The 54,324-nt window shown below is 37.6% G+C and overlaps 4 protein-coding genes and 1 pseudogene across 5 annotated transcripts; 3 read left to right on the top strand and 2 right to left on the bottom strand.

Moving 5' to 3' along the window:
• The first annotated feature begins 1,571 nt into the window (after positions 1 to 1,571).
• On the top strand, positions 1,572 to 3,139 carry LOC121775891. The gene is made up of 2 exons (XM_042172973.1): positions 1,572 to 2,253; positions 2,886 to 3,139. Exons 1-2 carry the CDS (start codon positions 1,599 to 1,601, stop codon positions 2,921 to 2,923), a joined length of 693 nt encoding a protein of 230 aa, XP_042028907.1. The 5' UTR covers positions 1,572 to 1,598; the 3' UTR covers positions 2,924 to 3,139.
• A 10,534-nt stretch (positions 3,140 to 13,673) lies between these two features.
• On the top strand, positions 13,674 to 18,128 carry LOC121775864. Its single transcript, XM_042172941.1, has 9 exons — positions 13,674 to 14,141; positions 15,015 to 15,200; positions 15,271 to 15,357; positions 15,453 to 15,576; positions 15,664 to 16,858; positions 16,919 to 17,084; positions 17,156 to 17,320; positions 17,387 to 17,539; positions 17,622 to 18,128. The coding sequence occupies exons 1-9, from the start codon at positions 13,791 to 13,793 to the stop codon at positions 17,805 to 17,807; spliced, it is 2,613 nt and encodes an 870-aa protein (XP_042028875.1). The 5' UTR covers positions 13,674 to 13,790; the 3' UTR covers positions 17,808 to 18,128.
• A 3,650-nt stretch (positions 18,129 to 21,778) lies between these two features.
• On the bottom strand, positions 21,779 to 23,623 carry LOC121775820 (annotated as a pseudogene).
• Positions 23,624 to 30,348: 6,725 nt separating this feature from the next.
• On the top strand, positions 30,349 to 46,971 carry LOC121776326 (protein MOR1-like). Of its 2 annotated transcripts, XM_042173502.1 has the most exons (54): positions 30,349 to 30,691; positions 30,861 to 30,966; positions 31,075 to 31,198; positions 31,681 to 31,760; positions 31,857 to 32,034; positions 32,124 to 32,188; positions 32,451 to 32,533; positions 32,926 to 33,011; positions 33,104 to 33,217; positions 33,345 to 33,464; positions 33,610 to 33,712; positions 34,303 to 34,439; positions 34,807 to 34,872; positions 34,955 to 35,072; positions 35,151 to 35,188; positions 35,615 to 35,686; positions 35,827 to 35,937; positions 36,036 to 36,141; positions 37,070 to 37,182; positions 37,280 to 37,367; positions 37,576 to 37,676; positions 37,839 to 37,946; positions 38,035 to 38,140; positions 38,285 to 38,364; positions 38,449 to 38,595; positions 38,681 to 38,756; positions 38,847 to 38,971; positions 39,206 to 39,316; positions 39,399 to 39,548; positions 39,635 to 39,709; positions 39,809 to 39,890; positions 40,002 to 40,123; positions 40,196 to 40,297; positions 40,414 to 40,488; positions 40,790 to 40,885; positions 40,974 to 41,075; positions 41,386 to 41,487; positions 41,656 to 41,838; positions 41,929 to 42,040; positions 42,198 to 42,274; positions 42,349 to 42,428; positions 43,026 to 43,088; positions 43,238 to 43,361; positions 43,983 to 44,105; positions 44,186 to 44,263; positions 44,376 to 44,534; positions 44,634 to 44,792; positions 44,904 to 45,001; positions 45,114 to 45,270; positions 45,359 to 45,475; positions 45,580 to 45,675; positions 45,801 to 45,872; positions 46,107 to 46,398; positions 46,477 to 46,971. In XM_042173502.1, the coding sequence occupies exons 1-54, from the start codon at positions 30,532 to 30,534 to the stop codon at positions 46,704 to 46,706; spliced, it is 6,048 nt and encodes a 2,015-aa protein (XP_042029436.1). In that variant the 5' UTR covers positions 30,349 to 30,531; the 3' UTR covers positions 46,707 to 46,971. The 2 variants fall into 2 exon arrangements, 1 of the variants encoding a protein (XP_042029436.1); XR_006045275.1 differs by lacking the exons at positions 46,107 to 46,398; positions 46,477 to 46,971 and having other exon boundaries at positions 45,359 to 45,494.
• A 594-nt stretch (positions 46,972 to 47,565) lies between these two features.
• Positions 47,566 to 48,819, bottom strand: LOC121776045 (dof zinc finger protein DOF1.6-like). Its single transcript, XM_042173162.1, has 2 exons — positions 48,242 to 48,819; positions 47,566 to 48,055 (listed from the first exon to the last, which is right to left on the bottom strand). The coding sequence occupies exons 1-2, from the start codon at positions 48,636 to 48,638 to the stop codon at positions 47,772 to 47,774; spliced, it is 681 nt and encodes a 226-aa protein (XP_042029096.1). The 5' UTR covers positions 48,639 to 48,819; the 3' UTR covers positions 47,566 to 47,771.
• Positions 48,820 to 54,324: the final 5,505 nt, after the last annotated feature.

Genomic DNA, 54,324 nt, shown 5'->3' on the forward strand with positions numbered 1-54,324 from the left:
GAATCTTCTGCTTAGCAATGAAGACTCGAATCCAACGAAGCATCACGCTGGAGATCCCATGGATGAACAATTTCTGATGAATGATTCCTATGGTGGCAGAGTTTCACACGAAGCATTTGATTTGGGATCCGAGAAAGTAAAGAAACAGCCTTTAGCTAGTGATGATTCAGCTCTTGTGATTCACAGAGAGGGGGAGAATGGTAGCAACACTCACATTGTAGGTTTTGCTAATGGCGAAGAAACGCAGACGACTATGAAAAGAACTGTTTCTGAAAACGAGAACGCTTTATTTGCACGACAATCCATAGGATCACGAACCACCACACGTGGAGGTGTACAAGATTTCTCCTCGGAATCAGCCACTATTCGGAACAGGAGAGAGGAAGACTTGTTAAGAAAGGAAAAGATACCAAAGAATAAATGCAGTTATGGACCATGATTATGCTCCGAGAATAGAATAGGAAAAAATTGATAATTGATTGTTAGATTGATACTTGATTGATCTTGTACCTTAATTACACTTGTATCATCCCTATATAATGAGGGAGCCTCAGCAGTAATAAAATCATCAAGCAATTATCGATCTATCTATTCTCTCTATTACCTCTTTCCCTCAAACTCCCCAAATATGCCTGATACACAATTCAAGATGGTATCAGAGCAGGGATGAGACTCAGAGTAGTTTCATCACTGTCTCGGACCAATCTCAAACCTTTTAGCTAAAACCCGGCAGACCCTGCAAAGCCAAAAACATGTCAGATAACGACGACCCACCAAAACCAACGGAAACAGAGCAATTCGCTCGAATGTTTGCCGAGTTTATGCGAGCAAGTATCGCACAAAGTCAGAACCAAATAATACCCACCAAACCTCCAGAATTAACACCAGAAACCTACAGAATTGATTCGTCACCATTGATTATTGCAGAGAAATTAAATGGAGACAATTATCCCCAGTGGTCAACATCTGTCTCGGACCAATCTCAAACCTTTTAGCTAAAACCCGGCAGACCCTGCAAAGCCAAAAACATGTCAGATAACGACGACCCACCAAAACCAACGGAAACAGAGCAATTCGCTCGAATGTTTGCCGAGTTTATGCGAGCAAGTATCGCACAAAGTCAGAACCAAATAATACCCACCAAACCTCCAGAATTAACACCAGAAACCTACAGAATTGATTCGTCACCATTGATTATTGCAGAGAAATTAAATGGAGACAATTATCCCCAGTGGTCTATCCTCATGAAAGCGGCAATCGGTGGAAGGGGGATGATGTCTCACATCACTGGAGTACCACCCCCTCCTCCAACGACCGAACCGGCCTTCGGAAAATGGCAGCAGGCTGACCATTGTGTATTCACATGGCTCACACAGAATGTGGAACAGAGGCTGGTGAGCCGATTAACCCAATATCCGACAGCCAGGGATATTTGGGTCAGCATCGAGGTCACTTACGCCAGCGGGAGTGACAAAATCCAAGTATACGATCTGTATGCAAAGGCAATTACATTAAAACAGAAGGAAGAGTCATTGGAGGAGATCTGGACCCAATTGAACGAGTTGTGGATCTCTATTGATCGGAAACACCCGAACCCAATGAAGTATGCAGAAGATATCGAAATATACAATACCGAGAAGCAAGAACAGAGATTGTTCCAATTACTTGTGGCTCTAAATAACAAGTATGAAAGCATCAAAAAGGAGATACTTAGGACAGAACCACTTCCCTCGGCTGAAGCGGCATACGCCATCCTCCGGCGAGAAGACGCCAGATCGAATGTGCTCCAGACGGAAAACTCCGGCGCACAGGGAGTCGGAGCTGGGCTAGCCGTGACTCACCAATGGCAAAACCACCGACCTCATCCCCAACGGAACGTCGGCGGCAGCAATGGTGGTGGATGGCACAAGAGGACCGATGAGGACAAGTCGAAACTCACCTGTTCCCATTGTGGGAAGAAGAAACACACACGGGAATCCTGCTTCGAGATCCATGGTTATCCGGAGTGGTGGCAAGAGAGAAAGACCAAACCACCGCCGATATCACTCCGGAACAGTGGGCACGCAGCGGCGGCAGTGGGAAAAGGAGAATCAGCCGCCTCCATCGGGAGCAACATGGGAGTCGCTAGCAACCGATGCGGCAACTCAGGGATGGAAGCTGCACCGTCCGGAGTGGCGACAGTGGCCAAGGGAGGAGGAGGAGTCGCTCAATCGGATGTGGGGGAGAAGGAAATGGAGGCGCCGAATTTGGGAGGTAATTTAGGGTTTGGGAATTTATTCCCAAGCCCCCATACTTCTGGACTTCCTAATTACGACCCCCCATACCCTGGAAAATCACTAATACAACCCCACATTTCCGAAAATACCAAACCGAGCCCTCACACTTGCGGACACCCTAATTGTGATCCCCCAGACCTTGGAAAATCACTAATACGCCCCCAAATTTCTGAAAATGACAAACCGGACCCCACAATGCAGAAACTTACTAAAAATGCCCCTAGAGTTGGTAAAAATTTCAAAACAGCCCCAATACCGTGTGAAAATCGATTTCAGATACTTGAACAGTTGCCTAAATCATATGCCTTGTCCGTCACATCCGAAATGAAAAATGATAAATGGATTTTTGACTGCGGAGCCACAGATACTATTACTTATGATATTTCTGATATATCTAATATGCATAGGGCACCAAAAAGTCATATCCAAACTGCTAGTGGAGAGTTTACAGCTGTTGAAGGAGCGGGAACAGTCAGAATTTCATCTGCTCTGACATTATCTAACTGCTTATATGTTCCTTCTATGTCACATAAACTCCTTTCAATCAGCCATGTGACGAAAGAATTAAACTGTACTCTACTAATGCAACCAAACTTCTGTTTATTACAGGATATCAGGACAGGGGAAATTATTGGACGTGGCACTGAGCGGGACGGGCTGTATTACGTCGACGAAATAACACAACAAGGAACCGCATTGCTGACTCATGGATCTACTGATCGGGAAGCCTGGCTCTGGCATAGACGTTTGGGACATCCTTCCACGGGTTATCTAAAAATCCTCTTTCCTAAATTCAGTCAAGATATGTATTGTGAAACTTGTATGTTAGCCAAGAGCCATAGACAGTCATATAAATCAAATAATACCCGTGTCGATTCCTGTTTTTCACTAGTCCATTCTGATGTGTGGGGCCCGTCTCCAACTGTGGGGGGACAAGGGTTCAAGTACTTTATTCTCTTTATAGATGATTGCACTCGTATGACCTGGGTTTACTTTATGAAACACAAAAGTGAAGTTTTTGAACACTTTAGTCACTTCTACACATTAGTTCAAACCCAATTTCAGAAAAACATAAAGATCCTTCGTTCCGACAATGGGGGGGGGTTTGTCAACTCAAAAATGAGAACCTTCTGTCATGATAAAGGCCTGGTCCATCAAACTACTTGCCCATACACACCAGAACAAAATGGGGTATCTGAAAGAAAGAACCGTACCCTCCTAGAAATGGCCCGAGCTATGCTTATTGAGTCTAACACCCCTAGACACTTCTGGCCTGAAGCTATAGCCGCATCCGTTTATTTGACCAACCGCCTACCCTCTAGTACTCTTGATCTGCAAACTCCTCTGCAAGTCCTCTCGACACTAGCCCACGTACCTTTACCGTTAACTCTCCAGCCTCGGGTATTCGGATGCTCAGTTTTTATCCATATTCCGAAACATGAGCGAACCAAACTTTCTCCGTGTGCTACAAAGTGTGTCTTCGTGGGTTATGGTAATTCACAAAAGGGATATAGGTGTTTTGATCCGAAAACTAATCGTATGTTCACTACAATGAACTGCGATTTCCTTGAAACAGAATATTTCTTCAATCACCTTAGTGGTCAGGGGGAGAGCAATAGTGACCCACTAAGCCGGTTACCAGCAGGTCTTCCAGCACTTTGTTCTCCAACAGTTCACCCAGAACAAGACTCTGCATATCCTGAAGAAATACAGCCCGCACCAAACAGTGACACCATCCAAGAAACTCCCCTACTGGTATCCGATGTAAGTGCCTCTGATATCTCTCCTGAAAATGATATTCATCTGCATGAGACTGACCCTGAGACAGATGTTGAGCCCGATTCGAACTCACAGTATGAATCAGAAGTTTGCGAATTATTGGAAGAACAGATTAATGAAGAACTTGGAGGATATAAACTACCACCGAGACCCAATAGAGGAGTCCCACCGAAGAGATATAGCCCTGAAATCGTCGGCAGGAAAGCCAAGTACTCTGTTGTGAATTTGGCCAAGGGTCACCTCTCAGAAATGGCGCACGCATTTGAGGTCGCCTTATATGAAGAAGAAGAAATCCCATATACTGTGCAAGAAGCTCTGAAACACAAACACTGGCGAGAGGCAATGTTGAAAGAAATGGGAGCCTTAGAAAGAAACGGTACATGGGAGAAATGCAGAATACCAGACGGAAAAAAGGCTGTTGGATGCAAGTGGGTGTTCACCATCAAGCGAAGGCCAGATGGATCTATAGAGAGATACAAAGCACGATTAGTCGCCAAAGGTTATACACAGACTTATGGAGTCGATTACGATGAGACCTTCTCACCCGTGGCGAAAATGAACACCATTCGAGTATTACTCTCAGTGGCTGCAAACCGGAACTGGCCACTTCACCAGTTTGACGTAACGAATGCATTTCTACACGGAGAACTGAAAAAAGAAGTGTACATGGAAGCACCCCCGGGATTCTCCGAGGGATTCGGAAAAGGAGAAGGGTGTCGGCTGAGGAAGACCCTCTATGGACTCAAACAATCACCAAGAGTTTGGTTTGGGAGGTTCAAAGAAGCCATGACCAAGTATGGATTCCAGCAGAGCAACTCGGATCATACTTTGTTCTTGAAAAAGAGGGAGGACAAAATCACATGCCTCATCATCTATGTAGACGACATGATCATCACTGGAAACGATACAGAAGAAATAGAAAGACTAAAAGGAAGCTTATTCCAAGAGTTCGAGATGAAAGACTTGGGGAACCTTAAATATTTCTTGGGGATCGAAGTACTGCGCTCTGAGGGAGGAATCTTCTTGAGACAGAAGAAGTATACCTTGGACATTCTAGCAGAGACGGGTTTAATTGACTGTAAACCCGCTGATACACCAATTCTGGTGAACCACGGGCTGCAGATCTCTGATGGAGCTGAGTTAGCAGATCAAGGCAAATACCAACGCCTAGTGGGGAAGCTCATCTATCTCTCTCATACAAGACCAGACATTGCTTATGCAGTCGGCGTAGTAAGCCAATTCATGCATCGACCACAGAAAAATCACTACGAAGCTGCATTGAGAATCGTGCGGTATCTCAAAGGAACGGCCGGACATGGGATAATGTTCAGAAAGAATGAACAACGAGGAATTTATGGGTTCACCGACGCTGATTGGGCAAGTAACCCAGTCGATCGAAAATCAACAGCCGGATACTTCACGTTTGTCGAAGGTAATCTAGTAACATGGAGGAGTAAGAAACAAAAGGTGGTGGCATTATCAAGTGCTGAAGCCGAATTCCGAGGGATAAGAAGTGGATTAATGGAAATCCTATGGCTTAGAAGATTGATGAATGAAATTGGGTTCACACAAGACAAGAGTCAACTGTACTGTGACAACAAGGCAGCAATTTGTATATCCGAGAACCCGGTTCAGCACGATAGAACCAAACACGTTGAAGTCGACAGACACTTCATCAAGGAGAAGTTGGAAAGTGGAGTTGTGGAGCTACCGTTTGTCCGGTCCGAAGAACAGTTGACCGATATCCTCACCAAGGCAGTCAATTCAAAAGGCCTCACGAACGTACTTGGCAAGTTGCGCTTTGGAGATCCCACCACTCAACTTGAGGGGGAGTGTTAAGAAAGGAAAAGATACCAAAGAATAAATGCAGTTATGGACCATGATTATGCTCCGAGAATAGAATAGGAAAAAATTGATAATTGATTGTTAGATTGATACTTGATTGATCTTGTACCTTAATTACACTTGTATCATCCCTATATAATGAGGGAGCCTCAGCAGTAATAAAATCATCAAGCAATTATCGATCTATCTATTCTCTCTATTACCTCTTTCCCTCAAACTCCCCAAATATGCCTGATACACAATTCAAGAAGACTGGTTCGTTGTCAACTCGCAAACGCAAGAGGGAAAGCAATCGGGATTTGTCAATCACCACTCCTCCTCCTACGCAAGTGACATGGTCAAGAAAGAAGCAGCCGGAGGAGGTGCTGTGGTCGACGACTCCTTCATCATAGAGTCGAGATCTGTAATAATGGAGTGCTCATTTCAGTTGGAAGAAGCTCGGCTAGAAAGGAGTTCGGTAAGCTCGGCTTACCGAGCTGGAACTAGCCTGGAACTAGCCGAGAAGAAGAAGAAGGCAGAAGTCGGTAAGCTCAGCGGTAAAGAAGCTCGGTATGGAAGCTCGGTAAGGAAGCTCGGCGTTGAGCTGGAATGAGCCGAGAAGGAAGAGTTCGGTATTGAGCCGAAGAAGGAGTTCGGTCTTGAGCCGAGGAAGGAGTTCGGTCTTGAACCGAGAAGGTAGAAGCAACCTAGCCGAACTAGCCGTTGGAGCAGCAGTTAGTTAGCTGAGATGTAGCGGTTATTCTTCTTGCTTTCTTGATTCTTCTTGTAGTTAGTTAGTAGCAGTTGCTACGTGATTATGGAGCTTTAAATAGCTCACCGTGTATGTAGTTTAGAGTAGAGTTTAATCAATAAAGAGTTTTCCAGTTTTCTCTCCAAGATTATCATCTTCAATACTCAAAGTGTGAGTGTGTGTGTTTTCTGCATTGTGTGATCTCATACAACAGTGAGTGTGTGTGTGATCTTATTGAGTGTGTGAAAGCCTTGTGTGCGTAAATCCCAACAAGTGGCGCCGTCTGTGGGAAAGGGATATTGAAGCTGATTTGCAGAGGATCAAACGGTTTCAGAGATGGCAGCAAGGCTTGATGCAGAGAAGTTCACAGGCAAGAATGATTATGGCCTGTGGAAGATGAAGATGAAGGCGGTTTTAATTCAACAAGGCTTGGCGGCAGTTCTTGCAAAACCAGATGAGAAAGGAAAGGCTCCAGTGCTTGATGAAAAAGCTCAGGCAAAGATGGAGGAGATGCAGCTCAAGGCACATTCTGCAGTGATTCTGTGCCTTGGAGATAAGGTCTTGAGGGAAGTTCAAGAAGCCAAGACTGCGGTGGAGATCTTGGACAAGTTAGATGAAGTTTACTTGGCCAAATCCTTGGCTAACCGGCTGTATCTCAAGAAGAGGCTGTATGCCTATAGTTTTTCTGGAGATAGGTCCATCATTGAGCAGCTAGAGGAGTTCAACAAGATCATTGATGACCTGGGATCTGTTGATGTCAAGATCTCAGATGAGGATAAGGCCATTCTCACATTGAATGCCTTACCTAGCTCGTATGACCAGCTAAGTGATGCAATTATCTATGGAAGAGATAAACCTATCACCTATGCAGAAGTCTATTCAGCCTTGATGGCCAAAGAACTCCAGAAGACAGCCACCAGAGGCTCTGCAAGCTCCAATGTTCAAGCTGCAGAGGCCTTGAATGTGAAGAAGTTCAAGAAGCAGAACTTCAAGAAGAAGTTTGAGGGCCCTAAACCCTCAAGTTCAGATGCTCAGAAGGAAACCAGAGCTTGCTATTGGTGCAAGAAACCTGGACATTTGAAGAAAGATTGTCATGCATGGAAGAGAAAGATGGCCTCAGAGGGACACAATCAATCTGATTGTGTGGAGAGTGCTGATCCCCCGGCTCAACTCATGAATATCAGTGATAGTGGGGTCAGTCATAGGTGGATTATGGATTCGGGGTGCAGCTTCCATATGTGCCCCAATAGAAGCTGGTTTCATGATCTTCAAGAAGCATCGGGTACGGTTGTTCTTGGTAATAACCACATTTGTCAGATCAAAGGAATAGGGAAGGTAAAGCTAAGCCTACAAGATGGCTCTATAAAGATCCTAACTGGGGTGAGGTATATTCCAGAAGTAAAGAGGAACCTCATCTCATTGGGAATGCTGGAACAGAAAGGGTTCACCATATTGATGAGTCAAGGAAAATTGTTTGTGAAATCTGGAGATGCAGTGATGATGGAGGCTGACAGAGAGCATATTCTCTATTATCTGAAGGCTAGGGCTGTTGATGGAGAAAGCAATGCAGTGTCAGATGATTCCATAATGCTATGGCACAAGAGATTGGGCCACCCAGCCGAAGGAAGCTTGAAAGAACTCATCAAGAAGGGTCTGATCTCTGGAGATTTCAACAAGATGGACCCCTGTGAGCAATGTATACTTGGAAAGGCTAAGAAGGCACCCTATCCTACAGGTATTCACTCTTCTACAGCCCCTTTAGACTACATACATAGTGATCTTTGGGGGCCTTCACCGGTGTGTTCAATTGGTGGAGGAAAGTATTATCTAGCTATCATTGATGATTATACAAGAAAGTTGTGGGTATATATTCTTAAAGAAAAATCTGAAACACTCACAAAGTTCAAGATATGGTGTAAGGAGGTTGAGCTAGAGAAGGGTAGAAGTGTTAAATGCTTAAGGACAGACAATGGCCTAGAGTTCTTGTCTGCTGAATTTGATCTGTTTTGTAAAGAGAAGGGTATGAAGAGGCACCGGACTGTTCCTGGTAATCCTCAGCAAAATGGTGTTATGGAGAGGATGAATAGGACAATCCTAGAGAGGGTGAGGTGCCTACTTCTTGGGTCTGGTTTGAGCAGCAGATTCTGGGGTGAGGCTGTGTATACAGCAGCCTATCTCATCAATAAATGCCCATCTACTGCCCTGAAATCTGAAACTCCTGATTACATGTGGTATGGAGCTCACAGTGACTACTCAAAATACAAGGTGTTTGGGTGTGCAGCCTATGCTCATGCTAGGCAAAGTAAGCTTGAAGCTAGGGCTCTGAAATGTATCTTGCTGGGGTATCAGAGAGGTGTTAAGGGGTATAGGCTCTGGTGTATTGAGCCCGGTAAGCAGAAGGTCTTGGTGAGTAGGGATGTGGTGTTCTTGGAGGATCAGATGCCATTCCTGAAAGATAAGCCGGACTCCAATGAAGATGAGGGTGATTTCTTCAAGGTGGAGCCTGTGGGGGTTGGCCTAGGAGCAGGTGGAGTCATTGACTCGGGGAGTGAGTCTGATTCAGATAAAGAAGAGGCTCCAACTCAGGGCAACCAGGCTGGTGAGTCTATATCAGACTCTATCAGGGACTATCAGCTTGCAAGGGACAGAGTTAGAAGAGAAACAAGGCCACCAACAAAGTTCTCTGATGTTGTGTATTATGCTCTGTGTGCAGCTGAAGGTATTGATGGTGCAGATCCACTCACATATAAAGAAGCTATGCAGAGTAAAGATAGAGAAAGATGGATTGAAGCCATGAATGAGGAAATAGAGTCTTTACTCAAGAACAAAACATGGATTTTGATGGACAAATCCAAGCTGAATACAGATGGAAAGGAGAGGAAGCTGATCAGTTGCAAGTGGTTGTTTAAAAAGAAGGTAGAAACCACTGATAAAGACAGAATCAGGTTCAAGGCAAGGCTGGTGGCTAGAGGCTTTACACAGCAGGAGGGAATCGATTTCAATGAAGTGTTTGCACCTGTTGTGAAGCACACTTCGATTAGGATTCTATTGGCTGTGGTGAATCAGCTTGACTGGGAGCTACAACAGCTTGATGTGAAGACAGCCTTCCTCAATGGAGATCTAGAGGAAACTATCTTCATGGAACAGCCAGAGGGCTATGTGAAGATTGGAGAAGAAGGCAAGGTGTGCCTGTTACAGAAAAGTCTTTATGGACTTAAGCAAAGTCCTAGACAGTGGAATAAGAAGTTTGATGCACAGATGAAGAAGATTGGCTTCTCCAAGTCAGAATATGATGATTGCATCTACATCAAGAAGGCAGGCAAGACTCCCATTGCCTACCTATTACTCTATGTGGATGATATGCTACTTGCAGGGCCTTCTATGACAGAAATTCAGAAAGTTAAACAAGATCTGAAGTCAAGCTTTGAAATGAAGGATCTAGGAGAGTCAAGGAAGATCCTAGGCATACATATTCAGAGAGATAGAGGCTGCAAGAAGCTGTGGATGCTGCAAGCTGACTATATTGAGAAAGTTTTGCAGAGATTCAAAATGGAAAATGCAAAAGCTGCATCAACTCCTCTGTCCCAGAGTTTTAAGCTATCAAAGGAACAAGCCCCTAAAACTAAGCAAGAGGCTGGTGAGATGGAGGCTATCCCTTATGCTAGTGTGGTTGGAAGTGTTATGTACACTATGATTTGTACAAGACCAGATTTGGCTCATGCTATCTCAGTAACTAGCAGATACATGGCAGACCCGGGGAAGGAGCATTGGAATGCTCTTAAGTGGATATTGAGGTACATGAAGTCAACTAAGGACTGGGGGATTGTGTTCAATGGCTGGGAAGGTGAATCTGAGGAGGTTGTGCAGGGCTATTGTGATGCAGACTATGCTGCAAACCTGGACAACAGAAAGTCCCAAACAGGTTATCTTTTCACCATGTTTGGAACTGTAATCAGCTGGAAGTCAGGGTTGCAAAGTGTTGTTGCTCTCTCAACAACAGAATCAGAGTATATAGCTCTCACTGCAGCTGTACAGGAGAGTTTTTGGATTCAGGGAGTGATTTCTGACTTTGGTTTTGACCAAAAGACAATGGTGATTCATTGTGACAGCAGCTCAGCTATGTGCTTGGCTAAACATCCGGGTTTTCATGAAAGGAGCAAGCACATAGACATAAAGTTGCATTTCATTAGAGATGAGATTGAAAAGGGGAGAGTGAAGGTGATTAAGATTAACACCTTGCACAATCCGGCTGACATGCTAACAAAGTCTCTAGGTAGAGACAAGTTTGATCATTGCAAGAAATGGATCAATGTTTGTGCAAGAACTGAGATGAGCCCTCAGGTGGAGAATTGTAATAATGGAGTGCTCATTTCAGTTGGAAGAAGCTCGGCTAGAAAGGAGTTCGGTAAGCTCGGCTTACCGAGCTGGAACTAGCCTGGAACTAGCCGAGAAGAAGAAGAAGGCAGAAGTCGGTAAGCTCAGCGGTAAAGAAGCTCGGTATGGAAGCTCGGTAAGGAAGCTCGGCGTTGAGCTGGAATGAGCCGAGAAGGAAGAGTTCGGTATTGAGCCGAAGAAGGAGTTCGGTCTTGAGCCGAGGAAGGAGTTCGGTCTTGAACCGAGAAGGTAGAAGCAACCTAGCCGAACTAGCCGTTGGAGCAGCAGTTAGTTAGCTGAGATGTAGCGGTTATTCTTCTTGCTTTCTTGATTCTTCTTGTAGTTAGTTAGTAGCAGTTGCTACGTGATTATGGAGCTTTAAATAGCTCACCGTGTATGTAGTTTAGAGTAGAGTTTAATCAATAAAGAGTTTTCCAGTTTTCTCTCCAAGATTATCATCTTCAATACTCAAAGTGTGAGTGTGTGTGTTTTCTGCATTGTGTGATCTCATACAACAGTGAGTGTGTGTGTGATCTTATTGAGTGTGTGAAAGCCTTGTGTGCGTAAATCCCAACAAGATCAAAAGCTGACGATCAGTATGTCTCTCACTGGAGATCAGACGACATCATGGATGGCGAGATGGACATAGCCCCCCAGCCAGAAAACGGAAGCCCGGCCATTTCTGGCTCTGCTGAACCTGATGACCTCTGTATGGTGCTTGTACGGGAGTCGCAAGAATCCAGTGCTTCATGGACGCCTGACATGGATTATGAAGCCGAAATCTCTTACAACGAAACTGATAAAAAATCTCCCTCCGCCAAGATGAATGGTGAAGCGGCAGAGGAAGCTGCTGCCAAAGGTAAACAAGCCAATGGCAAGAAAACTGCAGCTAAACCTCCCTTGAGATCTCGAGTTCCCACTCCCAAACCGGATCCTTATTCGAGGACGAAGAAGATATCTTCAGCAAGTAGGCTACTGACTCAAAAGAGCAAGCTGCAGAGGGTATTGTAACCATACATTTGCATAAAATTATAGTACTTCTTTATTCTATACTATCTTGCTCAATTTTACGATCTCGTGCAGGAAGAGGAGGAGCGCAAGAGACTGGAAGACGCGCTGATCCAACGCCAGAAGAGAATCGCGGAAAGGTCAGCTGCCAGCGGCTTATCTCCTGCAGCATCCAAGAAGCTTCCAGTCGGAAGCAAATCAGCGCCTCCTAAGCTCGACAGGGTCAGATCTTCGTCTGCTGCCCGTGCCACGAAAAGCTAATTAAGTCAGCCTAAACTCACTGCAATATGATTGTGTGAGTTGAGTTGAGTTGAGCTGAACTGTTGTTGTATAGTCTTGGTCTTGGTTTTGCATATGCCATTTTTTTAGATTGTATATTCAATTTATTTATTTTCCTAATAGTGTGTATCTATTAAAATAAATTGGATTATATACTTGTGTTGTGTCACCACAAACTGAAGTTGACTGCTGGAAATTTCATGGTTTCTTTTCTTTCTCATTCAACTGGAAATTTCATGGTTTCTTTTCTTTCTCATTCAACTATCTGCATCTATTGGAGCATTCATGAGTTTCAAATTTGTCAGAATAAATTTATTTATCAAGTCCATATTAAATACTCCCATGGATTCCATGATTTAATGTAATTGAAAAAATAAAACATACAAATATTTCTTATTATATCCTCGTTAGCTCACCCCAAATTTAAGATTGCTAACTTTGTAGATCATTAAATCAGAGTTCAGATTTTTTTTCATGTAGTAAATATATATGAGAATTTATCAATTTAGAAAGCTCATGTATATACAATACTCCACTGTAGGGATGTGATCAATCGTTAACTAATTAGCAATCCAAAATTAAGATCAATTTTTAACCATTAGATTAGGAGATCTAGTTGTTGATATAATACAAGTGGATTATATTTTAAATTTAAATAATTATTAAATAAAATTAAAGGGTATTAATGTCAATTCTCTCTTATTAAAATTATTATAAAACTTTAAATTTACATAACTCTCTTGATTTAAATTACTTTTTCACAAAAAATATATCAAATTAAAGATAATTTTATAAGGATTATAACGAGATCTCAACTGCATATGTTCCGACGACATTCGGATAATGAAATTTGATGATTTTTATTTCAGTTTTCGTATATGTTATAAGCAGTTTTTTATCAACAAATACATCAAAAAATCTCAATATATTGCATGTAAAATCTCAATATAATGCATATAAAATCTCAATAAAACTGTGTTGATATTTTCGTGTACTTGTGTTGAAATACCCAGGTCATTGTGTTCATATTTGTAATACACTATGTTGATATAATAAACACGAAAATTATAATATGGTAACAGAATGACGATCTTACCCTTTTGTGATATTTTATCTGTTATTTATTGAAATTCGTAAGATTTAATCTTATCCACTCATTTTAAAATCTAAAGATGAAAATTTGGTCTTCATTTTGAATTATAATACTATAAGTACCACTACTAGATATAGATTAATAAAATATACTACTTACTTTAAAATACAAATCGTAGTATAATAATAATAATTATTATTATTAAATAGGAAACAAACTGCCCCTAAAAACCGCGAAAACAACGGTATTCGCGGCTTTGTTTGTTAAAAATAGACGTTAATGGCAATTCTCAGAGTTTGGCTCCCAATTTTTTTCCCCAGTGAGGAAAAAAACAATCGAAAAGGGAAGAACGCCCACTGGGGATTTATGAAGGGACAAACGACACTGGTCTGCGCGTTATCGAATTATGTGCATTTTTTGGGTTGAATCAAAATCTGTTCTGATGTTTTTCACGAGAATATTTATCGTTTCTCTCTTCACTGTTTATTCAAATAAATATTCTTTCGACCAATCCTCCGAGTTTTTGTCAAACCAAGGGGACCTCGCCAAACATTCTTTCGATCAATTCTCGGAGTTTTTGTCAAACCAAGGGGAGCTCACGAATTTCGCATTCGGCGCCTTCCTCAACAGGAGGCATGAATTTAGGGGTTTTTATGAGAGCTCGATAAAAGTTCTCATTGTTGTTGCTATGTCAGCTGGCGCCTTTTGTGTCGTCGCGCCTTTCATTTTTCGTAATAAGAAGCCTTCTGGATTTGAGGTTTGTTTTTCCTCCAATTTTCCAGTTTTTTTTAATCATTTGCTGGCGTTTCAACATTGATTGTGATGATCATCATTTTAGGGTTGTTTCTATGTGTTGGTTGATTTATGTTCTGAAATGAAACTTGCAAATTAAAAATGTGATTTTAGCATGAAAATTTGTGATTATAATCGTACTAGTATGATTTCCATGTAGTTTTTAGGGTATCGGATTTGAAACGAAATCATGTTTGTTTTTGTTAATTTGCAGGAATGTCAATTGAGAAGTTCAGTGTTGATTGATTTGTGGTTTCTGAAATGAAGCTAGCAAGTTAATAATATGAGTTTGGCATGAAAATTTGTGATCATCATCTTAGTATTATTTCCATGTAGTTTTTAACGCGTTGGAATTCAAAAGAAATCATGTTTGTTTTTGTTAATTTGCAGATATGTTAACTGAGAAGTTCAGTGTTGATTGATTTGTGGTTCTGAAAGTAAACTTGCAAGTTAAGAATATGATTTTAGCATAGAAATTTATGATCATCATCTTAGTACGGTTTCCATGTACTAAGGTATTAGAAGAAATCATGGTTGTTTTTGTTTCTCTCCACATATGTCAATTAAGAAGTTCAGCGTTGATTGATTTGTGGTTTTGGAAATGAAACTAGCAAATTAAGAATATGATTTTAGTATAGAAATTTGTGAACATCATCTTAGTATTGTTTCCATGTAGTTTTTAAAGGTATCAAAATTCAGAAGAAATCATGATTGTTTTTTATTCTTTCCACATATGTCAATTAAGAAGTTCAGTATTGATTGAATTGTGGTTTCTGAAATGAAGCTTGCAAATTAAGAACATGATTTTGACATGGAAATTTGTGGTGAAAAATGGCAGAAAAGTGAGGCTGAGACCAAAAAAGTTCCAAGCATAGTTACATCTAGAAATGTCAAGGTCAGGACTGTTCCGACGGTTGGAGTGGCTGGAAATTTTTCTCCCTTGAATGAGATTAGGAACAAAATTGCCTGCTTCAGAGATTTGCTCGATTTCTTACCTTGCTCCGGCTCTGCTACTCTGCTTGAGGTAGCCAAATCTTGCTGCTTTTTGCTTGATTCAAGTTTAAACTGATCCTTGTTGCATTGTCTTTACGTAGCTGTTAGTATTGACCCTTCATGATATTTTCCAACGCTATCCGAATATCAAACCGGCTTCAGAATTTCAGGATGCATGCACTCATGAGGTTACCTCTACTAGTCACAACTCTTGCAGTACTGCTATGATTTTATTGTGTGGCAAAAAGTGAAAATTGGTTGTGTTTGATGTGGTTGGGGGCAGGTTTTGAAGATCTTCTGTGATACTCTGCAATCACTTGGAAATCTATGGACAAAGGAGAAGTGGATGTTCAGTTGCAATTATGTTTCATCTATGAAATTGCAAAACTCCGAATTAGAGCATATTGGTATGTTGCATGTTGGGTACAAATTAGTACTTACATCGTTGATCTGTTCAAGTGGATAAAGATTTTTTTGGTTTTGTCACTTTGTAGCTGTGTTGATGCTCGAAGATATCATCAAGCTAGCTCGGGAGAGGTCATCTGATGAGATGGATGATGATGATGACAATATGAGTGACTACAGTCCTGCAGGAAATCTGTTTTCAAAGGTGCGGTCTGGCCCTTATTTTGATATCAGATCACCATGTTGTGGATCTCCAATGACTCCTACTTCAGTCCTTCAAGGAGCGTGGAGGTCTCCGACATCCTCTGAGGGGGAGCCGTGTTCACCCCCTATGCTCCTACCGGTTAGAGTTGGGAAACTAAGCCCCGTGAACATGAATCGTCTATCCTTCCATATGGTTCCTCGTGGAGCTGCTACTGCTCAAGATCCTCAATACATGATCCTAATGAATAGTTCGGAAAAGGAGTGTAGAGGGGATATTAGAGAGGGTGAGGCAATGGGGGAGATGGAAATGGTCGATATTCTTATTCATGATTCACAAAATGATGGTACAAAGATTTCTTCTCTTGTGAGAAGAAATGGAAGAAACTGGATTGGTGTTATTAATCAGCCAACTCCACAAATGGTGATGGGGCCTTGTTTGCCAACATTTCTTGAGTTGCCTTTTCCACCACCCTCACAGCCCATGTTGCTTCCCGAAAATGATCATGTTTTGACAGATCCAGTGCCTCTGCCACCGGCGTCATTTCCTCCTCCACCACCACCATTGCCACTCACTGCACCAAGCGGTATTGCAGTTGCACCCCCTCCACCGCCACCACCACCAACCCCACGGCCAATGGCCATGGTTAATTGTCCACCGCCGCCACCCCCTCCTCTTCCCACACACTCATCAACTGTTCCTCCTCCACCTCCTCCACCCATGATGACCGCATCAAAGGGAAATGGACCAGCTATGCCACCGCCTCCTCCTCCGCCCATTGGTTCATCAAAGGGGCAGCCACCACCGCCACCATTGGCGCCAAATGGAAAAAACAGTTCAGCCCCACCACCCCCTCCCGGGGCTGCAGGCCTTCGTCTGAAGAAAGCAGCCACCAGATTGAAGAGGTCTTCACAGATAGGCAATCTGTATCGAACTCTCAGAGGCAAAGTAGAAGGATTGGCTGTGCATGGGAAATCAGCAGGAAGAAAGGCTAAAGTCGGAGGAGGAGGAGAAGGAGGAGGGGGAGCCTCCGATGGAGGGAAACAAGGAATGGCCGATGCATTGGCTGAGATGACAAAAAGGTATTCACCAAATATATGATCACCATTCATTTCGTAAGTCTTGAAACATGATTACCTCAGGTCAACATACTTCGTACAAATTGAAGAAGATGTAAAGAACTATGAGTCAGTGATAAAGGAGTTGAAAACCTCCATCGGTTCTTTCCACACATCCGACATGGCTGAGCTCACCAAATTCCACAAACATGTCGAGTCCCACCTCGAGAAACTAACCGATGAAACTCAGGTCTGATTATACAAGTCCCTTCCTTGTTTTGATATCAATTCAGAATCAAGAATCAAAATAATTTATGACAGGTGCTAGCAAGATTTGAAGAGTTCCCCAGCAAGAAGCTGGAAGCTATAAGGATGTCTGCAGCTCTGCACCTAAAGTTAGATGGTATCGTCACCACTCTGCAGAACTGGCAACTAGTTGGGCCCGTTGGCAAACTCCTCGACAAAACTGAAGGCTACTTCAACAAGGTTAGTTTCATCAATTACTAGTTAAGATCCATTTTGTTCATTTCACTAACTAGCTGCCACATCCAGATCAAGGTGGAACTCGATGTACTTGAACGGACTAAAGACGAGGAGCTTAAGAGATTCCAAGCTCAGAAGATCACTTTTGATTTTGGGATCCTCGTACGCATCAAAGAACTGTTGGTTGATGTTTCTTCTGGCTGCATGGAGCTGGCTCTTACGGTCAGTTATTTCCAACACAAACTCATTGTTTTATACTACTATTCAATATATATATATGTATCCATGTGATTGATGCATGCAGGAGATGAGAGCATCCAAGACTAAAGAAGTGAAAGAACAGAAAAATGGAGGGAAGGGTGGATCAGCGAAGATCCTGTGGAGGGCCTTCCAGTTTGCATTCCGTGTCTACACGTTCGCCGGTGGGCACGACGACCGGGCCGACCAGCTCACCAAGGAAGTGGCACATGAAATCGAGACCGAACACTAGTCAAAGACTGCTCAGGACAATATACCCCATGTTCGTTCTGTCACATGAAAAGCCCCAAAAATTCACCCCAAAAATCAAGAAACAGAAAATATATACATACACATACTTATAATATATACTTAGATGAACACGTCTACCTAACAAATGTAGATATTTGAGACGTCTATTTATTGAACTTGCTGGGATTTCAAGTGTATATTGTTCAGTAAATTTTTTCGTGTAGAGTAGTAGCAATGAATTTGTGTTTGTGTGTGGAAGGTGAGCTTTGCATCACCACCATTTTAGAGGGAATTTTATTTATTTTTGGCTTGATTTGAGTTATTCATTTTGCATATATAGTCATCGCATGTTAATGATGTACTATGTTTTTGGCATAATATTAATGTTGGTTTGTAAAAACTAGTTTTGTTGGATTTGTTAAACTTTCAAATACAATCTGACGGTTGCTTATTAGTCTTAATTGTATCTCTATTTCATTTTGGTGTACCACTACCAATATTGTTATTAAGTCAATCCAATGATACTCCACTTAGGTAAATATAGTGTCTTGTAGTCAGATTATTAAACTAGTTAACATGCTTTTATTCATAGTTATATTATAGTAATAATACTATAACAAGCAAGTTCATGCGTCTATATTCGTTATAGCAATGGGAATATATTAGTGCCCTTGAATTTGAGGAAATAATGCTTATCTATTTTCTTAGGTATTAGTAATGTATAATCGATAAAAAATAATCCAACTTAATCAAATATTCGATTTTTTATGCGCATCACACATTTCTTGGGCAGCCTTATTTGTCTGAGTTGGAAGTTGTGTTTTTTAATAATTGTTTACTCAAAATTCAAAATCAAGAGCAGGTTGATTAGCTTTTCCACGTATAAATTAAGAAGTAACATCATTTTTGGTCCACGAACTTTGGCAAAGTATCATTTTAGGTCCGTTAACTTTGAAAATATCATTTTAGGTCCGTGAACTTTGAGTTAGTATCATTTGAGGTACCTTTTACTATTTCTAAGTTTTTTTGGACGAAAATACTCTCAATACCTTAAAGTTTATATTTTTAATAAATTTATCATATACTCATATTTTTTTTATAAATATCTTTACAATATATTTTGACAAATTTTCTAAATATAATTTAACCTTAAATATTACCACTTAAAAAATTAATTCTTCAATTTTTTATATTATTTTTTAAAATTGAATATAGAACTTTTCTTTAATAATAAAAAATTGAATAAAGATCTTTTCTTGAATGTCACAAAATTAAATGATAATATTGAAGGTCAAATTATATTTAGAAAATTTGTCAAAAATACATTGTAAAGATATTTATAAAAAGATATTTATTTAATTTTTTATTATTAAAGAAAAGTTCTTTATTCAATTTTAAAACAAATTAATATAAAAAAATTGAAGAAGTAATTTTACTTGCATGTCACAAAATTAAGTGATAATATTTAAGGTCAAATTATATTTAGAAAATTTGTCAAAAATATATTGTAAAGATATTTATTAAAAAATATGAGTATATGATAAATTTATTAAAAATATATACACTTTAAGGTATTGAGGGTATTTTCGTCCAAAAAAACTTGGAAATAGTAAAAAGTACCTCAAATGATACTAACTCAAAGTTCACTGACCTAAAATGATATTTTCAAAGTTCACGAACCTAAAATGATACTTTGTCAAAGTTCGAGGACCAAAAATGATGTTCCCTCTTAAATTAAATTAAGCAGCCGACCATATACACCTTATCAGGGGTGGGTAGGTACGGTATACCTTATCGAAACCACCATACCGCATACCTTACCGTAAATTCGGTATGCAAACAAATCATACTTTTACCTTACCAAAATTTTCGATATACCGAACTTCGGTATACCTTATTTTCGGTATGACCAATTTCCATACCGATGCAGTACCTCATTTTTGGTATACCGTACCAAAGTTCGGTATACCGTACTTTTGCGGTATACCTTACTTTCAACATCAATGAAAATAGATAATTTAGAATATTATTTATATTTTATTTCAAAAATATATATATTACATATATTTTATTCATAATTATATTTATATTTCACAATAAATTTTATAATTTAAAAAATATATAAAATATATTTTATACTATTAAATTTATATTTTACGGTAAATACCTTAATTTATGGTACATACCGAACTTCGGCATGAAGCGGTATACCGCGGTATCATTCCGTTACCTTACCGAAAGATTTCGGTAAGGTATTATACCGTACCGAAAATCACGGTATACCAAAAGTTCGGTATTTTCGATATTTTTTCGGTACGATAAGGCTGTATTTCGATATTTTTCCCCAGCCCTACACCTGATCAAGTAGTTATAGATAATTGGATATAGTCAATGGATCGTGCATTGGCAAAATCGCTTTTTAATTTATCCATCAAATTAATTAATATTATGATCCATCCCTTTTTGGCTTTTTAGCTGTTCACTTGGACATTTCTTCTTAACTTGAATTATTCCATCTTATCTAACCAGAACACTGCAGTGCCAGTTAGTAGGAATCTACGTACAATACACATATAACTTTTTAATTAATTTAAATAATAATTACAAAGGTTTAAACTACAAATATCTTAACTAGATAAGTTTAATTAATAAATATAGGTTATAGTATATAGTATTAAATTAATAAATCCATCCTAGAAACGAGGTTTAATTTGCATAAGTATAAAAACAAAATATGCAAGAATACATATTTTTATCATTATAAATATATATGAATTGTAGTATATAGGTCCTCTTATATTGCTTATAGCATCATATTCTAAAACTAGACTAATTCTCCACACTTAAATTTTGATACCAGTAGATGAGATTAAATCTCATGAATTTCAATAAATAGTAGACAAAATATCAACAAATGGGTAAGATCGTCATTCTGTTATCATAATTTTCGTAGTTTTTTTTATGTCAATATAGTGTGTTACAAATATCAACAAAATGATATGCGTATTTCAACACAAGTACACGAAAATATCAACACTGTTTTATTGAGATTTTACATGCATTATATTGATATTTTATGATGTCTTTTTTGATAAAAATCTGTTTATCAACATATACGAAAATTGAAATAAAAATTATCAAATTTCGTCATCCGAACATCGTCGGAACATATGCAATTGAGATCTCATTAGAATCTTTATAAAATTACCTTTAATTTGATATAGTTTTTCCGAAAAAAATAATTTAAATAGAGAGAGTTACGTAAATTTAAAGTTTTGAGATGATTTTGAGGAGAGATAAAATAGTTAGTTATAACTACCATATATAAGAATTGACATTAATACCCTTTAAATTAATATTTAAATTTAAAATATAATCCACTCGATATTATTTTAACCACTAAATCTTCTAATTTAATAGCTAAGAATTGATCTCAATTTTAGATTAGTAATTAGTTAGCAATTGATCACAACCCGTAGCATACATATTATAAATTCTATGAATATATTGTTCTGGATTAAATATATGTGTGCATAAATTATATACATATAGTTGGAATTCTTTTTACATTTAAAATTGCTTCGTGAAAATTAATTAATTTAAAATGAAATAACATATTAAATGCCCTTTTACAATAATTTAGGATTTAAAAAAAATTAAATACATATTCATTTAGAAAAAAATAATTTTTTACTTATATACATAACTATCTCAATATCAAATTTGGAAATCATGTGCATGTGAATTTATCATAAAACTTTCAAATAAAATCAATATTGTTTATTTTCATTAAATATAACATGAGCAATTTAATAAAGAAATACGGAGTGATTAATTAGACCATTTATATCTCTACATCTAAAATCACAATGTCTACGAACCGTACGGCTTCGAATAGTGAGTGCGGATTACTAATTTTTGGTAAACCCTCTTCACGAAAAGTCAAAAAAATAATATCCCGACAGTAAAAAATACACAGGGAGATATTTTTTTCAATCTATTGAAAAAAAGGGATATTACAAATTGAAAAATCAGTCATCAAGCTCGATCTTGATACCACCAATGGTAACGACGTCGCCGCCGTTAGTCGGCACCAACGTGACCAGCACGTGCTCATCATCCTCCGCGTCGAGATCTTCCATAATATCGGAAATCGACAGCCTCAGCTGCGTCTTAATCTTCTTCTCATTCTTATGCTTGTGCGGAACATTCACGAAGCTTCCGGCAAACTCCGTGTTCTCCGCCGTCGTCACGACGTCGTCTTCGTCGTTGATGTAGACGTCGAATTTAACATAGGAATCGCGATCGACCTCGATCCCTTCGATCACCAATACCTCTTCGAGCTCATCCTTCTCCTTCTTGCTCCTCTTCTTCTTCGGCCTCTTCACCATCACTTTTAAAACCTGGTCCAGTTTCGCAGGAAACTGGGCCGGGGAGTCGGCCGCGTTCGCCCTCCCGAGCTTCTTCAGTTTCCGCAGAACTGAAGAAACCCGCGGAGTGGGGCGGCTGTTAAGCCAGGGTATGTCCACGCCCTGGTACTCGTACCCAAGTTTTCTCGGGTCGAGACAGTCCCGGACCTTGACCCGGACCATCCTCGCATCCTCGTCGTAGAAAAGGAACGACGCGTCGAGGTAGTCCGGGTCGGAGATGTCCGCGCGCCGCCCGCCCAGGGTTTTCCACACGCTCCACATCCGGTCGATGTTGGAGTGGTGAACGTAGAAAATCGGGTCCCGGGCGGCTGAGTAGAAATTCCCCATGTTCTCGGTGTTCGGCCGGGTCCTGTCGCCGGTCCAGACGTGCACCGGGACGTGGGGGATCCCCTCTATGGACCCGCCGCCCGGGTTCGGGTCCTCGCCGCGGCGGTAGGGGCTTCCGAAGAAGAGGCGGGGCGTTTTCGAGTTCGAGACCATCTGGCGGTACATGACGGTTAGATTCGTCTGCGCTTGTTGGTCCGGTGTGGTGTTCGGGTCGTTACCGTTGTAGTTGAGGTCTACTAGCACTGGTCGTAGAGGGCGGATTTAGGGTTTGCGTACATGGACGGGATCGGCATTCCACGTGGCGCGTCCCAGTTCCAGTAGGGCATGGCGAAGGTGGGGTCGCCAATGAGTTTCCCGAGGATCCGCTCGTAGAAGTAGAGGTAGTAGCGGTGGAAGGGGAAGAAGAGCCATGAGTTGTGGACCTGCAGCAGAGGACGCAGAAAAAAAATTAATAATACTTTTGTTATTTTATATATTAATTTCACTTATTTTAAAATAAATTAAAATAGAAAGAGGAGCTTAAGCCGTTGCCTGCAGCTCAAGATCGGGGAACCCTGCTTGGTCATAGGCGCCGTCGCAGTAGGCGCAGTGGACGTTGGCTTGCTGCTTGAAGCTGCGGGGGTCGTTGTCGGGGAGGGCGCGCATGAGCTCGACGGCTTTGTTGAATTAGGCGATGTAGGCGTCGTTGGCCAGGTGGGCGGCGGGGCGGACGCGGAGTTTGGGCGGCGGCGGGGGGAATTTGAAGTCGATGATTTCTCCGGTGAGGGGCGGGCAGCAGTTTGTGGAGGTCGGCGGGGCCGCATTGGGTGACGTCGGGGGCGGAGATCGGGGCGGCGAAGGAGAAGGGGGAGGTGGCGAGGGTGGTGGCGCCGTAGAGCCCGCCGAGGCCGATTAGTAGGTTTCTTCTGTCGAATTTGGAGGGGAGAGGGGATTCTTGGTCGTTGTTTGATGATTTGCATGAGATGCTATAGCTGCGGTGGCGGGGTTTGGTGGCGGCGGCGGGGGTGGTGATGGTGGAGAGAGTGGTGGTGGGATGATGCGGGAGAATGAAGGAAGCCATTTTATTTGGATGATTATGGCTATAGTATTTAGTTGGGATTAGTATTTATAGAAAAATGTTTGGATAATGGGATTCATAATTTATTCAACCCGTGGACTTATATTCACGTCGCGGAACCTTCTTCTTTGATAATGCATTTCCAAACCCTATATTTTACATTTCGACATTCTTCTTTGTTAATGCGTTCACAAACCCTATATTTTACATTTCAGCATATAATTATTCATCTAATATTAAGTTATGATGTTACTTTAATTGAAAGAGATAAATATGATTTATTGTTCTATATTTATTTATATAAAATTAGGTTGTAAAATTATTTTAATTAAGGGAGGTGACTATGACTTATTATGTGATTATTTGTCTATGATTAAGTTGTAAAATTATTTTAATTGGGTGTGTGACTATAACTATTATTATATGATTATCTGTTTAAGATTAAGTTATGAGATTCAAATTTAATTTATAAACCAAACATAACATATATACAATGAGATATAATATTTCAAATTAAACAAGCGATGTATGATTATCTTACATAGCTAACATTTAACTATAGATTGATGCATACATGGACCATTCAGCTTATAATTAATGAAGTAGTTGTAAAATTGTATTAACGTGCCCAACAAATAATGTGACGAGAACGCACCATTTACCACTTTACTTTAATGGAGTATTATATTACTAATAGCCTTTCCTTTGATTTCAATTGTGTATACTATATAGTTGAATGTTATTATTAACAGTTTACTGCGACAAATTGGGATATAATAATTGTTTTCAAATACTCATTAGAGTTAATAATTTGAAAAGTAGCGTATTTACTTTTTTAAAATTCCAAAATTTTCAAACGTTAATTGTGGTGTAATATATCATAATACTATTATGATATTATTAAAATAAGTAATTTATAAATGAAACACAAGACACTTAAAAGTGGGATGGTTAACCACCACATGATCTAACTACCCATCACTGCGTCAATCGACATTTCCACATTAATTCATCGATTCATGTCGTGATTAGTTGGAAAATTAATAAAAAGAGCACTACTATTTCTTTTAACATTTTAGCTATAACCAAACGCATGTAATCACTTAAGCAATTATCTTCAAGAAACTAATTATATAGAATCTTCACAAGCACAACTCTCACTAATCATTTAAACAGTAAACAAACTCTATGGTTTTTTATATATACCTTGCTCTTGAAAAGAAAAAGGAAAGACGAGTACATTTAGAGAAAAAAGCTTAAGAACCTCTACAAACTACACACTTTTTACCTAATTAATGAGACTTTAATACATTAATATGATGAATAATTTATGATATCAACTTGATGCACTTGTACCTAGTCAAATTGATAATAACAAATTAATAGTTTGTTTAAGATGATCATGAGTTGGAAAATTTTATCCAACAAATCTAAAAGTCAATTACTTAACAAATTTTATAGATTGTAGATTTGTAGTCATTATATTATATCCACGACCACGAGCTCCAATTTTGAAGAAAGACGGCAAGTATAGTAATTAATTTGAACCAGTCTCTCAGTCATCTAATAATCAATGCTAGCATTTACTATATATTAACAAATAAATAAATAAATAATTTTATACTAAAAGGTACAAATCCCGATCAATAATAATTAATTGGAAAATTTAACTGATTAGGGTTCACTACGAATGTCTAATTTAACTTCGCCAATTAAACTTCATATCTCTCTTTTGATTTCTACGTTTCTTTACTTTAAGTTAATGCTTCTTCAGTATTCTAGTTGCTCAACTTAGGTTATATACGTTGTCGATTATTCCATTTTTATAAGCCGGCCACCAACCTAATTCTGATTTTTTCTTAGAAATGCAAAATTATCTTTCATAAATAGCTAATTATATAAGTAGGGTATATAGTTATTTGTATTAAGGTAAGTGTTATATTCAAAGTAATACTCCATTCGTATGTATTTCATTTTATCATAAATACTCCCTCCGTCCCGGGCTACTCGCTCATTTCCTTTTCGGCTCGGAGATTAAGGAATGAGTGTATAGGAAAGTAAAAAATGACGGCTGTAAGTGAAATTTTTTACTAAAAATGGAAAGAGTGCAAGTAACTTGGGACGCCCAAAAAGGAAATAAGTGCGAGTAGTACGGGACGGAGGGAGTATAAAAGTTTGCATTAAAAGTTCAACTTCACTTTTCTATTTTTTGGAAATGTATATTATTAGATTATTTCATAAATATTCACTTCGTTCGTGAATAGAAACCACGAATCAGTTTTACTATAAATGATGATAGGTCACACATTCCACTAAACTCATTATACTCACAATTCATTTAAAATTAATACTAACAAGTGAGACTCATAATATATATCTCTAATTTTTTTGCCACTCATTTTTGCTTAACATTTCGTAACATCGTGCCAAAATGAAATGAGACTCATATTCGTGAACGAAAGGAGTATCCCATTATAAAACTAATAATAGTATGAACGTAAAACTCATATTTTATTAATTTTCATATATGATTTCTAAAATTCACAAAGAGTTAAAATGAACCTTTATTAGGAAGAGTATTAGCTATGAATAAAGGTGCTTCGAAATTCAACATCGTGATTAATGCCACAAAATCAATTGGAAGACGTTAGCACGGGACCGTCCAAAGCTAGATTAGGTGTTGATTTAGTAAGCTAATCATCATATTAAGCTTATACTACTACTATTGGGAAGATAAATAAAAAAATAAAATAAAATGATATTGATGGTTGTTGGTATAGATATAGTAAGTCGCTGTATCATGAATTGACGAAACACAATTTTGACATTGAACACTTGATTAAAATAACTAAAATGAAGTATTTTATTATTCATGACTTTTTTAATTACAAAATTTTATATCTATTCTATAATCTTCTTGAACCAAAGTCATCAAAAAGCAAAATACAACGGCGTAAAAGAGGGAGGTTTGTCTTTTGACTTCGTACTGAATTTAAGGAAATTCATGTTGTGTTTGCGTTAAATTAATCAAGTGGAAATTGAACACTAAATACTCATTTTCTTAATTGCAGTGAAGAAAATACTAATAGGAGTACATATTTTTTGTCCAAGTTAAAATTGGGTTTTTATTTGTTTTATAGCACAAGGACCAGATTTGAATATACATAAAACTATAGTTTATTTTACAGTTGGGGCACTGAACTTTGCATAAAATTTGGTATTTCCCATGAACTTTAAAATTGGTCTATAAAAGCACAAATTTTGCATTTTATTTAGTATTTCCCAATCTCACTCAAATAAGATATATTCATCAAAATCTTATTTTACCTAAGCAACCGTGATACGTTTTATGATATTTTAAATCACTTTTTAAGTTCATAACATATAGGATAAATAGTCACGTTGAAAACCACGTTGATTTAATTGTGTCAAGTATGATAAAAATACCTTGTAAGTTAATCAAATATAGTAATAGATATGCCGTTGGGAATACCAAATAAAGTGCAAAATTTATGATATTATATACCAATTTCAAAGTTCGTGGGTAATACCAAATTTTAGATAAATTTTATGATTTTAGAGACCAATTTCCCTTTATAGGTCTACTCATATTATTCCTCGTGGCCCGTGGGGAAGTTAATTTGCACCGTTTAGTAAGTTCATTTTTCCATTAAGAAATTTGAAGATTTTAATCCTTTAATCCTTTAATTTTTACAATATTATAAGATTAGATCAAATGGCTAGTTAATTAGATGTCGATTGGACACGTATGTTTCTTAGTGTTCAAACTTCAAACCATAGGCAAACGGATTTGTTTGACTATTTTGTATTAATTTAATCATTTTCAAATTAATGGTTTGATGCAAAAAACTAATCGTCGTAGGCTGCATATTTTAAAGAGTACCACATGAAAAAAAAGTGTATGCATGATGAAAGATTAGAGTACTTTTGAATGAGTTCAACAATTATGTTCTTTCCTTATTTGATATATATACCAACAATCCAATGAGAATGATAAATATAGTTTAAAAAAAGAGAGAATCATTTTTTTCTCCAATCACGAAGATTTACAAAGGATGTAGATATTTTAGTTATGAATTTCAGTTTTAGGTTAGAATACCATTATAAGCAAAATGTTTATATTTATTTAGTCATCTTTTATTTATAGATAGTGTGTAATTCATTTTTATATATATTTCATCCGTCCGTTCAATTTGAAATCTATACTTTTGCAATCTGCACTATATTCAAAAAGAGAGTTCAATTTGCAATTGATTGCATAGCAAATTGGTTTGAATGGAAATCAGTCAATAAAATGATATCAAATGTAAACACAACAGATTTAAATTATAGTCTATTGTTTTTAAAACTTTTTTTTTTGTTTCAAAAAATCGAACAATTTGACATGATACGATAGTTATCTTTTAAATTTGGATTCGATTTTTATATAAAATTTTACATTATTTTTAAAAATTTATTCACAGTCAAATTATATTTGCGATCTCAGAAATCAGTATGATATATTCGAAAGGTTTTTTTTAAAAAAGTGATCTCTTTCTCTTTTGTTCTTCATTTTTTTTTCTTTCAAATAATAATACTCCATAATTATATACTAGTATTTTATATTTATATATACTAGTACTAAAAAGCATCCGAAATCCCAAAATTGTAAATTTTGATGAGTTTATGGCCTATGATTAACGGCGCAGAGCATGTTTATATTTCTGACTGCTGACATCGTCTAAAATTGGTTCTAGAATTTGTCATGTTCAGATACTAGCCAAGTAGCCATTTTTTGTGGGCCTACCTCCACACGGCCCATGCCTTCACCCAATTGCAATGATCCAACAACTAAATTAGACATGCAGACTTAGATTAAATTAATGAGGGTTGGGCAAGGGTGACCGAATATATAAATAATAATTATACCGAAATTATTGTATCAAAAAAAATAATATTTTGCAGTATACTGTTATTTTGAGTAAGATATGATACCATATTAATAATTTTTGATGAAATATACGCAACTTATAAACATTAATTTTTCTGAGACTGAATATATTAGGAAACAAGTGGTACTTTTTTGTATACTGAATATATTAGGAAACAAGTGGTACTGAATATAAACAAATTATAAGGACTTCCCATCGCATAGTGGCGGACATCTCGAAGGACATCCCGACAGACTTTCCATAATAATAAAAATTTATAAATTCACCAAGTTAAACAATTTACGGAATTAAAATTTCGACACAAATACGGAGAAATTGCAACCACTTTATTTAAAAAAATAATAAAATAATCGGGACGTTCGTGCGGACGTCCGTGGAGTCAACGCAATGACGGACGTCCGCAAGGACGTCGTGACGAACGTCCCGGGAACGCCGCGGAACTCCGGTGTCCGCAGCGGACGTCCGTATCCGCGTCACCGCTGCACAATGGCGGACGTCCCGCGCTGAACTCCGGAACGCCGGCCGGACGTCCGCCGGGACGGGTGCCATTTTGGATGCTCTATAACAAATGACATTGAATCAATAAAAGCTAATGATTACATTGAATCTCGCATATCATATAACCACCTCTTATATTTTCCTAAACACCAACTAATTCCTCTTTTTTTTCTTTTCGGTGATGAGACAAGCTGCTAAGAGCATCTGCAACGGTAAGCATAAGCTCTCTGTCCGTCCTTGCCGCTGGCAAGGACACGCTTGTCCGCCGCTGCGCTCTTGCCGCTGGCACTGACGTGCTCTTAGCTAAGAGCACGTCCGTGCCAACGAACATGGTGACGTGATTATATTGGCCGTTGGCATTTTCTTTTTTTAAAAAAATCGAAAATAATACCAAAAATTTAAAAAAATATATTTTCGGATTCCCAAAAATATAGCCGTTTTATTACCGTTTTTTTTGAATTTTTTTTGATTTTTTTTAAAATTTAATCCCAAAATCATCTATAAATACACACATTCATCATCCATTTGGACGAAATTCGGTCACTTATGAATTTAATTAAGTAATTTTTAATTTTTAGGATTTTAATTACGCACTTTTTAAATTTTAGGATTTTAATTATGTAATTTTTATTTTTTAAGATTTTAATTATGTAATTTTTATTTTATTTGTAATTTGTAATATTATTCTGGATATTTTTAATACATTTTAATTTTGTGGAAATGTTTTTATTCAAATTGAATAATAGAATGGTGGGGCCCTTGTACTCGTCCTTGCGAAAGAGCACGGATGTGGGTGTTGTGCTCTTGCCTAAGAGCAGACAGAAAAATTGTGGCCAGGCCCACAACTGTGCTCGTTGGCAAGATTACGGCTGTGGATGTTCTAATTTTTTTTTAATGGAAACAAAACAATTTAAGATTTTCAAAAAATCATAGCGGCAGCTTACCTATCATCTGTACTACTATTAAGGTGGACTAACATATGAAATAATTCCACCTCAATTTAACCCTCAAAAAATTTTGAATTCCAAATATTTTAATATAGGCCCCGCTCCATCCTTTTCAAATTACGCCGCTCAACAACCCACTCGCTTGCACGCGCTCTTCACAATCCTAATCCCCTAACCTCCTTACACATGGCAATACCCGCCACATGTACGGCCAAGATTCGCCCGTCGATACACGCGCTCAATGTCGATTCCGGGCCTCCATCTGCCCCGAAACGTAAAACATAAAATTAGCCCTCTCTGTCTCTCTCCTCTGTTTTGTTCTCTTTTTCGAATGTGTGAGAGAGAAAATATATTACTGTCGCACCCACACCCCACCTCCCTTCCCCCACACTGAACCTCGCCGGCACTAGCCTGAGTGTGGCAAATCGATCGCCGGAGATTCCAGCTGCGAAATCGCGTCGTCATTTGGTGCTTGATTTGATTGAGGTATTCATCGTCGGTAAAAGTAAAGGAAATGTCGGAGGATGAGAAGCTGCTGAAGGAGGCGAAGAAATTGCCGTGGGAGGATCGGCTGTCGCACAAGAATTGGAAAGTGCGGAACGATGCGAATATCGATTTGGCGGCCGTTTGCGACGGTATTACAGATCCCAAGGACCCGCGCCTTCGTGAATTCGGTGAGGATTTTGATTGTTTTGCGAGATAGATCTAGTTTGTTTTGTGTCTGTTTGATCGGGCCTAGTTGATCTAAGGAAGGATACGGCGAATGCGGAGGTGTTAATGTGGTTTGGATTACTGTAGCTCGTTGCTCTTCCTTTTGGCCTAATCCTGGCGTTTTTTTGTTAGGTCCGTTTTTCAGGAAGGCGGTGGCTGATTCCAATGCTCCGGTGCAGGAGAAGGCTCTGGATGCGCTCATTGCGTTTTTGAAAGCTGCAGATGCTGATGCTGGGAGGTGAATTGTTTTTTTATAGGATTTTGTTTTTAAATTCAACTGAATTTGTTTTGAATACTGCTGAATGAGCTGCTCATTGAGTCGTTAATGGTTTGATTTCGGTTGCAGATATGCGAAAGAGGTATGTGATGCAATCGTGACAAAATGTCTGACTGGAAGACCTAAAACGGTGGAGAAGGCACAGATATCATTTATGCTTTGGGTGGAGTTGGAGGCTGTTGAAGCTTTCCTGGTACTTGTCAAATCAATAATCTGTTTATATTCAGTGACTTAATTTGTTCTTCTCTTCTGCTTATGTAACAATGGCAAGTATATCTGGCTCTTAGATCATCAGTTGTCTAACTCATCCCATTGCATGCCACCTTTGTCCGATTAGGCGTGTAAATATCAAATTGATAGTATTACTACGAGCTATGGAACAAAAACTTAGGCTAAGATATCTTTGTTGGTACCTCACAAATCATGTCATCATTCATGAGAAATACTATTTTTCCTCTTTATTCTGGCTAGATCATGTTTACGATGCATGGTTTCTGATAACTTAACTACTTGTTAAGTTTTATATGCTTAATTGCTTAGTCTTTTCAATGAAAATGAAAAAAATTCTTTTATCACATCTGATATGTATATTTGATGCATCTACAATCTGCATTGTTTTAGATGATGAAGTTGTGATTTGATATTCTAATTGGCTAAGCAATGTCTACTTTCTAGGATGCTATGGAGAAAGGCATTAAAAATAAAGTTGCCAAAGCTGTTGTACCTGCGATTGATGTCATGTTTCAGGCATTAAGGTCTGTTATTTATTAGTCTATTTTTTCTTGTCATTTTTCAAGCAAAATGCCTCTATTCGTCCTGAATTACCATGACATTTCCATGGATATCGTCAGTGAATTTGGGTCAAAGATAGTACCGCCAAAAAGAATATTGAAGATGCTTCCTGAACTTTTTGATCATCAAGATCAGAACGTTCGTGCTTCTTCGAAAGGGCTGACGCTAGAGCTTTGCCGTTGGATAGGAAAAGATCCTGTCAAGTCAATATTATTTGAAAAGATGCGAGATACAATGGTATTCCAATTTCAGATTTGTGTTAGATTCTTCTTTCCTACATTTGTGCTGTTTATGTCATTGTTCTCTCTTGTTCTCTTATAATTAAGAAAAAAGAGTTGGAGGCTGAGCTTGGTAATGTCACTGGAAATGCAAAACCAACCCGCAAAATCAGGTGATTCTCTCTCTCAATTTTACTGAGGTATTGAATATTGATACTCTGTCGTGCTCTCCTGTCGCCGATATTTGTTTTTTTTCCTTTTAATTATGCAGTGTTCTTATTACATTGATATAGTGAATCTTCCTTTTGTAAGAATGTTATGTGCATAGTTTGATGATCACTATGACAGCAGTGTTTGAGAGCATTCGCAATGTCTTTGTTATTGTTACAAGTGTTGATAGTTATTGTTTTAACTGTTGCATTTTCTATTCGTCAGGTCTGAGCAGGACAAGGAGCCCGAACCAGAAGCTGTTTCTGAGGCTGTGGGTTCTGTACCCACTGAAGAGAGTGTAGCCGATGGTATGTGCACTCTGAAATCATTGTTGGTATTTGAACTATGTTTTTGACCTATATTGTAAAGTCCCCATGTATTGTTTGGTATTTGAACAATGTTTCTGACCAAATTCAATATTGTAAAGTCCCCACGTAGCCTAGGATCGAGGCAATTCAATGCTGCCTCTTACTCTTGCAGAATCTGCCTCCCCCTGGCCTAGCCCAATCCTGGATTAGGTTCTAGGTTTTGCGTGAACCATAATTTTATACGCAACACTGATTCCGGCCCAACCATCTTAAGCTATAATATATTGAAGCTGGCTTTGTAAATGATATCGCTATTATACCTTCATGGTTTTTTTACCTAGTGGCTTAGTTTTATGCTGTCTTTTACGAGTCTAAGATATCTTCTCTATCAGCTCCTCAGGAGATAGATGAGTATGACCTGGTCGATCCAGTTGATATATTGACGCCTTTGGAGAAGTCTGGATTTTGGGAAGGGGTGGTAAGTGGCCTGTCTTTGTCATTTACCCATAACAAATATTCAAAAAGCTATTTGATGTAGCCTTTTTATTCATACTTTTTGTATTTTTTCAGAAAGCTTCAAAATGGTCTGAGAGGAAAGAGGCCGTTGCTGAACTAACCAAACTTGCATCCACCAAAAAGATTGCTCCTGGAGATTTTTCAGAAGTTTGTCGAACATTAAAGAAGGTATGCTATTGTTTCCTTGACCACAACTCAATCCAGATTTTTCTTGACTTCATGCAGAACATATTGTTTGTGTTAATATCTTGACCATGTAATTGGTGTTGCCTGCACAACATTTTGAATTTTGCAGCTTATCACAGATGTAAACATTGCTGTTGCAGTTGAAGCTATTCAAGCACTGGGCAACCTTGCTAGGGGTCTGAGAACCCATTTTTCGGCCAGTAGTCGCTTCTTATTGCCTGTACTACTGGTTAGTCCAGTACCATTTTGAAATTACAGTTGCAAAAATCCCCCAAAATGTCTTTATGTTTCACGATTCTGTCCTTTACTAAGATATAATCTGTGAGTTTTGATTATTGCTTAACATGAACTGGATCTTTGCTGACGATGTGTAGGAGAAATTGAAAGAGAAGAAGCCTACTTCAACGGAGGCCCTTACCCAAACTCTTCAGGCAATGCACAAGTCCGGATGCTTGAGTCTAACTGACACTGTTGAAGGCATGATCTACCTTTATTTAAATTGTGAACTGTTATTTAACCTCTGCATCACATTATTTCCTTGTGCTTAGAATACATCTTGTTTGCTTTCTAGCTTTTTCCTCCTGTACTTTCCTGTTTTTCATTTTTTATTGTGTTTTATCATGTATCAGACTATCAGGTCTTATGTTTGTTCTAGCTCAGCTCATTCATCATCGTGTTGACTTTTATTATATATGACATTTTAAGCAATTGCATTTCCACAGATTTTCATGCATTTGCCTCAATCATTGACATCAAGATGTAAAAGTCTCCTTTTGCTGCATTATTGATCACATGCTATCTGAAAGCAGTGCTCTCGGGCGCTGGTATTATTGGTTATAAATTACATAAGATATAAATGTATTTTCTAATAGTTTCAGTTAACTGCTTGGAAATATGTATTCTGTAATTACCACAAAAATACCTAATTCGGCTTACCTATTGTTTGAACCAATAGAATATATGCATGGTTACTCAAGGTACAAAAAAGAAGATGTGGTCTTTATTTGGGTTCGTAATGAGAGTTTTTTCTACAGTTTTAGTCCTACTGATTATTAGTATTCCTGCAGATGTGAAGGTGGCAGTGAAAAATAAAGTTCCTCTTGTAAGGTCGTTGACGTTGAGCTGGGTTACATTCTGTATTGAAACCAGTAACAAAGCGGCCATACTTAAGGTTCACAAGGAATATGTTCCCATATGCATGGAGGTTAGTTAGTAGCATAACAAGTTTTTGTCAACTATGCAGATTTATTTTCATATTTTTCAATCAATTACTTCTTTCACACCTTATATTGAATCAATAATAAGTCTCAGAAACTCATTGTTTGAATTGAGTAGCTCCGGTGTAAAAAAACTATATATTTCATAAAGAAATATGTCAGAGATGAGTTAGTGAGAAATATTCAGTTCTTTATTTTGTTTAGCTATATGTACATTGTTGCTAAAAGCATGACCAATTTTGCCTTAAGCCACTACTCAAATCGTTTAATTTATCATTGTAGTATCAATGTATCATTGTGTTGGGCCATTAGCAACTTTTTGTGATCTCTAAATTGATCTGTATGAATTTTCAGTCCCTTAATGATGGAACACCTGATGTGAGGGATGCAGCTTTCTCAGCTTTGGCAGCTATTGCCAAGGTAATTATTTCATGGTTTTCCGTCTACATCTCATTATAATTTTAACTGTCAATTTAATAGTTTTGTCATTTCTTTTATTTAGATGGTTGGTATGAGACCTTTGGAGAAGTCTCTAGAAAAGCTGGATGACGTCAGACAAAAGAAGTTATCTGAAATGATTGGGGGGTCGACCGGGGATCCTTCTACTCTTCCAAACTCAGGTTTGGTATCTGATTTTTGTTGTAATATTTGATGATTTTTAGAGTATATTTTGATCTTTGTCATTACAATACTCTCAGGTGTGGCTCAATCTTCTGGTGGAGTTGTGACCACAGGGGTAAATACTCTTCTTAACTTAGCATTTTTTTTCTTAATTATTGTGGAATGAGCCCATTGCGAAGTACTATTGATTTCACTCTAATCTGAAACATAAAAGAGATCATGAAATTTAGAATCATTTTCTATAATCTTCTGACATACAAATAAAATTGATTAGTATCTTAGTCATCAGGGCCTAACGTATAACTTTGAAACCACATTTAATGACCTTAAATGCTCATGATTTTTATAGACTGTTTAGTAGCTTTCGATCTAGTTATATATGAAATCTTTGATCATATAATGGAGCACTTAGTCCTTTAATAATTTTTTGTATCTCCTGAAATCATTGCTGATGTAAGTTGTGCCAGATTGCACTGTCAATGAGGTATGATGTGCACTGCTTTCATGTTGATCAAGTTTTGATTTCTATCGCTTTATGCAGGCCTCTGATTCGTCATTTGTTAAAAGATCAGCAGCTAGCATGCTTAGTGGAAAAAAGCCTATTGCTGCAGCTGTAAGTACAATGTTAAATATTATTTTCCAAGGAGATGGATTACGAGCACCTATTCTAGACATCTAGCTACTTCACATACACATATGGTTAATCACTGTTGACTCTTCCCTTTTGCTTGTTGTATGCCCATCTTCTTTTAGCCAGCTGCCACTAAGAAAGCGGCGTCTGGAAAATCTAGTACCAACAAAAAGAGTGATGGAGGAGGACAAACTACAAAAGTTTCTAAGCCTGTGGAGCATGAAGATGTTGAGGTCTGAGCTGCTGTTTTCTTTTTCCCCCTCTACCTGTTGTATGATGGCTGACTACATTATTAGGGAGATTTTTTTAACTGACCTAGTTTTCTTTACAGCCGACAGAAATGAGTTTGGAAGAGATTGAGAGCAGATTAGGATCTCTTATTCAAGCAGAGACAATTACTCAACTAAAAAGTGCTGTGTGGAAAGAGCGGCTTGAAGGTTAGGGTTCTTGACTTTATTTGTGACAGTTGCATATTTAGGTCATATTTAGATGTTTTTTCCCCCTTAAATTTTGAATTTGCATCATGAGTTCATTGTTTCCCTTCCCACTTTTTTGGGTGTAAACCTATTTCTCAACCATATGATTTGCAGCTTACAGAAAATAGTGATTGTGTGTTTGGTCTCTCAACTGAGGATTTGGACACAATATCATGCATCATAGAAATTTGTTACATATCAACGTATGGAAAATATTTTATCTGGCTCTGATGCTAAAGTATGCTTAGAAAAATTACTCTTGACCTGTGCATCAGTTTTGCAAGTCAGTTGGTGTCTTATGATCATTTCATAGATCATTTTTCAATATAATTTTATCATTCTTCTTTTTTTCTTGAGGAATTTTCTATGCTCTTGTGGAAGAAATTGTTAGTTTTTCTGTGTGGTTTTCCTTTTCTAGTTCCTAAATATTTTATAGGTTTAGCAACTTTATTATGGTATTGTTCTGTCTTAGTCATTCTTTCTCCAAAAATTACAAGTTTATGTAGCCAAGAATCTACTTGGTTTGTATTTTTCTTTTGCTTTTAAGATAAACCTTTATCCATTCCTTTGCCATTGTTTAGCTGGGATAAAATTTTATCATGGGTATTTGAAGCGAAATAGTGTCTGAGGTGTAGATTAATCCTCATATCCTGCCTTTATATATTTAATTTTCTTGATATTCTCTTTGCTTCATCCAGTGAATATTTAAATGCTCCTTTATTTATTGATCTCTTCTCATAAGGATAGGTATTACTACATTGTAATATACATATTATCTTTGGCTTCTTGATGTTAGGGTATTGCACGCATGGAATCAATTTTATCTTTGTTATCTTGCTACTGATAAAATCTGTACTCTGATTTTTGATTTATTAATTTTTTGTTTCAGCTATTGTGTCGTTTAAAGAACAGGTTGAATCACAAACAGATTTGGATCCATCTGTTGAAATGTTGATTCGTTTACTTTGTGTTATTCCTGGTTGGAATGAGAAAAATGTTCAGGTGCTATATCCAGAAACTTATAATTTTTATGTAACTTCTTTGTTTTTACGGACTTCTTGGACTACTGAACTTAGCCTAAGCATGGTCTGTTGATCAGGTCCAGCAACAAGTTATAGATATTGTCACCCACATTGCTGCGACGGCATCAAAGTTTCCTAAAAAGTGTGTTGTGCTTTGCCTTTCAGGTCAGAAACTTCTATAGTTTGGTGCAATCAGTAACTTGAAAATTTAACACTATGTTATAGCATTTCTTTAATTGGCTAAGTAGTCATTTCTTGCAGGTGTAACTCTTACATGTAGTTTTGAGATGCAAATGCTCATAGTTCTCTGATGTTCTCCGAGTTAAAATTAATAAGCTTTTATTTCTTACATATGCTAGTATTTACTTGATAGGTATTACTGAAAGAGTAGCTGACATAAAGACTCGTGCTCAAGCCATGAAGTGTCTTTCCACTTTTTGTGAAGCTGTGGGTCCTGGTTTTATTTTTGAGAGGGTAATTCCTTTTTCATTTGTATTTATTTTAGACCAATTTTAAAGTTTATGGGAAATACCAGAATTAGGCCAAAGTTTGTGGTTTTAGGGACCGGTATCCCAAGGTAATTTGTCATATTGAGAAACACGTTTGGATTTATTATTTCTTATGTGGCTCTTTCAGATGTATAAAATTATGAAGGAGCACAAGAATCCAAAGGTTCTTAGTGAAGGCCTGTTGTGGATGGTTTCTGCAGTGGACGACTTTGGTACTTCCCATATTAAGCTGAAGGTTCTCAACTTATTAATAAGAATTCTCTCATTACTTTCCGACTTAGATTCTGACTTGGTTTTAACATGAGTAATAATAAACATTCCAGGATTTAATTGACTTCTGCAAGGATGTTGGATTACAATCTAGTGCAGCTGCAACTAGAAATGCTACAGTTAAACTGATCGGTGTCCTTCATAAGTTTGTTGGCCCAGGTGATACATTTTTTAATCTCAGCTTTCATATGTCGGGATGTGTTGGGGAGGTCGGGGGGCACTTTTTAGAGGGGGTTTATTGAATCATAATAGTCAGATGTTAAGAGAAATTAAGTTATTAACTGTTTTTTACTCTCCTTGAAGATATAAAGGGATTTCTGTCTGATGTTAAACCTGCTCTACTAAGTACTCTTGATGCCGAGTATGAAAAAAACCCGCACGAGGTAAATTCTTTTCGGTGTTACACTGTTATTTTTCCCATGATCAGTTTGTTCATCAGCTCAAATATCAAACATTACTCTTTGCAGGCATCTGCAGTTCCAAAGAAGGTTGTTAAAGTAACTGATGCTACATCATCTGCGGTGACTGGTGGCATGGATGGTCTTCCACGTGAAGATATCAGTGAAAAGATCACCCCCACTTTGTTAAAAGGCTTAGAGAGTTCGGATTGGAAGGTTTGTTTTATATATGTTTGTTAATCATTAAATTTGTGAATGGTTTGAGAGGGCATGCTGTTAATCTGACTTGTCTTATGTCTAGGTCCGTTTGGAATCTATTGAAAGCGTAACCAAAATTCTGGAAGAGGCGAACAAACGTATTCTGCCTGCTGGAACTGGTACATTTAGGGAAAATTTTGAAATAACTATCAACCTTTCTGTATATATAATTATCTATATGATATGGCCGGTTATCTTTCTTGCTTTAGGAGATCTATTTGGAGCTCTAAAAGGGCGTCTACACGACAGTAACAAAAATTTGATTATTGCCACTTTGTCCACTATTAGTGCTCTTGCGACTGCGATGGGACAGCCAGTTGAGAAGTCAAGCAAGGTACTCTCTTATACTATTAGTTATAGGTTTATTAAGAGTCTCTTGCGCTAACTAACTGTGATATACAATCCCAATATTATAAATTTTAAACACTTGGGATCATTAAGCAAATCACAAATTCTTAAAAGCCATCAGTTGTACTTTTAAATGCCAAGTTACCAATATTGAAACTCTTCTGTCATGCACATAGCTCCTGTGAACGCTTGATCATTTACATGAATGTGGCTCATGCAGGGCATTCTTTCCGATGTCTTGAAGTGTCTTGGTGACAACAAAAAGAATATGCGTGAGTGTACATTGAGTACCTTAGATGCTTGGCTTGGTGCTGCTCATCTTGATAAGATGGTCTGTAGTCGATTTGGAAAATAGTGTTTTTTGTCCTCCTGCTTTGAGTATCGTTGACCTCTTAATTTGTTGCTGTCTTCAGCTGCCATATGTTACAGCTGTTCTCACAGACGCTAAAGTAGGCGCAGAAGGGCGCAAGGATCTTTTTGATTGGCTATCAAGACAACTTGCTGGATTGGCTGAATTTCCTGATGCAATACAGCTGCTCAAACCCACTGCATCTGCTATGACGGTATTTCATTATGCAAAGTGGTTATTTTGTAGGTAGCTGCTTGTGTCAACTTTATGTCTCAGGTTTTTTCTTGGTTACCTTTCCAGGATAAATCAGCAGATGTTCGTAAAGCTGCTGAAGCATGCTTTAATGAAATATTGAGGGTTTGTGGACAAGAAACGGTATGAACATCCAAATTTTTTATTACTTGATTAAGGTTTGCTAACTCTGTTAGCCGCTAGGTGGCTATAGAACCACATCTTATATCTTTCCCCTTATAGGTTTCCAAAAATTTGAGAGATATACAAGGTTCTGCTTTAGCTATTATTAGCGAGCGACTGAAGCCATATGGAGCTTTTCAAGGTATTATGCTACTTACCATTACTCATTCATCTTCTACTAAAAAAGATATAATGTTTTTCCACTTTTCCATATCATTATATTGATTTTTTTCGTGCCACATATTCATTGCAGATAATTATGACTCTAATAGATCTGTTTCGTCAAGCATGACATCCAAAAGCAGCCTAAAGACTGCAAAGCCAAATGGTCATGGTGACCGTGCAACTCGGCATGGAAGCAGAAATGCACCTTCAGTACGTTTTCTGTGGTTAATATCTTTCTTCTGAAACATAATGTATTTGTTAATTGATGTCCTGTTTATTTAGAGAGCTGTTCCTAGCAAAGGATCCAGGCAAGAATCCGTCTTGTCTGTTCAAGACATCAACATTCAGTCACAAGCTCTGATTAGTCTGAAGGATTCAAACAAGGTACACATTTATTTTTTCAGGGAAACAAAGTGCAATTATTTTGGTAACTACAGGCTGCAAATATTGTTGTATCTATTATGCAAACAAAGTAGATAAATTTAGTGTTACTCTCGCAGGATGACAGAGAAAGAATTATTGTTCGCAGATTCAAATTCGAAGAATTGCGTATTGAGCAAATTCAAGATCTTGAGGTTTTTGTTCTCTTTTAAGATTTCTTTATTAATGTTGTGCTCTTCAGACTTATGTTTAATCCTTTTTTGGTGTACTGTATAGTGTCTGCTGTATCTTGGTTCTTATAATTTATGGGATTAGCCTTTTCATATCATACAGGAGGCCTTTATACAACTTTTTAGAATTTTTGTGTTGCTTATGTAATTTTTTGCTTGTACAACTTTTTAGAACTTTTGTGTGGCTTATGTAATTTTTTGCATGTGATGATATGTTACATTCTTTATAGATGTTAGTAAGTGATTTTGCTTACTTTTCAAACAGAATGATGTCATGAAATACTTTCGAGAGGATCTGCATCGGAGGCTCTTAAGTGCTGACTTCAAAAAGCAAGTTGATGGCATCGAGATGTTGCAGAAGGTTCTTTCAAAATAAATTCTAGTTTTGATTGTGTAACTTGAAATTTTCGTTTAACCTTCTGTTTGTTTATGTTTGTTTATGATTGCAGGCTCTTCCATCCATGGGAAGAGAGGTGATTGAAGTATTAGATATCCTCTTGAAGTGGTTTGTGTTGAGGTTTTGTGAATCCAATACATCATGCTTACTAAAGGTAAATAGGATTTTATTAATTTCTGTTATTTTTTGTCAGCATGCCCGTGTGCTTGGCTGTCTGAATGTATCAAATGATATTTTTGAAAAAGGAATGAGTGGTAGCATATTTGATGAGTGATATTAGAACATTTATTTATTCATCTTGTTTGTGGAATTGCTAAAATTACAAATTGTTATTGATTCTCCCATATCTATCTCTCTAATGATGTTACAGGCTGTGAATATATAGGTCTTGATAATTCTTATTTATCATATTTTAACCATCTCGAATCCTTTCTTGAATCTTGATCTTCTGTATCTTTGGTAAGGTACTTGAATTTCTTCCGGAGCTTCTGGATCTGTTGAGAAATGAGGGCTACACTATGACAGAAGCAGAGGCAACCATCTTTCTTCCTTGCTTGGTTGAGAAGGTAACTGATGTGTTAACTGTCTGTAATATGCTTTTCTTTGTTGTTAGAGTTTTCTGTCTGGAAGTCTATGGAAAATGATTCTGGTTGTTTTGAATTCAATTGAATTTATTTTATTTTTAAATGTAATATCTCAACCAGTATCCAATGTCTTATTCGCTTTTACTGCAGTCTGGGCATAACATTGAAAAAGTTCGAGAAAAAATGCGGGAACTGATGAAGCAAGTCATCCAAACACATTCTGCTGCAAAGACTTTTCCTTATATTTTAGAGGGTTTGCGTTCTAGGAACAACAGAACAAGGATCGAGTCTGCTGACCATGTTGGATTCTTATTAGATAACTATGGAACTGAGGTAACGATTTAGCCAGTCCTTCACTGCATCAAGTCTCTAATGCTTTGTTGTTTTTGTGTGCTATATCTTTCCATGTATTCCTCTTGGCAGATAAGTAGCCAGTTAAAATCCTTGCAAATTGTCGCAAGTTTAACTGCTGAGCGAGATGGTGACACCCGCAAAGCTGCATTGAATACTTTGGCTATAGGCTATAAGATTCTTGGTGAGTCTATAACTTACTGTTGTTGGGTTGTTCATTTAAACTTTTTATATGTTATTCGTTGTTTCGTAAGCTAAGGAAGTTGTTGTGGCAAGTGAATGCATAGTTATTACTTTTGTTTTGAACATGGTCTTTCTTGATATTTCTGCAAATAATGTAGGTGATGATATTTGGAGATATGTTGGAAAGCTTACTGAGGCACAAAGAAGTATGTTGGATGATAGATTTAAATGGAAGGTCAGTAAGTTGTGGTTCATGTCAACATTTCATTCGGTTCTTCCACTAAACAGTTGTTTTTTTTGGATCGTCAGGCACGAGAGATGGAGAAGAGGAAGGAAGGCAGGCCAGGAGAAGCTAGAGCTGCCCTAAGACGCTCAGTGCGAGAAAATGTGTACGATTTTTAATGCACAGTTGCATTTTGTTTAGCCACACAATGATTATTTCATGGACATATGTGTTTCTTTATTTGTCTAGATCTTACTAGGTCCAACTAAGTTTTCATGAAAAGGTGTGCCATCAACATCTTTCAACCAATTCCTGGCTCAACCTACCTGGAAATCCATTATATATACACTCGATAGTTATATGTTGGTTTTAGTTTATGAACGCCATTAAGTGGGAACATCAACATATTTGGATATACTAGCTGTTACTACTAACTAGAGTATAGAGTTTAATCTGTCCATCATGTTTTTGTCCGCTCTAAGGCTCATTTCCATTGAGGTTTAAAATTTCTTTTAGCGGTTAGAACTTTGAGCCAAGTAATTTTGTGACAGAAAAACTGAATTAACAGCTTATGTATGTTGAAATTGCTGTTATATGTGTATACCCTAGAATATACTAAATGATGGAAAGGAATGTCTTTGGACCCAAATCTATTCCAAGTTGTTCTCTGTCAAGGCAATACATTTATTGTAAAGTGTTGCTATGTTTTATATTTTCATAACATTGAAGGGATGATCATTAATGACCTCATTAATGCCCACAGGTCTGATCCAGCTGAGCAAAGTGGGGACTTATCAAGATCCATGGGCATCCCAACTTTCAATCGGTACTCAAACTTTTATGTACTGAATTACTAAGTGTCTATATTCAACACCATTATCCAGACTGAGTTGCTATTTTTCCTTGAACCCACTATCTTATAATAATTTATAGATGTGTTTGCTTTCTACTAATTTCTGTCGTTTTTTCTCTTAGGGAGAACTATGGCCTTCCTGAAATCCACACAGATAGACTGCCAATGCCACGGGCTTATTCTGGTGTTGGCCTCACAGACTGGAATGAAGCTTTGGAAATCATAGAATATAGTTCTCCTGAACAGGTATATAAATAAATACCTATGGATGATGTGTCAAAATGTAGTTATTAAGTTTGATTGGGGATAGGGTAAAGATGAGGAATATTTTTCAATGGAATACTTTTTCTAAAGATTAGGCATGTCCTTGAAATATCTGTTCAGATTTGTTCTCGATGCATTTGAAAGTTGTCCAAAGAACCAAATAATGTGATCATTTCTGAATATCAGTTATGGTGAATCAATAGTCTTCGAATCACATTTAACTGCGTAAATAACTTTTTGGATACTATTTTTTAAAAAGTTTGTACGTTACTGAGGAAGCAAATAGACTGCCCTTTTTTTAGATCTGACAAGACTGAGTGGTTGATATGTTTAAAGAATTGCTTATCCGTTATGACCTTGGCATAACCTTCTGATTTTGTATGTTCATGTGATCTAAAATAATCATTTGTTTTTCAAAATTGTATTAGCACTCTTCTTATTGCTTCAATTAGAACTTTGTTTATCTAATGTCTATTTTTTCTTCATAATTTTGTCTACTGACAATGTCTCCAATACTGTTTTGTGTGTCCAATGTCATTTGTGTATTTATTTGGGCAATGATAGCCTTCTTTTGAGAAACTTATAGTTGTTTTTCGTCTGCAGGCTGTTGAAGGGATGAAAGTTGTGTGCCATGAATTGGCACAAGCAACTGCTGACCCCGAGGGGAGCACAATGGATGATATAGTGAAAGATGCTGATAGACTTGTTTCATGCCTGGCGAATAAGGAAATTATTCTGCTATTTTTTGACATACCTCCTTGGTATTGTTTCCAGGAGATCCTCACAATTGTTATCGTTTCTAGCAGGTTGCGAAGACTTTTGACTTCAGCCTCACTGGTGCCTCTTCAAGATCTTGTAAATACGTCCTAAATACTCTGATGCAGGTAAGTATTAATGACCTTTTAACTAATAATGCCTAAAATTGAAGATCCATGTCATGATTTTGATTATTTGGATGTTAATTGAGGTCTGAAGTTGTTATTGCTTTTGTTGCAGACTTTTCAGAACAAGAGGCTTGCTTATGCAGTTAAGGAGAGTACTCTTGATAGTCTCATCACGGAACTGTTGTTATGGCTCTTGGATGATAGGATTCCGCAGATGGATGATGGAAGTCAACTTTTGAGAGCTTTGAATGTTCTGATGTTAAAGATTCTGGTAACTATCACTGTAAAACTTATGAGGCAAGCATGGCTAGTTTTTCTCCCCTCTTCTTGTGAATATAATTGCCGTTGTGTGGCTGGATTGCACGTGCAGGATAACGCAGAGCGTACTTCATCATTTGCTGTGCTTATAAATCTGTTAAGACCTCTGGATCCATCAAGATGGCCATCTCCAGCATCAAATGAGTCTCTTGCAATCAGAAACCAGAAGTTCTCCGATTTGGTTGTTAAATGTTTGATCAAGCTCACAAAGGTATTATATCTTGATCTGTTTTACTGATGTTTGGTATTTCATCTGTAGTTCAATTAACCTCTCCCTTGTAAAGCCGAATCACTTAACCCCTCCAATATTCACATGAAACAGGTTTTGCAAAATACCATTTATGATGTAGATCTTGATCGTATCCTACAGAGTATCCATGTATATCTGCAAGAACTAGGAATGGATGAAATTCGTAAGAGGTACAGTAAATTTACAGTTTTGATCAACATTTTAGGTGTGGCTTTGGTGCCATTTTATTGTGGTTTGAACAAGAATGCGTGTTAATTGTTTTTTCTTATGGAACGATTGAAGAGCTGGAGCTGATGACAAACCACTTCGAATGGTTAAAACTGTTCTCCACGAGCTTGTTAAACTGCGTGGGACAGCCATCAAAGGTCATCTTTCCATGGTGCCAATTGACATGCAACCACAACCTATCATTCTTGCCTACATTGATCTAAATCTACAGGTATTTTTGGTGTATTCTTTATGACATGGTTTTTACTTTCATTATTTGCTCACTAATTCACTATCATGCCCTCGACAATATTGAGCAGACACTCGCAGCTGCTAGAATGCTGACACCATCTGGGCCTGTTGGGCAAACTCACTGGAGTGACTCAACTGCCAACAATGCTGCACCGGCTACACACTCAGCAGATGCTCAGCTGAAGGTACAGCTGTCTTTTGTTGGTAATCATTTTTTTTTTCGTCTTTTGCCTTTCACCCCATGCTTCCCTCCCGTTTCTAAATCTGGACTTGATGTTTGCTATAACAGCAAGAACTGGCTGCAATATTTAAGAAAATTGGCGACAAGCAGACTTGCTCCATTGGTCTGTACGAGCTTTATCGCATAACACAATTGTATCCTCAGGTAAGCAGTGTATATACATGGGTAAATGACTTGATATATACTACTCCATGTATATACATATTTGTGATAGTGTGCTAGTTCGTGTTATTATATTATAATTTGTATTTTCCTCAATCTTTTCCCAGGTTGATATTTTCGCTCAGTTGCAAAATGCTAGTGAGGCATTCCGAACATACATTAGAGATGGTTTGGCCCAGGTCTGCTCTGATTTACTTGCTGCATTCTGCTCTGTTCCCTGCTTATTTTTCTGTAGTTATTATCTCTTAGTATGTTTAGTTTATATTTTCATAATTTGAGTATGTTTACGGCTCTTTAGTTTGTTAAGAGTTCTAACAGAGGTGACGAAAAATGATTTGTTATTTTCTAGTTCAGTTTATCAATTAGTTCATTCTGTTCTGCCTTTTGTGTTCTGAGTTTCATTCTTTTGGCAGATGGAGAAGAATGCAGCTGAAGGAAGGACTCCTTCGAGCGTACCTCTGTCCACTCCTCCACCAGCAACGCTCAACCTCTCTCCAAGATATGGCGCTGTGCCTCCTGTGAATGCGGACTCATTAAATGACCCGAGAAACATGAATGCAGGTGGTGAACCCCCAAATTTTTCACTACCACCATCTTTTGCTGAGGATGATCATCGGCTTGTCAATGCCCAGAAAGCGTCGTACGATCCGTCTGGGTTACAACAGAGCTTTGACGAGCCCAGAAATGACAGAATGCCAATTGGTGGTAAGTTAAACGCATCGAATTTTACTGCTTCTATTTCCAACCCAACCTTATTCTCACCTTATTTATCCGAAACTGCAGTGTCAAATGGAACCCTAGACGCGATCAGGGAAAGGATGAAGAGCATCCAGTTAGCAGCTGGCGGAGTGAATCCAGAATCAAGAAGCCGGCCATTGGTGCAAGTAAACGGGAACGTTAGTGAAGGGCATGGCACTATGCAGGGCGGGATACTACCTATGGATGAGAAAGCGCTATCCGGGCTTCAGGCACGGATGGAAAGGTTAAAGAGCGGCTCATTTGATTCTATGTAGGTAGAGAGTATTCTTTCGTTATTGCGGTGAAGTATCCCTCGGGATGGGATATGCTCATTTTGTAAATGGAGAGTGTGTAACTACTATACGACATTTTCCTAGTATTATTATTATTATTACTACTATTATTATTGTGCACATTTTGAGGTTGCTGTAGCTCAGCGCAACTTCATGTAATTTTTGTTTCTAATTCAAGAAATCGAGAGAACATAACCCTAGTGTTGCAACTCGTGCTAGTCCAATGAAACTGATGTTTGTAAGTGAAGTGGTGTTTCTTAATTTTCTTCTAGTGCATTGCATCATCTCACACATCATACGCCTTTGTATTACTGTAGTTGAGTCATTTATTTTTCTTGTCGTTCCACTATAGTTGAATTATTCATTAGTACCTTTATTTTGGTCGTCCAAATATAAGTTGTTAGTGAAGTGGTGTTTCTTATTTTTCGTGAATGGCATCAGCTCACTTCCACCAAATCTTGAAAAAAAAATCAGTCATTTCACTGTAGTAGAATCATTTATTTACTGTAGTTGAGTTAAGAGTTAACACTAGTTTTGACTATACTTTACTTCTGTATAAATTCCAAAACTCCAACGAAGCATGAATTATAAAGCTCTTGAAATTCTAGAATACGTCAAATAATTGCAATGCAAAAATAGTGGCCTCAAAAAATCAATGGGCATTTGTCAATAGTTTAGGAGTGAGAAGGGCCCCATGAACATGAAGCCACAACAAAATCCAGACTGAAAATGGCGAACATATATTTCTATACAAACATACATATCCACAAGAATCTTCCTCGCTGTAGCAGGTCCCATTCCCCCCCCCCCCTCTCTCTCTCTCATTCACAAACAATCCAAATTTCACATGAATTCATTCTATTTCAAGAGTGAAAAATACAAACAAACGACACATTAAATATGTCTCGTACGTACCTCCGAAGCTGATTCTAAAAAGGACAGCTCCCACAAACTATATGATAGATACAAATTTAACTGTCACAACTCTTAAAATTAGGGCAAGATTATACTCTTAATTATTCACCTATTACCAAACTGAATTTTAATTTAGGGTTTGATCACTTCATCCCAAGACACACTCAGATCACCTGATGATCCCAACACATCGACTTCGTTCCAGCTCCAATAGCTAGGCAAATCCATCTCCCAACCCCCGCCTCCGCCGCTGACCGGAGCATTCACGGTGGTGATCGTCGACTCCTCCACCGAATCAAGATTTCCGGCGAATTGATCAAATCCATACGAACTTGAACCATTCATGTTTGAACTCGAGAATTGAAATTCCGTAGCCGGAATAACCTGAGTCACATTTCCTCCGGCGAAAGGGGACACTACAAAAAAATAAACAACTAAGAATATTTTTTAAAACAATTAATTCTTCTAAAACATCCTCATTCTTGGTGTCCTAGCTAAAATTAGGAGCCCCATAAAAAAGTAAAACAGTAAATGTGTCTCTATTTTTGTGTTTTTCTGAAAAAAATTATTTTTGTAGTGGGAATTAGAGATATTATCAACACCTCTCGACGACGTCGTTTCATGCATTGCCGGTGAAGAGGAGGAGCGGCCGATCAACGCTTGGTAAAGAATAGTAGACATGTTCTTGTCTCCAGCGGCGGTGTGCTTGACGGCGGCGGATTTGGAAGTCTTGGGGCGTTTGTTTTTGCGGGCGCCGCCGACGGGGACGTTACGGAGGGTGCCGCCTTTGGTCCAGTGGCGCTTGCAGGATTTGCAGAAGTGGCGCGGCTGGGATTTGTTGTAGTTGTTGTAGTAGCAGAATTTGGTGTTTGTGGAGGCGCATCGAGGGCACTTTAAGGCCTCCGTCTGCGGCTGTTGCCGACGATTTGGGGGCGGTTTCGATGTCTCGGAGGGGAGGAGCGTTTGGCCCCAGTCAAGTGGTTGATTGCTCAATCCCATGCCACAGGAAATTAACAAATTAGATGATGGATTTTTTTTATTTATGAAGTGAGAGAGGTGAAGAAGAGAAGTGAAGAAGAGATGAGAAGAGAAATTAAGGTGTTAGGATTTTGTGAGAGGGAGTGGAGTAATTTAGAGGAAGGAGGTAGGAAATGGAGATTGGTTTATTATTATAGTAGTAGTACTACTCCTTGTTTGAAGGGCATCCCTGTCTATATATCTTTAACAAATAATAAAGATAATTATCGAAAAAATATCAAATTATGGTTTGTCTCATGACTTATAGTATGGTCGAAAAAACTATAAAATTTGGATTGTTTGCAATTGTTCTATGACAAACTTTTTCTTGAATTTGTACTCTAATAAGGCAATCGTGAAATCATGTGGATGTTGCTGTTAGTGAATTAAATGATGTCACCTATTTATATGGAACACAGTGTCTTGGGTGAAAAACATTAATAATATATTACGTGAGTGCGCTCTCTCATGGGACCCACAGATCTGACCCAGTGAGGAGGCGGCAACCGTGCAAGAGGAGGAAGAAGGCGGCATGCGATGGAGTAGGGGAAGAGATGGCGAGTGGTGGGGGAGAAGTGAGGAGACGTTAACGGTATAGGAGTGGGGAAAAAGGAGACAGCGGCGGTAGGGAGGAGTGGAAGAGATGGTGACGCTAAAAACAAAGGAGAAAGGTGGAGAAGATGAAGTGAGCGTAGGCAATCAGATCATTTCTTCATAAATACGAACAAATTCAAACTTCATGATTTTTTAGACTAACTTTTAAAATTGGATACCTCTAAAATTTGATCAAACTTTACAATTTTATTATAAATTAAAGATCATAATCAAACAAGCTTAGGTGGTCCACATCAAAGGGTTTTAATTCGTGTGTGCACCCCCTTAGTTGTCACTTTATGAAATACATACATCACACATATGCATATATATATATATATATATATATATATATATATATATATATATATTATCCTATAGAGTTGTGATCAATGTCGAACCAATTTTAAAGACCGAACTAGAGACCAATTCTGGGCCATTAGATCTAGTTTTTTTGATGAGATGTGCTGCTGTGTAAAATTTTCGGTCTTCATTACAAGCCCATTTTACTTCATTGTATAGGTTTATTACTTCATTCCGTACGTAATACCTTGAAACTACAACATGTTTTTACATTCTTCCAGTAGGTTTTGAAATGATTCAACATATGTTTCATTTGAATTCATTGACCTGCGTTTTTACTTTATTTACATTAAAAAATGTAATTTATTCAAGTGTGTTTATTACTTCATTCAGAATCGTTATTACTTCATTGGATAAGGTTTATACTTCATTCCAGTAGGACTTCAAATGCTTCTAGACATACTTCATTCCAATAATTTATCACATCATTCCATGTGTTTATTACAACATATCAGCGTTGTGGCGGTGGTGATAGATATTGTAGAGAGAAAGAACGGCACGCGGACCGCATTTACGTATTGGAATGAAGTAATAATCCTACTGGAATGAAGTAAAAACCTACTGGAATGAAGTAAAAACCTACTGAAATGAAGTAAAAACTTCGTAACATGTTAGTATGACTTATTTACCTTCGGATGAATTAAAATGAGCTCGTGATGAAGGCGAAAATAATTGATAAATTTGTGTCTCTCATCCATAAAAAAGTAGATCTAAAAACCCTAATTTGGTATGGTTCGGTGGTTCGGTCTTTAAGAGTGGATTTGTGAATAATAGGACTCTTATCCTATATATATATATATATATATATCGCCATCATGTACGGCTTACATACATAAACATGATACACCATGCATGCTGAGTGTTATGTATATTAATGGTCCATAAAGTTGAATCCTAGATAGTTACTTCATTCCTAAGTCATGATTCCAACATGTGAATATATATGGTTCATTCTCATCTTCAACATTCTCTCTCTATGTATACACAATATATATATGCATAATACTATTTTGAAGCATTGATTAATTAAATAGTAGAGTGGAATAATATTCGTTGTCGTTTAATGGGATCATATGTTTGGTCGGTCTGTAATGTGATCTCATGTCTTATGCCAATTTGTAGGTAGGTGGAAATGCTAATGTGGCTAAGCAAACTAAAGAGATAAAATGAAGTAGGGGTGTAGCATAATTGTAACTGTAATTTAGTAAAAATCACCAGTTGTCAACACGTGGTTGGTCACGACTAATTAACCCTATTTTGGAGGTTGATTGTGACCAATGAATGGGCCATTCTTGCCTTAGATTTATGCATGTTATCACATGCACAATGTTTTAGGTGTGGATTATGATGATATATGTCGCATCCCCCCGTTTTTGTGATGGAGATGCAATTACTATTTTCTTATAGAATGAATATCTTATACAAGAGCCTAAAAGTAAATCCAAAGAACCCGAATGAATTCCACTTCCCACACAAACTATCCATTATTGATCTTGGACATCAACCTCTAGTGATAACTTAGCTCTACAATATGCCTTACATCTAATGGCTTTGTCTTTAAATGCCAAATTATGATTATGTTCATTTTTTATATCAACTACTCAAAATTGGCGCTAATCCACCCACCATGAGTGTGTATTTGAGCAACATTTTTGTACGCGTACAAATAGAGCACGAGTCAAACTCTACCCAGATCTAAGTTTGACCCAAGTAGAGAAAAGGAGAGGAGACATAGAAGAGGCGTACATATAGAGCACAAGTCAAACTCTACCCAGATCTAAGTTTGACCCAAGTAGAGAAAAGGAGAGGAGACATAGAAGAGTCGTACATACAGAGCACGAGTCAAACTCTACCCAGATCTAAGTTTGACCCAAGTAGAGAAAAGGAGAGGAGACATAGAAGAGGAGAGGAGAGGGCGGGAAGCGTGGATTATATTTTATGGTGTTTATATTTGGTATTTTTACGAGAATGACACTTACCATGTCTCACTAGTATGAACAAAAGAACTAAAATGCCGACGAAATTTTACTCAACAAAATCTAGGGATTTTAAACTTGGGTCTGGTCCATTTCTTGGTTCCAACTAACGGATATATCCACATTTAAAACATAATGATTGTAACATCAATTACAATTTGACCTTCAAATTCAAATTCACATTCACACGAAGGTTAATTTAACATATAATATACTATACTAGTTTAAATTAATAGGAAAACAAGTAAATGAAGATGGTTGGTCGATTAGGTAAGGCCACTACTATGAATTGTTTAATCTCGAGTAGTTTGAAACCCAATATTTGTCGGAATTGATAGATAGAGATCTTATGCTACACTTCACCTTTAATTATTAAGAATCATTACCAAAATTCTCTACTATTTTATTAACCCACATTACAATATTCCTCATTAAATCTATGTTTAATTAACAAAATCAATGTCGCAATGAGGTTTTAAATTGAGTCAACCACGTGTTTTCATAATTCGGTGGGCCTTTTTTTGATTAATTAATTTGCAACCGTTCATTCTATGTAGACGCACGCCGATCGATTTTTTTATTTTTTTATTTACATATATTGTTATTTGATTAAATTACGATGACTATAAAATATTCTATGTCTAAATTCATAAGAATATTATACGTTAATTGAATTGTGCACTAATTAAAATCTATAAGTATTTTATTTATTACATCACTTTTAATTAGAGGTATCAAAAGAGTAGCGATATCGGATATCCTCACCCATAGTATGGGATACACTTGATCGAACATCGGGTAACTAAATTTAGCAAAGGGGCAATCAGGTGTGGATCTGCACACAAGTGTTGGGTACAATAGCCGCTTAGGGTTGGCTCGGGTAATCGGGATACCGGATTGCATAGGCGGTTCGGAGTCTGGTACACAAAATGGTCGAAAATCGAGTGCGAATACCCATAATGTTTCATTATTCCTGATTATATTATGATTAGGCACTTTTATTTATTTATTTATCATTGTACTACTATGGAGCTGTTAGAATTAGAATTTTGTGCGAAGCGATGATCAAATTTTACGGCTGCACTTGTAATCGTGTGATGTGTGTGTATAAATATTATCACATACATTATTCCATTGTTAGATGTGGGGATCCATCACCTTTGATTTTACAAAAATAAGCATAGAATTGTGGTATTTTATTCTTTTTTTCTTTGTACTAGTGGAGAGGGGTTTATAACTATTTTTGTGGTGAATTAATTATGGCATAATTGGCATTCCACCATGGTTGATTATAAGTAGTGCATATTTTTGTTACTAAAATTTTAGCTTTCTTATTCAGTTAATAGCATTCAACATTATTACTGCATTTGTTGAATAGATAAATTATAGCCAAAAGAATTGAATTTAAAGGACGCTATGTGCTTATTTTGCAGTGTAACCAAAACGTACACTTTTTGTAAGTAAAATACTAGTAGTATATAAAAAATTATGTATGTCTTAAGTCTATTACTTTGTGCTTGATTCTTTTGTGTGTGTGTGCTATCTAGGTTCTAATCAAAGTCTATTACTTTGTGCTAGAAACTCAGATTTTCAAAACAAAGAATAGTAACTTATGCGGATAAAATATTCTAGTGCATATATATTAAAATAATTATGAAAAAAGTTATGCTTCCACGTTAATTGTAAGAAGATTGTAGCGTACTAAAATTTTGAATTGTAAGTATAGCATTGGGGCACATTAAGCAAAGTTAAATTTTATACTCATTAATAAAGAAATAGGATTTTAGTTTTATTAAGGCAAACTAGAAAGACATATGATTATTCTAAAATAGTAAAACCTTTCATCCATTATTTCCGAGTGAACCCACCCTTAAAGATGAGATCTGCTAACCTAAAAATCAGTGGAAGAGGCCACACATGCCCATGTGACCAACAAGGGATAAAGGACACCTATCCAACAAAATGGACCACAACACAGCTATATATCAATATTGTGTGTTAGATTTTACGGGGATTAAGTTTGATCTCATTCATTGAAACGTATACTTGATATGAACGTACTTGATTCGAGAAGAGGAGACCAACCAAATCCAATGAGGTCCGTGCTGGATATGGGCATAAGTGATACGTAAACAAGTTGTAGTAAGATTCCTTCTTCAATTCAATGAGAGATATGGGAATTAACTCACTAAACATTATCAATTGAACTCTTTTTACTTCATATTATCGATGTGAGACTAATTACATGTGGGTTTCCTAGTGAGATTCCATCTTAAATTTAATGAGAAATATGAGAATTGACTCACTAAATATTAGTTCTATAAGTTTAACTCTTTTACTTGTATTATTGATGTGGGACAAACCACATGTGAGTCCTTTGTATTCGTTAATATCGGTTGATGTTAATGTTTTATCCTAAAACCGATTGACTATGATCAACCCTACTCTGTTGATGTTTGATCCTAAAACCTACTGACTATGTATTCAAGTGGATCTCTTTTTACTTCACGTTTTTCAATATGGAACAACTCACACGTGAATATCTCATTGTTATTCTGTATATCTAATTTGTGGATGAAAAATCCAAATCCAAACATGATGAAAAGACAGGATGCTCAAGTTGAAGGGATGGGATCCCCTGCTGTGGTGGGAGCACAGCAGGGGCTGCTGCCCTCACCCAAACAAATTTTTTATATTAAATTTTTTTTTTTTTATAATATAAATTTATTATTAAA

This window comes from Salvia splendens, chromosome 18 (genome assembly GCF_004379255.2).
Source record: "Salvia splendens isolate huo1 chromosome 18, SspV2, whole genome shotgun sequence".
Classification (NCBI taxonomy): Eukaryota; Viridiplantae; Streptophyta; class Magnoliopsida; order Lamiales; family Lamiaceae; genus Salvia; species Salvia splendens.

Excerpts from the sequence above, each read along its gene's own strand:
- LOC121775891 (XM_042172973.1), top strand. The coding sequence starts at position 1,599 with ATGAAGTATGCAGAAGATATCGAAATATACAATACCGAGAAGCAAGAA. Across the intron at positions 2,254-2,885 it reads GGAGGCGCCGAATTTGGGAG|GATATCAGGACAGGGGAAAT; the intron begins GTAATTTAGGGT and ends TGTTTATTACAG.
- LOC121775864 (XM_042172941.1), top strand. The coding sequence starts at position 13,791 with ATGTGCATTTTTTGGGTTGAATCAAAATCTGTTCTGATGTTTTTCACG. Across the intron at positions 16,859-16,918 it reads TTGGCTGAGATGACAAAAAG|GTCAACATACTTCGTACAAA; the intron begins GTATTCACCAAA and ends TGATTACCTCAG. Across the intron at positions 17,321-17,386 it reads CTGAAGGCTACTTCAACAAG|ATCAAGGTGGAACTCGATGT; the intron begins GTTAGTTTCATC and ends TGCCACATCCAG.
- LOC121776326 (XM_042173502.1), top strand. The coding sequence starts at position 30,532 with ATGTCGGAGGATGAGAAGCTGCTGAAGGAGGCGAAGAAATTGCCGTGG. Across the intron at positions 32,534-32,925 it reads TGAAGAGAGTGTAGCCGATG|CTCCTCAGGAGATAGATGAG; the intron begins GTATGTGCACTC and ends CTTCTCTATCAG. Across the intron at positions 34,873-34,954 it reads CTTTGGCAGCTATTGCCAAG|ATGGTTGGTATGAGACCTTT; the intron begins GTAATTATTTCA and ends TCTTTTATTTAG.
- LOC121776045 (XM_042173162.1), bottom strand. The coding sequence starts at position 48,638 with ATGGGATTGAGCAATCAACCACTTGACTGGGGCCAAACGCTCCTCCCC. Across the intron at positions 48,056-48,241 it reads TGAAACGACGTCGTCGAGAG|TGTCCCCTTTCGCCGGAGGA; the intron begins GTGTTGATAATA and ends ATTTTTTTGTAG.